Source organism: Leptosomus discolor, chromosome 1 (genome assembly GCF_034619465.1).
Source record: "Leptosomus discolor isolate bLepDis1 chromosome 1, bLepDis1.hap2, whole genome shotgun sequence".
Lineage (NCBI taxonomy): Eukaryota > Metazoa > Chordata > Aves > Leptosomiformes > Leptosomidae > Leptosomus > Leptosomus discolor.
Genome location: NC_141391.1, coordinates 170,316,576 through 170,388,664, shown reverse-complemented (window position 1 = coordinate 170,388,664; position 72,089 = coordinate 170,316,576).

The following is a 72,089-nucleotide window of genomic DNA, read 5'->3' as shown; positions in this document are numbered from 1 at the left end:
TTTTAGAAGATTTACCTCAGTAAGAGATATAGTTGGAGTTCGGCAGGCAGCTTCAAGATATCTCTTTTTTACATTACTATTATGCCTTTTTATTGATACTATTCTGCCTGTTTGTGTTATTACAATAAACCTAACCTCTATGCTGATTTGTGATAAGAAGGGGAGGAATAAGAGCTAAGAAATAACAAAAAGAAAAAATGATACTCTCATCTTGTCTATTTTTGCTTTTTGTTTTTATTGGTTTAGATTTCTTTCCCATAAAGCTTTTCTTAATTTTTTGCCTTTCTGAAAACTACTTCTCCTAAATGTTTAACACACTACAAATCTTGCTTTTAAAAGGCCCACTTAACAATTTCCTAGGCCTCCCATTCACATGAAGCCACCAGAATGGGAAGGGCTGGCATTTTGGTGAAGCACATTTCCACAATCCTGTGACGGGACCTTGATGTACTGCCTGGACTCAGAACATTTGTCTGGTGTGACTGACCCCTTCTTTTCTATGATTGAAATATATAGTCACCTGAAACGATGTGGGGTCATCCCTGAAGCTACAGGAAATGTTAATTTCAAAGTAATTTGCTCTGCTCTGCCAACAACACACAGTAACTTTTCACAGCAATGGGGAGTAATTAGGATTTGAAATTAATGGATTTCGCACCTCAAGGTGGACTTTTGCTTCTAGTCTTTGGTAGAACTGCTTTATTATCAAGCTTCTGACTGCTCAGTACAGCTAGTGTCTCATATTGGATGCTGGCAGAGACCTATGAATTTTATTAATGATTAAATAACTAATGAGAAAATGCTGTAGACCTTGCAGATTTTTAAATTAATCACACTTACCTTAGAAGACTTCTGCCCTCTTTTCCTGATTGCAGATAGAATATACTTCAGCTGAGACATTTTCCTACTGATTTGATTTCTATGGGATATTTTTTCTGCTGCTCTGGAAATCAATTACTTGGATGACATAATAGGCACCCATTAATCTGTATGGAGCACAGTACAATCTGTTTCATTTCAAGCCAAGAAGGCCCAATTAATGTAAATTATAGAGTCACTCAGTTTGTTACTATTTATAAAATTAGTCACCTGCAGCATCATTCTGGATGAAGTCCAGTGGATGAAACAAAGTTGGAACAGTCCTATCAGCACTTAAAATATATAGGACATGGTGTTTCCTTTTGCATCTGAAAGTTGCGCATCTCTTACTTTGAGGATGGGAAGTCCCTTTCCATTAATTCAGAATATAAAAAGACAATAAAAGCATTTTAAAAATGAGATATTGTGTTTCCCTACAAAATTTTTTATCTCTCTGTTACTCGCAGTTATTGAAAATGACAAAATTGCATTTAGAAACTTGGAAAATAAATATCAAAATTTTGCAGGCCTAAAGGATTAGAAGAAAAGCAATTCTGCTTTTTCTTTTGTTGTCCAAAATCTGTCTAGCATATCATCCAAGTTATACAAACTAAGAAAAACTTATCCTCAGAAAGAGATGGGATCAATCTAGTATATGATTTTTGTTTACCCAGAGTGATCGTGACTTATGTCCTTATGTTATAAGCAAAAAAGTTATGACTTTCTCCCACCTAGTTTTCTGTAGATAAGATGAAAGAGAGAAAGATTTTGCTGTTTTTATTACTCACGATGACTATTGCATTAGTAGTTTTGTTTTTCTAAAGAGGCTATACACAGTACTAGCACGACAAGGTCTGATGTAGCATTAATAGTAACAAGCCAATGTAAAGCTAGAATAATTCTCATTCTGTGATGTCAAATTTACATTGACATCCATGAAAACAGAATTTGTCCAGCATGCTTCTCATGTAACACGGAAGCTCTTTTTCTTAGTAGCTATTTGACCTTATAAGGTAGAAAAATGTTTGTACCACTAACACTGTTACTGGGCATGAATCAGTTAAGCAGTGCCATGCTAAAGCTGTTAGCATTAAGAAGCTGATTTAGTTCAAAGCAATGCAGCTTAAATGTCAAGTGTTTGTGCATATATATGTATTTTTATACATATACATTTACATCTATGATTTAGAAGCAGAATTATTTAGAAATAGCTTACTGTAGCCTTGCACAACACAGAGCTGAAAAGTGAACTGATGATGCAGACATCTCTGGACTTGTTTTAATGAACTTATTTAATGCATGGGTGATTCTCAGTGTCACAATGTGATTGTAAGGGCTTGGGATGTGTCCAGCTGATTCCTGGCAAAAAGCATTGGTTCTCATTTGACTTAGTGTTGCTGTTCACTGTGAACAGGCAACACCTCCTGTGAAGAAAAAGGGGGGCCTGCTGGAGAAAGTTATTTTATCATTAATTTTCATTAAGTTACTTATCTCCCAAAAATCCTGAATCTGGTAATGGAATGACAACAGTCAACAAGGGTTCATGGAAAGTCAAAATATGATGATGAGCTGACACCATGTTGATCTGGATTCTAATGTACGTACTGTCTCACTGCTGATCTAGTCCAAGATCTTTTCTCCAACAGTGGCTGGTGCCACCAGTTGGAATTGGCTAATCGATGGAGTTTTGTTCATGACTGAACCACAAAAAATACAGAGGTTAAAAGTTCAGGCCAGATCAAAGAAATATTCTCAGTGGAACAAAGAAGCAACAAAGAAGATTGAATAGGTACAATTAATTTTTATTTTCCATTGGCCTGAAATATTTCAGGGAATCCAAAATAAAATGCTGCGCTCTGTTTTCAGGTTATTTAGCCTTTTCATGTATAAAATAGACACCATTTTAAAAATAAAATTTCAAAAGAAATTGCTGAAAGTTTTCTTTAGCAAATACCTGAACTAAAAGAATTTCTGAATCAATTAGTTGCATCAAAAATTAAGACCATTTGAGCAATGTTCTCTTCTAATAAATATGCATCCAGTTGTGCACCAAATCTGCAAATCATTCCAAAATAATTTTCTGTGTGCAAATTATGTGGGGGTTTTTTATGTTTGTTTTTGTCCATCTTTATGAACATTCTGAAAACGACAGATACAGTATCTCCATCTGACCATGGAGAGAGCTTTTTCTTAGCTCACATTACTGGTTTATCTCCAAAAATATTAAAAATTGTACTTTGCTTTGTGTCTTTCTCTTTTAAACCTTCAGGTTTTTAGCTATTTGTAGATCCCTCCCACTTTGAGCAGGAGGTTGGACTAGAGGCCTCCTGAGGCCCTTTCTGACCTGAGTAGTATTGTGATTCTATCTGTATGATCGATATTTGTAAATATCTTTTTTAAAGTTCCTTTTTTTCTGGAACAGACCATCTACTTCACTGTTGAGGGCTTAAGACAGAAATATTTCACCCATCCCAACAAAAAATCTTCACACCGCAAATTCTTTAATTATATATAGAACTAACACATCACAGAACAACAGAAATTCAGTTATCAGTGTGCCTGAACTCAGGCTACCGTAAGAAGCAAGAAAATTGTTCATTTTACTATCCTGTTTACTCAACCTTAGGCCTATCCAGCAGTGCAGTTTGAAGATTCACATACTTGAGATAACAGCAGCAATTGAAGAGCGAAGATAGAAAAGCCACCAACTTTCTCTGTGGGAGCCATCATCTGTGTTTTTCAACATCTCCCTAAAGCAGTTAGCAAAACCCACCTGCACTATTCATGTTAGTATGAGCGAGAGAGAACGGAAGGGACATCTCATCTATTTTGTACCACTTTTAGGAAGGACGTGTCAGTTTGTCTCCATTGGCCAGAAGGAGAGTCTGCATAGTTACTGTAGCCCAGGCAACTAACTCTTACGTTGCCAAAGTTAAACTGTGTGGGTCTCATCCTCTGTTACTATTGTGAAGACAAAACTGGAAATCTAGAGTTTAAAGCTTTCATTGAACATCACCAGAATCTTGGACACTTAACACCCATAAAATATTTTTGCAAAATCTCCCTGGTTAAGACATCTTTGAGACACTTACCCTAATCCAAAACCACAATCAAAATTTCTGCGCTAGAAGGACCATAAACAATGATATCCAAAGCTTTCCAGATATCTTTAAAGATTTTATTTCCACTAGCATTTTCAAGGTGTAACTGAGATGAAACGATAAAGTTGTAAATCCTCCTTAACCAAAGGAAATCAAATGCTTCCAGGTTACGACAATTTAAATACTAGTGTGATAGACACCTAGTTTTACTGCTAAGTGTGTATTTCTTTCCCTGTAAAGACACCAAAGTGCATCTATTGTGGCTTCTACTAAGGAAGGGAAAGATGGTGCCCATTCATCAGAAGAGTGAAGAAAAGGAAAGGATGAGGGAATTAGATCAATCAGTTTACCTTCAGTTCACAGAATAGATCTGGAACAGTCTGCAGTGCCTAGAAAAACCCAGCAGAGGAGCAGAGGCCAACATAGATTTGCCAAGAACAAATCAGAGCAAACGAAACTCACTGTTTAAATGACCAGGTAAGGTCTTGTGGATAGATGAGAAGCAGAAGAACGCATGTACCTTTACTGAAGCAAAGTTTTTGACATGGTCTCAGTTGATATTCTCATATCCAAACTAGGAAAAAGATGGCCTTTATTCTGTGGGCACAAAACTGATTAGATAACCACACCATAGAGAAGTTAATGAAGCCTAATTATGCTCAGGGTTCTGTGGGGGGTCTGCCTTAGATCTGCTTCTGTTCAAGGTTTTCATTAGCAAAACAGATGGTGGAATAGTCAGAATGCTCATTAGTTTTGCATATGACACAGTGCTAGGAAGGACCCCAAATGTGCTGGAGGATAACAGTATAAATAAAAATCTGGAGAAATGGACTGGAAACATCAGATGTAACATCCTAGACACGGGATGAGGGCAAGGTTAAGAGACAAGGGCGAGATACTGTAGGAAAAAATCAATGATACAAATTCAGGATGGTAAACATTAGGAAGCAAGGCCTTAAAAAAAAGACCTTATGATTACAGTGGATCACAAATTGGGTCTGAATCAACACTATTAGATTCTTTTGAAAAGACGAATATTCCGCTTGTGGTGCACAAACAGAAATGTAGCCCACAAGATGCACACTGTGATCAGAGGTTGTAGAAGCCATGAGGAGGTAAGACTGGAAGAATGGATGCTATCAGGCCTAAAATAAAAGAAAGACAGAGAAGGATGTTGGTGGTAAGAAAGTTTAATAATCTTAAGCCATTCCTGTTTTAGCAAAAGGGAAACAAGACTGTTCTGTGTATCCACAATGGATGGGACAAGAAGAAAGGCAGCTAAATTGACACAAGATAGTTTAAAGTAATTAGAAATGTTTTCTAATAATAAAGCTAATTGAGCATGGGAACACACAGATTGGGAAGACTGGATACTCTATCACTGGAAGTCTTTAATGAAAGTTTAGCTATACATCTTTCAGAAATTACATCAATATTGCTAATCCTCTTTAGAGCATTGGGATGGATCAAATTGGGTTTTGTTTTTGTGTCTGCTGGGAGGCCACAGCACAGTAGGTGAAATAAGGACTGTTTTTTTTCTAATGTACGTTACTGTAAATCTGAATTTTACTTGTCTAGAAAGTCAGTATTGGATATTAGTGCGTCATTTCAGCAAGGCTGGACACGTACATTTCAGTGTATTTGTTTTCAGAAATGTTGTTTTTGCTTAATTGAGATAGAACTGAAGTTGGACATTACAACTGACCTCAGTAGCAGCAGCTGCCCATCACTACTAGTTCTTGACTCCTCTCTCAGAAGTGTTTTTCCGTAAGTATAGCTATTAGCACTGGTGCATACTGCTGTGCGTGCTCTGTTGGTTTTTATATTTATTCTAATTGTTTGTGCTGCATCCAAATATGGTGGCCAAAGAACAAGAGTAACTAAAAAAATTGGAATTGTATGAACACTGGTGTTTATAGCTATACGTAACTGCAAAGATATTGGCTAAAAATTGATAAGAATTTTATCTCCATTAGATTGGAATGTGCCTAAATTACTTTGATGACTTTAGAAACATCTAGAGGGATAAGAATCCCACTCTGTTCTGTAACTGCAGTGTCTCTCTCCATGTGACAACCTCGTTTCATGGGGTCCAGTACTAATGAAACCATGGACTTGTGTCTCGTAGTTAGTCACCTTTTTAACCGAATTAATACTCAGGTTGCAGTAGAGGCTCGTGCTCTGTCTTTCACTGGGGTGAGGGTCCTGACTGAAAGAGCAGCTTCTTGAGACCCCCATAGGGCACACTGCCTGACTGAAGCTTTCCCAAAGTTGAGGGATCCAGAAAGGTTTCCCTCATTTGGGTCCCCTTGTATCTAACACAGGGCAAACCCATGCTGCAGCCTTTCCCTCAGTGTGTTGTTATCTAAACTCTTCACTCAGTCAGGCCTTTCGTATTTTTCTGTCTTGAAACTCCCAGGACAGGGTGTGCAAGACAAGTATATATCAGACTGCATTAAGAACTTCCCAGTGTTATTATTGGCCTGCAAACTTCCCAGCACTACAATAGCCTTAGTTTTCCCCAAACTGTCTATACCATGCTGTCAAAATACACTCAACACCTCGCTTCTGTTCTTATATGGATTAACCTCAGTTCTCTCTCTTTTCCTCTATTCCCGCTCATTCCCTTGTTCCTTCCTGTATTTCCTACTGACATTTGTTTAACTTGGAGGCTAGCCAGCAGAAGATATCTGCTCTGGCTAGCCCAGAACTGTATGCTTGTGAAACGGTCAGGCTGGTGCTTTCCTTGCCTGGGTAGATGCCTGGTGCCTTTTCACTAAGGATCTGTGACACAGATTTAGTTTCAGGAGCTGGCCAAGGAGCTGTGCTCACTGTCTGATGATAGCCACAACTGTGGGTAAATCTTCCTTTGCCAAACTGGAAGCTGTGGTCAGGGCTTGAGACATTTTTGGGTGGAACTGCCAGATATGCATCCCACTCCTTCAGACTAATTGCAAAAGAAATCTTTTGTGGAGGAAAATGGCATGTTTTCTCCCCTCCTCCCCAGCTTCTTACATAAAACTATTTAATCTGATAGCTGTAGATCACACAAAGAACCTAGTAGAAACCCTTCCTATTCCCCACAAATATCTGTATTTGCCATGTCTGTGCTGCTGTACATCTTAATAAATAGGCAGTACTTCTGCTGGGTAGGACAAAGAGAAGTCTTCTTCCACCTACCACAAGCAGCAGAAAAAGAAATGTGGAAACAAAAGCTGGGATTAAAAGACACAGCAAAAATCACTTCCAAAATTTGATTAAATGGGAGCATCTGAAGACTCATTAGCAGTTTCACTGAACTTAAGTTGGATATATTTCTACCAATGAGAACAAATTGGAGACCAAATGACTCCTTCAATTAAAAAAAAAAAAAAAAGGAAAACAAAAAATGTGTTTTGTACATTATTCACCTGATGTGTATTATTTAGTGAGTCACAAGCCTTTCATTTATAAACAGAAATGCTCTTAGAATTTGAGAGACAGAAAAATACTTTGTGCACAACTACTTTCAGAAGAAAAGCACTCTTCACTAAAAATATATCCTGAGTATTGTCTGAAAAATACACTAACCTAAGGCAGTATAATTTGCTTTAGCATTAGCTATAGAACTTTTTCTGTTTACCTCTCATGGCACATAAACCGGAGGCTGTTGTGCTATGGAAAAGGGAAGGTGCTAGAGGGCCTTTTATCTGCAAATTTCTGCCATCCTATTTGTGAGCATTTCCTGGTCCTTTTTTCCCACCTGGATCCCATGATCTTCTTTTAATCAATGTGTGTGCAAGAGGTTGTGATGCTGTTCTATGCACGTGTACTATATTCAGTTCTTCCAAGGGGTCAGTCAGGTGTGTGGAGCTCACAGTCATGAAGAACTAGTTCAGCATAAAATTTTCTAATGGACTTTGGTGTAATCTGAAGTCAAAAGAAATTTCTTGTAAATCCCTTAATTCCTGAAGCACAAATTGTCTCAAAATATTGCTCAGCCTTCACCTAAGAAGGTGAAAACAAATTCCTGTGTCATTTTTACATACAGAAAGCAATAATCTCAGTCCCAGCTTTGAAATAAAGTAGTTCCAATGAAATGCAGGTTAGATCAACTGCTATTCAATATACATGTTAGGACCGAAAAGGATCTTTGCCCCGATAATATTATGAACAAACAAAAAGCTGCCCAGTTTCAACTTTTTCCCCCAAGAAATTTTTTGATGGAAACTATTCTAGATATCATTAATATTAACTACATATAATTAATAATTTAATACTTGGGCCTGAAATATTTGCATCTTTTGCCCCAGTGAGAAGAAGGGTTTTGTGGTTTCTTGCCAGGAGCTCTGTATGCGAATTCAAGAACAAGCAGTTCATCCCATGACATTTCCTTACTCTCAAACAGACAAGGTGACACATAAAGCCCAGGGGCAAAGGGAAACCTGATAGCTATATAGCTGAGCTGCAGTCGGAAGTGGTGAATTCCCTGGACCACAGGGAAAGCTTCCTGTTCTTTGTAGATGAACCTATTATTGGAATACACTTGCCTGCAGTTAATCCTCAAAGTAATTAAATGGAAAGGAAGCAATTAAATCACTGGAAAGGAATTGTGTCTGGTTCAGAGGGAAAAATCCAAGCCTAGGAAGTATTTCAGTGATAGCTGGATGTATTCACTATAAACAGGTATCTTCCTCTTTGCACAAGTGATTGACATTTATATGCTAAGAATATCTTGTGGTGATCATATGAGGTTGAAAAGCAGAAGTTCTCATTATTGTGGCCTATGAAGTACCAAGCAGAGAAATGTTGATATATATTTTTCCTATGATGGGATATAATTAAAAACTGTACCCCATATCATCATCTTGCAAAAATCAGCCTGGCACCTTGAAAGCTAGTAAAGCAATGTACATTTACCTCTGTTGAGAACCTAGCTCAGCATTTCAGTAAGCAGAAGGAAGGAATACTGCAAAAATGAAAGTGAGGGACATGATTCATACAAATCTCTAAAGAGAAAGATTAGCCACGTTTAGAAGGAACTTGGAGTGAGTCCTTAAAATCAAGCATCAGGGCTACACAAAGCATGGTTTAAAGATTGACAGAAATCTTTAAATAAATACAATTTGGATTGTCAAAAATCTTTAAATAAATACAATTTTAAATCTGTTGAAAGCACTGATTGCTTTAGAATTCTCTTTTACGCCTGTTGGATAAATTTACTAATTACAGCAAGATAGCAAATATCACTGTATTTTGAAGGTGCGCCTTTTGCTCAGACTGTAACAGAGGATCCCACATATTGCTTCAGTCTATAGGATAATTGCTGGAAAGCCATCAGAAGGATCTTGGAGAGATGTACCCATCAAAGCTCTGACTGATACTTTTGTATTTTCGGGACTAGAAAACAAGTAGTTAAAAAGCAATCATATTCATTAAAAATCTAGAGTAGAGAATAGGGATTCTGCTGCAAGACCATAAGAAACCATAAGAGCTTCTGTTCCCCTTTTCTTTGTCCTGCTTATGTCTTTTATTTTTCCTTTGACTTGTTCCCTGGCGCACTCTTGTCTTATATGGGATCTCACTGTTTTCACTGTTGCTGTCACCTATGAAGCTGGAAGCCAGGCTGGCTGAAGGGAAAAGGTGATGTCCTGATGATGAGTGAACGACTATAGGTAAGGTAGGACAAGCTGCCTGAGGCACTAGCAGTGAATATTGGTAAGTGAAATTTGCAATGGCTGAGCAAAAAGGAGTAATGCAGAAAAGAGAGCTAAGATGGTTAAAAGACCAGACTCAAAACTATACTTATGGAAAAAGACTAGCGTGAAAGAAGTTGGTGGTAGGAACTGAGACTGGAGAGGATGAGGTTATGGATGACATCTGTAGGCATTTAACTGGACAAAATATGTCATATCTGACAGGTGATCCAGTGGCAAAGGTGTAATGTTTTTTTTGAGATAAAGATAATCTGAGCTGAAAAATATGCCTGGATGATTGATCTGAGACACAAGCATTTACTGCTGGGGCAGGGAGATGGGAGTGAGGGTTTGAGAAGAGAACAGCCATACTGACCTTTGGCAGCAAACATTACCTGCAACCCTCTTCATTACTTAAAGTATTTCAGTAGCTGGCAAGAAAAAAAAAGTCATTATGTGTTACATACAAAGGGCCAAACTTTACTTTTGAGTACACATTGATGTGCTCCTATTATATCAGCCCAGATCCAAAACAGGCCCTTGCTCTAGCTAGGTCTAGGATCTTCCTTATCTTCTGTCAGTCTTTACCTTTCTTCAGTCTTTCTCCTGCTCACAGAGAATCAAATGCAAGATGTCAGTCAGCTACATTGTTGTTTACTTCAAGACCAGCCCCCTAAGCTGTATATCTTCATTGTTATAATACAGTACTTGCATGCTTAGTTCCCCATAAACTACTGTCTACCTGTGTCAGACCTAAATAGAAAGGAATTTTAATTTCAGATCTCATGACATCGAATTTATTCAGATGGGACATATTAGTGTATTAGATAATTTAGTTGTGTGGTTCTCACTGTAAGACAGTCCCTTGCATTCTTAGAGACTTGTCTGGTAGGACAAGTACAATTGAAGTTTGTGTGATACTTCCAGAAAGGTCCAATTTTTGATACTGACCTAAGACTTTTTTTTGTATCAACACTGCCACGGGCTGTTTTATTTTGTTTTCTATGCAGATGTTTGCAAAATGGGGTATGTCTGCAGGAATTCAGGTTCTTCAGCCCATACCAGAAAGATTCTTTCTCAGCAGCATTAGTTAGGCTTATATTTGAGGCAAGAACTAGGTATGGGGTATCAAGCAACCTTTGCATCAAGAATGTACTTTCAGCTGTCTATGATCTTTGCCAAGCTGGAAGGTTTCAGAAAAATTTCCATTTGTTCAGAGAGACTACTGAGACTTTAATGAACAAGCCCCATTCCTCCCCCATGCCATCTGCAGCAACATGCTAGAAATCCACTGAACTGCCAGAAAATTGTGTTCCCTGTGCAAATGCAGGTACTGCAGCTGCCTACCATGGCTCAGTGGGATGCTGGGCATAAGGAAGAAGAAAGAGGGGAGGGGAGAGAAAACTGCGGGACTCGACAGTTAGGAATGAATTGGGAGCATGGAGGAGGAACGGGACCAGAAATAGGGTGTATACTTTAGGACTACATTTCCATTTACATACATGAAGAACTGAATTAAAGTTTATCATGCAGTCTTAATAGTGTACTTTCTCAATTCTGGTGTCCCTTTCTACACAAGCTTGATGACTTTTAGGCTCAGTTCTGCTGCCCATGCTTCAGCACTTACTACTATTTGCAATGCCCTGGACTATCTGCAGGGAGTTGATAGAGAGTGCAAATTTGTTCACTGCTAGAGCCAGGCAGGATACCCCGGAGTTCTACACATGGTACCAGACAGCTTTGCAAGGGTGCAGGAATTAGTCCCCCAGTGCATTTTTTCGGGTGGTAACACATATTCTCAGGGTGCTAAGTGCCTTTTGTGTTACTCAGGTTCAACAAGCAAGGTTTCCTCCTTGCACTGAACTCCATGTCTGGCTCTGCTCCTCCAGCTCAGCATTTCTAAGCCATCCCAGCATGGCTGAAGGAGGGCTGCAAACATCCATTATGGTTAATTCTCGCTGCTGCAATGGATTCAAGAGAACTGTTGTCAAGCTGACACAACTGAATATTACCTTACGGTGGGACTATCAGTTTGGATCCTGGTTACTTACTTTGCTCTCTTTTCTAGACTTGTTCAGGAATAAACCTTTGATATCTCACTGAGAAAGGGAACACACTGAGTTTGTATCATAGCATAATATGCTTTATGAATTTGTATGAAGGGCAGAATTTGGCAATCAAAATTTTTTCTATGTAGATTCTTGCATGTAGACCTCTTATAAATGCCTTCTGAATTTACTAGTCCCAAATTTGTGTCAAACTTAGATTTTGATCATGTTCTAGTTGTTTATTCATGCAATATTTTCTTTCTTTTTCAACTCTTTTGGACTCCTGCATCACCTCGAGTACATTCACTCCTACAGCAGCTGGGCTGTTGCAAATAAACATCACCAAAACAATTCTGAAGTGAGTACGCAACTGTTCTGCTAGGAGCGTTATACACTGTCCACAGGAACAAAACCCACGACATTTTATCTGGAACCCTAAAGGGCCAGATAAAAGGCTTGTGCTGAGGGAGAATACAGGACTCATGGAAAATTTAGGTCAGTTATTTCTCTGTTCCAGTAGTGTTAGTCTTAGGGCTGAAATCATGGATAATAGTGGGTAGTCCTTAGTGCTGTTACACTTAGTTTAGTTTGGAGTGCTGGCAATAAAAGGCCAATTTCATTTACATTTTTGGCTGTTTCTAACTTACTATACCTGAAGAATGACCCAAAGGTGTGTAGAGAGTAGTTATCTCTGCAGTATGCTATTCTGGCTACCGTGAAGAGGGAACAGGAACACATAAACTACCAATTGGTTTGCTGTGGCTTTGATAACTGTAGAGTTCGTCTTACTTTATGGCAGGAAACGCTGTGGCCATGCTGTCACTGTGCTGTGTGGGGAAAGCAGACTTTGGAAATGTTGGAGGTTGGTTGCTTAGTCTCTTTGAAAGCAAATAAATAAAACAAAAATATATTTAAAACTGCTTCAAAACTGTGGCAACACTTAAGTAATAGAAGCTGAATCAATATATCAATGACACTGCAAAATCCTCCCCTCTTCCCTCTGCATCCTGCAATGAATGAAATTCTTGAAGCCTCAAAGCATGGAAAAATCATGATTCAAGCTTGTTTTTTTCCACAAGTGTCATGTAACACTTTGAAAAACATGGTGCAGCTGCTATGCAAGTAGGCTAAAGCTACAGGACTAGTGAGTACAAGAGTGAAAGCATCAAGCAAGCAAAGCTGGGCAAGCTGCAGTGTTTCATGAAAATGCCTGCTCAGCCTTTGCTTTGTGCTATAGGGGAGGATATGATGCATAGCAATGAAGAGATTATCTAATGAAGCTACAATATTTTTTCATTAAGTTTTTTCCCTGTCTATCTATCTATCTACCTACCTATCTACCATATTTTATTTATCTCCACTTACAAGGATTTAAAGTCAACAAAAATGAGCTGTTTGGTGATGTCATTTGCATAAAAATTCAACAGTATTGCCACAGATAAAGCTAGGCAAGAATGAAAACAGGTGCTGGTATGCTAGGTGCACTGTAACCCTACCTGGAAAGAAGAGTAAGGCACAGCAGAGATATCTTCTGCTTGTTGGAGAAGGATCCCAGGGAAAGACACAATTTGAAACAAAAAATAATCATTCATACAGATTTGTAGATTGAAAAGTGTGCTAACCAAATGTAGGAAAAAGCTTCTTCATTCCCAGACTGTCTGGTAAAATGAGATGCCTCTTGTAGGGGTCCTTTAAGTCCAGGGCTGATGTGACTGCACAAGTCACACTATGCAAAGTCAGGCCTGGTGATGACATAACCTGCCAGCTGGAGGGGACTTCCCCGGAGGAGCCCATGTCATTGCTCACTTCTCAAAACACTCCAGAGGCTTTCAAGGACTTCTGGAAACTGGATATAGCCAAGAGCAGCTGTTGTAACAGGTGTACTGTTCAGCGATCCCTCAGGGTTAGACCCACAAGGGAGTGAAACCTCCACTAACTCCCACTTTTAGGGCCCAGCTTGTGAATCTATGATCCACACATCCTTTTTTTTTTTCTGTTCAGCTGTCACCTATCTTTGGAAGTGTGTAAAGCCCTTTTGAGCCTCAGATCTGAGTAGGCAGAGGAGGCTGGCTTGTCCCATCAGCAAAAGGCCTGAACCAGGATTTCCTTCTCCCTGGTGAAGGCTGTGAGTGGCTGAGGGATGGCTTCTGCTCCAGTCCTTCCCCGAGCAGACGTTTCACTGTGCCGTGTGGATGGGAACTCCCTCAAAATGTGAGGTGTCTGGTGCAGATTCTCCTCTCGGGCAGCCTGGAGCAAGGCAGATAGCCTTCTCCACTATGCAGCAGCAGCTCGGTGGCTCTCAGGAGAGAGGAGGGTGGCAGTCCCAGCACGAGCGTAGCAATCCCAGTACGAGCGTAGCAATCACAGCATGCCATCATAGATGCAGAGCTACTGATGGAGGCAGGCACAAGACACACCTCCAGTTTAGTGGATCACACTGTGGAAGTATGGTGCATTAACTGTGAAATATGTCTTTTGGTGATTCATAGTATAAATTAAAGGTTATCCTAATTCTTTTCAGTACAAAATGTACTTCAAAGAGTTATTCTCCTAGTATGAATCACCAAACCAGTCCTCTGTCTAGATTAGCAACAGAGACTAAACTACAACAGGTCAGGAAAAAGAATTTAACTGAACTTCTCCACTCATTTTGAATTAAGGGAATATATTCTGTTTAAGATAACATTTTCAAGGGAACCAAGTCTCCGAAAATTGAATTCAGGCACCCCTAAATGCAGACTTTCAGGTTTGCTGTCCAGCATAGATAACTCATTTGGCCAGGCAGGCCTTGGTGTTGCCCCAGTCTGCGCTGGAGTGGTAGGGTACTGGCTGTGTGAAGAGCAGATAACTAGAGGAACCACAGGCTCAGTCAATTTTCAAAGCCATTCTTGGGGGGAGTGGGGAGCCAGAAGCCTTGGAAAAAACACTGTTGCAGAAAGAAGTCAGATGGGCAGTTTGGGAAAAAAAAAATGGCAGGGCATCCAGAGCCTAGAAATCCCTGGCATCCAGCTGAAGCACTTGGGGAAGCAGGTAGGGAGAGGTAGAGAGGTGAGTGAGTGGGGTAGATCTTCTCCTAGGCTGCCTTGTTTTGGTCAAAATCTTTGACAGAACTGCATATTCCTGCAGAAAACTGAGTATGCAGCTTTTTCCAAGGGAAATATTTCAACTAGTCTTCTTTAATTTCTTGGTTTTTTGGTCCTGGAGGCTTAAAGCCTCAAATTCAACGGTAGGAGCATTTGCTTACAGGTATGATCTTCAGCCCATTCACAACTCTAGCAGTGTTCTGGTGGTTTGACCCTGGCTGGACACCAGGTGCCCACCAAAGCTGCTCTATCGCTCTCCCCCTCCTCAACTGGACAAGGGAGAGAAAAATGTAACAACAGGCTCATGGGTTGAGATAAGGACAGGGAGATCACTCAGCAATTATCGTCACAGGCAACACAGAATCAGTTTGGGGAAAAACATAATTTATTACCAATCCAATCAGAAAGGAATAATGAGAAATAAACCCAAATCTTAAAACACCTTCCCCCCACCCCTCTCTTCTTTCCAAGGCTTAACTTTGTTCCTGATTTCTCTACCTCCTCCCTGCCGAGCAGCGCAGGGGCACAGGGAATGGGGGTTGGGGTCAGCTTATCACATTGTTGTTTTCTATCACTCCCTCCTCAGGGGGAGGAACCCACACACACTTCCCCTGCTCCAATGCGGAGTCCCTCTCACAGGAGACAGCCCTCCATGACTTCTCCAGTGTGAGTCCTTCCCATGGGCTACAGTTCTTCATTAACTGCTCCAGTGTGTGTCCTCCACAGGGTGTAGTCCTCCAGGAACTGACTGCTCCATTGGGGCCACCCCCCCATGGAGTTATTAGTAGCAAACTTTCTCCTGCTTGGCCTTCTCTCTCTCCATGGGTCCACAGGTCCTGCCAGGAGCCTAGTCTGGTGCAGGCTTCCCACGGTGTTGCAGCTTCCTTCAGGCATCCACCTACTCTGATGTGGGGTCCTCCAAGGGGTGTAGGCAGTCATCTGCTCCACCGCCCATGGGCCGCAGGGGACAGCCTGCCTTGTCATGGTCTTCACCACAGCCCACAGGGGAACTGCTGCTTTGGCCCCTGGATCACCTCCTCCCCCTCCTTCTTCACTGACCTGTGGGTCTGCAGAAATGTTTCTCTCATCTTCTCACTCTTCTCCCTTGCTGCAATTGCTGCTGCACAATAACATTTTCCCTTTCTTAAACATATTATCCCAGAGGTGCTACCACTGTTGCTGATTGGCTCAGCCTTGGCCAGCAGTCAAGGTCTGTCTTAGAGCCTGTTGGCATTGGCTGTATCGGACATAGGGGAAACTTCTAGCAGCTTCTCACAGAAGCCACCCCTGTAACTCCCCCGCTACCAATACCTTGCCATGCAAACCCATGACAAGTGTGTTGTCCCTGAATGTTTAGATTAGGTTTGAGGTTTGGAGAACGGGGACAGAGCAAGACCTCTTGATCTGAACTTGAAAGAAAAAGACGAGAGGAATAGTGGGAGGAAGAACCACCTGTACGCCAAACTGAGCGTGAATAGTATGGTTATGCACTGGAGGTGCTTTTAACAGCTAGGTCTGCTGAATCCTACCAAGCTAGCTGCGGCCCATCTCTGCACAGTTCAACCGCTGGAGAAAGATTTGACTCTCAGTGCTGCAGTGTGTTACAGAACTGCATACTTATCAGCCTTTTGAGCAGTGATGAGCCCTGGAGTCTATTCCTAGCTCAAGGTGAGGGGCTGGACATGAGGAAAAGAATAGTTTAAAAAATAGTTTAAAAATATAAAGATATATATAATAGTATGGTCACCACCACTGTCAGGCACTACATAAGATTACAAAGAGTTAATGTGACCTGGACATGGTCTGCAGTAACAGGGAAGTCATGGACAGGATTTTCTCTAAGTTAATTCAAAATGGTCTGAATTTCCACAGCCTTTGTTTGTCGAGGTTCATGAGTTCAGTCAATGATAAAGAAAACAAATTCTAGAAGTTTTCGGGAGAAATGAGAGGAATAGCAACAAGTTTTGGCCTGGGAAATGTTTTCTAAAAATGTATACAGATCGAAGTAGCCAAGCTCTACCACTGAATTAGCACAAGAGAAGAAACAATGCGGTTTAAGAACAATAAGCAGATACTTTTAACATCTTCTAGAGAAAAAAAAAAGAAGAAAGACACAATTTATTAAAAATTTGCAAAAGTGCCAAATTTCAACGTTTATTTTCTTTCTGCGATGTCCAAAATATTTAAGCTCTTATCAGACCACCAGAATAATTGAAAATGTTCAAGAATTATAAACCGAGTTTTAGAATTTGCAACAGCGACAAGATTTTTACTCAGGGAAAGTTTAAAAAGGTGATAAAAACTAAATTACTGCCACTGAACCATAACTTAAAGCAAGAGGAAAGGAACTAAATCATTAAATGCTCCAGAAATAAATGACAAGTTTTTTCTTCAGTGAGTTTATTGTCCCTTGTACTTGGGATACCACATACAAAATGGTGGTTATTACAAGCATCTACTATCTCTAACTTCCCTATTATTAACACTTACTGCTCTCAAAGGTCTTAGCTAATTTACATTTCAATCATAAAAGAACACTTTACTTTTTTTTTTCTAAAAGTGGATCTATGCTGCTCTTTCTTTATCAGCTTACTCATCAGTTTTCTAAGCACATTTCTTAAATCAATGTTGTATTTTTATTGCTTTCTACTGAATTTCTGCCCACAAAAGTATTCTAAAAATGTTTTTCAAATTCAAAAACAGTCTTCTAGATGAGTTTTACACAGAATATCTGTTTTCAAAGCATATGTACGCTTTTCAGAGTACTGCGTAAAATCAATCTCACCTAAAAATGTGAGCATGCAGATAGTTTTTACCATAAAGAAGTGCCCAGGTGGGCAAATACCTTCTTTAGTTTTATGACTTTAGATTTGAAGATACCTTATTATATTTCAAATGAAATGCAGATAATTACAGAAGAAAAACAATTATAAAAGAATAAGAAATAAAAGAAGTAGCTTACTGTACACTTTAAATTTTTATGACTAGAAAAAGCTTTTCTGCATAAATATTTATTACTGAATTATTTATATTCATAAGTCATTCACATTTATTTCTGCAGCCTTACTGACATATGCTTGTTAGGCTTGAGATCAGTATGCAAATCATAAAACTTGAAATGCCAAATTGCATTGCTCTCCAAAGCATTTTAAGCTTCTGTTGCATAGTATTGTGACTGGGAGGACATGTTGAGACGCTCATATCTACACATATCATAATATATGGATATATTGAGGGCAGGAGATGTAGATGAAGAACTGATTGCCCCTCAGAGAAGAATTTGTATGCCTTGATCTCTTTTAATGTGTGTGATAACGAAAATTTTCCCCATCTGTCCTTCTGTTCTGAAAAAAGAGATGTTCATGGAACTGACCAGGAGATGCTTCATTATTGTTAAACGACTGGCAGAATAGTAAGGATACCATGTGACTGCTACCTCTCTGTATGATTTGTTGCGTTGCTTGATGTTTTCTTCTTTCAGGTTTAAAGCTGCCTCAGGCAAAGCAAATTAACAGAGTTGGTGTGCTCCATACATGTAAGATGAATATTGCTTTTATTATACTGCTGGTTTAATGAGGTTTATTCAAAATTCATATAGTGATAACCATTGTTTTTCACGTCTGTTTCATTTTCATAATCTGATCTGTCCTCCATGAACAGCATGAAAGCTGTACTACATCCAGCCATGTATTTTCATACATTTATTTCATGTAAAAGCATCATTATATTGTTGCATGTGGTCTTTAGCTCAAATAGATAAATAGATATCTTGGTATTGTGACAAAATACAAAAGGATAAATTTCTGCCTTTTTTTTCTTAGCACATCTATTACAGGTCCAAAGGATGATCTATATCTCTTCATTTTTAGAAGTATTTTAATATTTTAACTAGTGAAATGGAAATAGCTAATTCTTTTAAGAAAACTTTATGTTGTGAGTATTTATACTAGATTTCTCTCAAATGCGCAAGTATGGCCTCTGTATTTTCAGTTTTATTGTGTTGTGGATCTGCACACCTGCTGTGAAACCCAAGCACATTTTTATGCTTTCAGAGAGGAATGGAATTTATATACAACCATTTGACAACTTAATAATTCTCTTACAAATCACGGGGTTAGAGTTTTGCTTTACATTTTTCATTAGTATCCATTAAAACAGCAGGATAGATTTCTTGGCAAGACTGTAGCAGCTCCATCATTGGAGATCTTTTAGAACTTCCTAGACAAACATCTATTTCTGGCATCATAAAACAAATTAATCTTACTTTTGGACAGAATGATGAATTAGATAGGCCTTATTACCACTTCCAATCCCATGATTAGATCATGTTTCCTGAAAAAGAGCATATAATATGATTTCTGGCACCTGGAGATTCTGAATCAGGCTGTAGATTGACCCTTTTGATCAGATGGTCACTTCTCAGCAGAATGGCAGGGGGTGTGAGAAAAAAAAAGATAAGTGTATTTATAGCTGGATGTTAAATAAAATCTTACGGGTAATATGATGAATAACTGGAGAACGTAAGACATTCTATCATCTGAGAATCCAAGAGAGAACTCTTTATCTCAGCATGTAGCCTGAGATGCCTCACAGAGATTAAAAATTGGTGAAAGAACAAATTTTAGCTGTTCGTTTGGGGTAGGATGAAAGAACTTCTAAGTGTGTAAAAGCATAAATTTTGCCATTCTTGTCAATAGTTTGAAGAGGAAAAAAGTCACATGGTATTTACCAGAGTGCTAAGGTCTTAGAAGTGAAAAATAACAATAATCAGAAAAAGTTGGAAAATTTATTAGAACATTTGTTTTTCACCCCTTCTCTGTCACTCTGTGAGCACTGAGAATTCGATAATATTTTGGAAGTTCAAAATCCTTTACATGCATTAGAAACTACTGTCTGTGCTAACAGCAGCACCAGGAGACACCAAAGATGTTTTGGCCTTTTGAACGTAAATGCACACCTACAACATTCAGAAGCAAGGCATTTCCCACAGAGTTCAAATTCCAACCAGAAAAGCCAGGAAACACATTCCTAGTTTGTGAGGGTTTTTTTGTTTGTTTGTTTGTTGGGGTTTTTTATTTGTTGATTTTAAATTTGTAGACACTAATGCAGAGAAAGAGTACATACGTTGCTTAAAAATCCTGCAGGAAACCTATAGTACATGTCAGAATTGAGTCTGAGAACCATCACTGCCAAAGGTCCTTCTGTAGGTGTATAATAATTTTAATTGTAAGCAGACAGTAATTCTACGATCAGTTCTACAAGTTTCAAGAGATCACTTGAAGGGATCCAATGGCAGATCCATGACCTCTGCTTATAAACCATTTAGGAATCACCAGGAGTGGTTGTACGTTTGTGTGTTTGCTTGCATATCCTGTTGTATGCATCTCCTGTGTCACCTACTCTAGGTGATCCTGCTCTGGCAGGGGCGTTGGACTAGATGATCTTCTGAGGTCCCTCCCAACCCCCAACATTCTGTGATTCTGTGAAACTGAGTTACTGTTTATGCAATGTATGGTTATTTAGTACATTTGTCAGAATAGTAACAACAATACAGTTTCTTGAGAAAAAAGTAGTTGAAGTAGAAAGCTATTAGAGAGAGAAAACAATTTGATGGCTTAATAGGTACAGAGGGGAGATTTCTGTATCAAATATCTTAAGTACAGTCTCTAGACAGTGCAGAATACTAAACAAACTGCATTCCCAGCTTGGGAGGTTTGTCAGTAAGAAAATGAAGTTCTGCTACGGCATTTTAGAAGGTAATTTTTGAATGAAAAAGATTAAACTGCGGGCACTTGGCCATCCCATGTGAATCCATAATTTGTCATTCTACAAGGTCGTAAATCACCATGACATCAACAGATCCCAGAAGACTTAGGTTGGATGACACAACTGGGAAAAATATTAAACGATAAAAAGAAAAGAAAGACCACATAGAGAACAGGGAAAAGCAACAAGACCTAAGGTGCTTCCTGTAGTCACATAACATGTCGCAAATATTACCCAAGGATTTTTATATGTAGTCAAACCAACATAATCTGCTTCATGAAGACAGGAAGAGAGCCATATGAAGTAGCTGGAATAGGAAAAAGATGAAGCATATCTCTCGTATTTTGTGAATTAAATAGATGCAAAATAATTTTTTTCACTTCTGTTCAGTATCAGAAAAATCAAACAATAAAATCCACAATATAGGCTCAGTATATGGATGAAACGAAAAACAAATTTAAAAAAAACTATTTTCACTCATCTGATGGAGTTTTTAGTTATGCTGAAGGGAAGGCATGTTTCCTGAAACTGTAATAGAAATATGTTTTACTACCCATTGTCTACCTTGTAAAATATTTTGTTTGCAGATGAATGAGTGTATATACACTCCAAATATGAAAGTTTATTTTTAAGAGATCTGACTGATCATTACTTTATTGTTATGCCTCTAATTTATTAGCTACTAATTTATTAGAAATTGGTTTCAGTTCTTTAGTATTATTTATCTCAGGAAATTAGCACAACGAATACAATTTTCAGAAATCTCTACCTGAAGGAAAAAAGGTGCTGGAATTGTTTAAAATTACGGGAGAGAGAGCTCATTTCCTATTATACTTAAAACTTTTCATTTACCCTGATGCCTTATAGCACTTCCACAGACATGTTAGCTTCATCTCTGGTAAGTTATATTTGAGTTTGCTCTACAGGTAGTGCTCCTGGCAGTTGCCAGGCACAGAAACTTGTGGAAACCAAAGTTATGTGCTTGTTTGCTGTCCAAGTGTAGGGCTCCTGAAGCAGTTCTGACCTGGACTGGAGCACGAGTCTATTTATATCTTGATGCTTACTGGGCTACCAGTTGAGAATTCCTGCCTGGTTGCCAATCCATGGGTTACATTTTCCAGACAGTCTGCACTGTGACAGAGACCTTCCCAATTGCTCTGTCAGTTATGGTGGGAATCAAATTACACAAACATGGCAGAAAGACTGAGTGCCGTAGAGAGCAGGGAGGAAACACTGGCTGTGGAAGGGACAGGTCTGTCCAGTTGGAGGGACTCATCAAATGGAGCTCAGGTTTAGCAATGACTTTGTTTGACGGGGTATATTTGTGAAAAACAATAAAACTCCGTGTTATGGTTAGAGCACAGTGCCTTCACTCTTCTTGGCCAGTGGGAAAAAAATCCCCTGAACAAATCTACTTGCAACTTTTTACTCAGCAGAAGTATCCCCATCCACTACTGCTTGCCGCCGAAGGCTTCTCTTGGATAAAGTCTGCATTGGTGTTTGATCAAGGCAAACAGAAAATGAGACTCAGAAGTGCTACACATTCCTGCCTCTAAGCGTCCCTCTTGAGGCCCTCAAGAACCTTGAACTGGCTGCCAGACATAAAAAAATAGTCAAATTATTACATATTGGAATATTTTTCAGGTACTGTTGCCTATGCTGAGGGTTAAGGAAAGGGAATGTAACAGAATAAAAGCAAAACAAAATGAAACAGCGCCCTCACACCTGCAATTTAGTGATTAAGTGCCTAGTCTTTAGGCACCCATCTCCTGAAAGAGCATGGGGCAAAGCGTTCAGTACCTCACCTCCATGTGCAGCGTGTGCAAAGGGTTCACCTCCATGTGCAGTGTGTGCAGGGGGTTGTGAACATTGGCATGAACTTTTTTGTTGCAACTGAGGGAGGTGCAACTCTGGGCTACGCAGCAGAGAAACAACAAGCTGTCAAGTGAATCTGAGATGTCACTGGTTCCCACACAGTTCAGAGAGGCAAGGAGTGCTGTGTCCCCTTGATGCCCAGGGCCTGTAACCTCCTCGGAGGGAGAAAAGCTGAGACTCATCTTCCAGAGAAGGGAATGCTGTCTGCTCTGATCAGTGAAGGTGGCAGGGGAGCTGCTATTGCTGTATAATAACATCGTGGCATAGTGGAAAGATGCAGCCCCCACATCTAGCCCCCTCCAACATGAGAGAACTACAAATCAAAAACTTTTGCTGCGGGAGTGCCTTTACCACAAGTCTAGAGACAGGGAATGGCATTTTATGTCACTCCCACTAATGTGCAATTATGTAATAACATGTATCTGAGAAGGGACAGAAAAGAAAAAGAAAGGAAGCAGAGGAGTGAGTACGTTCACCAGCTGAGTGCACTGGCCATGCCGGCACATACTTTCAGGGCAGCCGAGACATCCGGGAAGGAGAAACAGTGTGTGTCTCTCCTGTTTTCAGGTCCTAATTGCACTAAACTCCAGAGAGAGCATGAGGCTGCACATGTGGGTTTCCTGATTCTGCCCTAAGGGGCTAGAAGTTGGGTGCTACCCTTGTCCTCATTCACATTCAAAGCCAAGAAGATTGGTAGAACCTGTCTGTTATGTAAGAACTTCACAGTCAGGGCACTCACTGAAGAAAGAGAACTTTTCATTGCATCTTCTTTGATTCAAAATCATATTTCCCATCTTAAAGGTAAGTTGCTTAAACACTACTGAGGTGTGAAGGGGAAGAAACACCCTTTACATCCTTAGCTGAAACAGTAACATCTTTTAATTTCTTAAATATTTTCAAATATTAGAAACCACTGTCTGAGCTTCTTTGCTCTGTTTTCATGCCCAGATACATTCTATTAAATCTTTGATCTCACTTCTGCCTCTGGTTTGTTCTTTATTATTTGCCTCTATTCAGCTGAGACCCAGATTCCTGACTGCCCACTCAGAAGGAAGGTGAGCCTTCAGCTCTGGCTGCACTTAAACTAACCCTGGCCTGATTTTCCCCAGAAGGCCCTGGGTGAGGCCATATGTGAATAGGGATTGTCAGGATTGCAATTACGGCTGCAAGTGCCTAAGTCCTCCTTAAAGCCCCTACTCAGCTGCTGTAAGGTCGAAATCAATAAACCAAAGCCAGGAGGTTCTGATACAGAAATGAAAAGTGTGAGGTAAGGAGTTAAAATAAGTGCCTTATTGGTGGTTCATTTTCATAAGGGGGTAGGCTTTCATTCATGCTGGAAGCCTTTGTACCGGGAATGTATGAAGTCTTTAATTAAAGTTGATTAAAATGGTAATTTTGAGCTCTGATGGTTTAGAATAACAATCTTTTTCTCTCCTCACTCCACATCTGAAAACCTTTAAACTACTTCAGTGGACTGCAACCTAAGTAATCCTGCTCCTATTTTTAGGGACATAAGCCCTGGCTTCAGCAGGGCCATGGCAGTTAGAATAAGAAGATTTTGCAAGTGTGGAGGATTAGCCTTTGCAGCAGTTGTATGACAAAGCAATATAGTCATCACTGATAACACAGGAGGAGGAAGGAATTTATCATTTATTACATATTCATATTTGCCTTTTTTTTTAACTCAGCAACCTGCCAAAATCTATCCAAAATGACTGGGTTTTTTTTTGGATTAACTCAGACCTTTCAGTCCCACGAATGTTTCACCTCACTGCAGAGCAGAATAGATGAGTACTGGATGCCAGCACTGTCCTGGAAATGAGAACACTAAGCATCACAGTTTGGGTCCTATCTAATCCTCTGGTGTGGAGTTAACCTGCTGAGACCTAAAAGCTCCTCTCTTCCTGGGTACTGATCTTTGTAATCATGAGGAAAGCAGCTAATTAAGAGCACAGATGAAGGGACATTTTATTATTCAGCTCTTAGATATCTGTACTAGCTTTACTCTTCCTCTAAAATCCATGCTCCAGCTGAGCAAGTGAACTAGTGCCCTTAGATTTTATGACATCAATCCTGCACTGGCAAACCTGCAAGATGACAAGGGAGAGAAATTACTGAAAGAGAAAACCCACAGAGGATAGCACAGGAGGCTAAGAGGTAAAACTTGTCATTAAAGCAAAATCCCCAACCCACAACCTTCTCCCTCACCCTCCCAAAAAGCCCCAAACAAAACCCCCCAAGCAGCCAAACTTGAAATTCTGTTATGGCCCAGCTGGATGAAACACACAGGATTTCAGAACTAGCATGCATAAAGCAAGGTCAGAGACATGTAGCTCTGCATTTTCACAGGGTTGGGATAAATCTCCTCTTTCAGTTGCAGAAATTTTCGGTGTAAAGAGATGGCAACAGATCTATCAGATATTCTTGTTTAACTTCATTTAAATGTTTATCTGGTCCTGCTTATGTCAACTTGAAGCTCACTCTGTAGGTTTTTCAGAGATCTCCTTTATTGACATAAATATTCACAGACAGGCCACTTCAGACTCATGCATAAGTGTTTACAGCTCCTAGGGGACCTTATAGCATGAAGCACCCATCAATTCAGACCATAGGTACCCTGAGAGAATACCCTATTGACCTCATATTGCAAGCTGCTGGAATGATTTTATGTCATTTGCCCCTTTGTGGTACCTTAGGTCTTCTCATAGGAACCTGCTGTGTTTGATGGGAAAATAGGGAAGTCTTAAAACCTTGAAAGCTTGTCTAAATTAAAGTAACTGGTAGTGGGCAGATGCAACAGCGAAGCAAAGATTTCTGGAAAGGAAGTCCCAGGCATCCTTCTTTTTCCAGGCCAATGCTAGCTGCAGGGTGGTATAAAAGCACGGCAGAAAGTCAGGATTACCAGATAGCATGTTTATTTTTATGGAGGTCTCATGCATTTTTGTGGATTAAGAGATACTTTGTCTTTTCAACATAATAAAAATAGCAAACACAGCTGAAACTTTTTAGCGAATCTAACTAGGAACTTAATATGACCAGCTTTGATCTTTAAGCTATTTCACTGGGTCTGGTCATTAACAAAGTTTTCACCCTGTGGTACAGAACCATGATCAAAGTTGCAAAAGCATCTTTGATGCTAATAGATGTGCCTAGTGCGATCTGCAAAGCACCTAAGGAAAGCAGGCATCAAATTTCAATTGCTTTGTCAGAAATCCTAAAAGAGAGAGATCCACTAAATGACACAAATGTCTAAAAATGAGTTAGGTTATAACCTAAGTTACAGGTGTCAGCCCTATCATCCCCTTAAAAGGATCCTGAACCTTCATGGAAGAGTCTAAGGTCTCTACATACTTCACGGGAGACTCAGGCACTTCTGTTTTCTTTGCGAATGCCTAGAACTAACTCATCCAAGTTTTAAGAGAAATATCTGAAATACTGATCATCCTTGTGGTTCAGGCCACAGATTCAGACCTTCAGGAAGTTTTGATCAGTTCTGAATCGACAGACAAGCATTTTTTTCCTGAGAATAGATATATCCAGCCTTTCTTTTAAAAGCAGATCTCACTGTCAGAACTCTACCCGGTAGCAGCCTCCTTGTATTAACTTGGTTAAAAAGCCCAGACACTCAGGGACTTCTTCGGCTTCAGCTTCCTTCTCCCTAGACAATGCTCTGAGCACTAGCCTGCATGATGCTTGGGCAAGGCCAGACTAAGCTACAGTGAAGCAGAACCATTCTGTATAAATAAAACCAGATAACACAAACCAGAGAGAAATATGAGGAAATTGTTTCGAGTGCTGAAAATAAGGTATTCAACTCAAAAAGCTGGTTTCTGATCCCAGTTCCTGCTGTGAAGACTTTTGTAGAGTCTTTAGTCCATTGGCTAATAAGAGTGTGAGAAATTGAGAATTACTGCCCAGGATTCCAAAAAACCACTCCCCCTATAGTCTTTGCTGGATATTCTTTTCTGTAAATGATGTCAATGTAATGGGTCTGCGTGTCAAGGTTTTGATAGCGGGGGTGTTACAGGGGTGGCTTCTGTGAGAAGCTGCTAGAAGTTTCCCCGATGTCCGATACAACCAATGCCAGCCAGCTCCAAGATGGACCTGCCGCTGGCCAAGGCCGAGCCAATCAGCAACAGTGGTAGCGCCTCTGGGATAATGTGTTTAAGACAGGGAAAAGTTATTGCGCAGCAGTAATTGCAGCCAGAGTGAGGAGTGAGAAGATGTGAGAGAAACATTTCTGCAGACACACAGGTCAGTGAAGAAAGTGAGGGAAAAGGTGCTCCAGGGGCCAAAGCAGAGATTCCCCTGTGGCCTGTGGTGAAGACCATGATGAGGCAGGCTGTCCACTGCAGCCCGTGGAAGTTAATGGTGGAGCAGATATGTGCCTACACCCCACAGAGGACCCCACACTGGAGTAAGTGAATGAAGGAGGCTGTGACCCTGTGGGAAGCTTGCGCTGGAGCAGCCTCCTGGCAGGACCTGGTGACCCTTGGAGACATAGGAGCCCACGCTGGATCAGGTTTGCCGGCAGGACTTGTGACCCCGTGGAGGACACATACGCTGGAGGAGTTAGTGAAGAACTGTAGCCCGTGGGAAGGACTAATGCTGGAGAAGTCATGGAGGACTGTCTCCTGTGGGAGGGACTCCACGTTGGAGCAGGGGAAGCATGTGGGAAGTCCTCCCCATGAGGAAGAAGGAGCAGCAGAAACAACAGTGTGATGAGCTGACCCCAACCCCCATTCCCTGTCCCTCTGTGCCTCTTGAGGGGAGAGGTAGAGAAATTAGGAACAAAGTTAAACCTGGGAAAGAAGGGAGGGTGGGGGAAGATGCTTTAAGATTTCATTTTATTTCTTATTACTCCTTTCTGATTTGATTGGTAATAAATTGTGGTTTTCCCCAAGTTGAGTCTGTTTTGCCCGTGATGGTAATTGCTGAGTGATCTCCCTGTCCTTATTTCAATCCACGTGCCTGTTGTTACATTTTCTCTCCCCTGTCCAGCTGAGGCGGGGAGTGATAGAGTGGCTTTGGTGGGCACCTGGCATTTAGCCAGGGCCAAACCCACCACAGTCACTCAAGGTTTTTGTTATGCAGCGCAGAAAAGACAGCATGTCCACAGGCTGCTTATCCCATCAGGGTTGTGCTAATCTCTTGGACATAAGGTTGGACTCCGCTAAAGTTTCAGAGTCAGCAAAATTTAGGGCTATGTTTCACAGCTGTTCTGCCATTGAAAAACATCTACTTCTGCTCCCTCAATTGTAGAGGAATGGATTCCTTCAACACTTTGGAAGTATGTTGAATACTTCTGCTGAAGCGGTATCTTCAGCAGGTGTGGGCCGTATGCTAGCCATTGGCATACACACAACGGGCATATGCAGAAGGCACAGGCACATAAAAGGACTCTTAATTGGGAAGTATCCAGTGAAGTTTAGATGCCTTGAAGTTTAGGTGACAAGAGGAGGGGGGAGAATGCTGCTTCCTAATTTGGGATTGTAAGTTTCAATTGCTGTAGTTACTAAAGCCTTACTGGAAAGGCACTTACCTGATCCTTTGAAAACTTGCAAATTTAACTTTAGAGTTCTTCTGACCTCTGAACCCTACATAAACAAATAGAAGCTTCTTCTTTACTTCTACCTTCACTAGCAGCACTCTGGATGGTTCAGTTTGTCCTCTGTGGAACCCTAGGCCTTCACTTACTGTCATGGCAGTCCAGCCTGACATGTTTGTAAACCTGAACATCAGCATGACACTGCAGAATGCTCGTGATTTAGATCGAGGGTAATGTCAATTTGGTTTAGTTATTATAACATACAAAATTAAATGAAAATGTTGCAGGGAAATTTCATGTAATGTCACAGACCCTATTCTGGCATAATTCCATGCCCTCCAGAATATCCTTCCATTAAACCGATTGTAAAGCTTATATGCACTAGAAATTGAAAGGTAATGTGGATTTATCATTTAATCTTCAATATTAGTTTTTCCTTCTTTTTTTTTTTTTTTTTTTTATTGCATGGGACACTTCAGTCATATCTCTTCAGAGATGATACAATTTCTTTCCTGGTTTTCTGTTTAAGATTTGTCAGTGGAATAAGTATTTGTCATAGATCATTTTGACCTCAAGTCTCCTCATCCACAATGTACACATCAAGCACACTCTGAAATACATTGAGCTTTATTTTGAATCTGTCATGAATTTGCTAATCTTCAGTTCACCCTCTATGTCATTCAGATAAATTATAAGCCTAGAGATTCTGCAAATGCTGAGAAGTATCTCTCTTTTTTATTACTTTTCCTTGCAGCAGAGATTTGTTTCATGCACAATCATTTTAATTTGTTTATGAGGATATGAGTGAGGCATTTTGAATAAGATAAACACTGAGCTGAACTTTTACCCAAACAAGAACTAAATTAATCTCAATGTTAAGAAAATAGTCTTTAGAAACACTAAATCTCTGTTTTGCAGAAATGTGGTGAGTTCACAAGAAAATCAGAATGAGTTACTTACAAAATCACTGATATGATACAGTCAGTTGATCTTTGGAGTAGAACAGGCTTCTAATTTTTGAAGTTTCCCCGTCACTGATTATATTGGCTTTTTAACAATGTGCATAAAAATAAATCTCTATAAATCTGGTTCATTGGTTTTGCTACTACTTTTCACACTGCAGTTTATTACAGCTACCTCTTAGCTAGCCCCTGGTCTAGTGAGGTAAATCCCATGGGAGCTGCATTTAGATCAAACTATGCATACATAATATGCAGCTGACATTTTATATGAAATGCTAACGGAAGCATCTGATTTTGCTTCTAGTGGAGTCAGTAGATGCCGAGTGAGTCCTGAAATGAGTATTTATTCATGAGCATTAGTTGCTGCACACAGATACCCTTACCTGACAGCTGTGCTAGGGACAGACGAAACTGCTAGGAGCTATGAATATGAAAAGACAACATAAATTTTAGGAAGAATTACAATTCCTGAACTGTAAGAAGAAGTAGTGGTTCCAGCTTCTCAGATTACTTATGCTGGCGTAAAACTGAAGTACTATGATTGATAGTATGTGTAGTTGCTCCTAGGGCTGTCTTCCTATTGGAAAATATGACTTTAATGAAAGCAAAAATGGTTAGATGAATTTGCCGATTTCGTTGAAACCTGGAAGAAGGAACAGAAGGAAGTTTTATAAATACAAAAAATTATACATTCAAAAGATTTTCTCTCCAGGTCTATAATAATTTGATTTTTCATTATGAAATGGCTTTTGAACATTAAGAATGCATAGAATCAAAGAATCACAGAAAAATTCAGGTTGGAAGGAACTTAATCCAGTCCTCCTCATAAAGCCTCAATATTATACTCAGACAAGATTATAGTGTAAAAACTGTAGAAAAAAATAAAATGTGAGACAAAATATTGTGATTAATCTTAAACCTGGGAAAAAGAATAAATGATGCTTTCAAGACAATTTGAAATTGTCTGCTTTCTTTCTGGTAGATTATGATCCAATATTGAAAATATGAGTTTCCCAGGAAGCAGAAACTCTTTTATAACTCATTTATAACTTCAGCAGACAGCATCATGATGTACCAAAGCCAGCATAATAATATAAGAATCAGATTCAGTAACTGAAAACCTCATGTGTCTAAATTAGAGCTGGTCAAAGGGCTACACTGTTGTAAATATTGTGGTTGATTTACTCAGAGTGAATATTGACTTTCCATATACACAAGAATAAGTTTATATTCTAGAGGAATGGCAATCCAACCTGCATGCTAAGCTCAAGCACAAATTATATGTCATTTCAGCATCAAATGGAAAAGTTTATTCCAAACAGTGAGGTTACCTGACCTTTTGTCTTTGGATTCCTCTGCAGCTCTGTGGCAGTATTTTAAGACAGAGCTGAAATTCCAGACTCTGTGCTCCTGGTCCCCCAAACATGTTAAATCCCCTTCATTCATCCAGTTCCCACAGTGCTGGCAAACTTCACCTCTTTCCTATATCAGCTTCTTGCAATAAGCCAAAAATTAAAAATGAACCGAGGATGATCTATTGTCCTGAAATATGTAAAATGAAACCAAACAAGCCTTTCCATGTCTCTCTTCCCCACATACTTGACACTGTAAGTTAGAAAAGAAATGTTGTCTTTAAAAAAATCAACCTTCAGGTATAAAAGGGGTGGACCTTATTTAAGCACCTAATACAATCCAGAGTGCTTCTTATTAGTGTTTTGACACTTTGATCAGACAGAATACTGCAGGGAACTATGTAACAGAGTTTTAATGGAAGCATGATGTGAATAAACAAATACTGTTGCTAACATGACAAAAAGACAGGAAAGGCAAGAAAATGGAAAACAAACACATACATAAAGAGACAGAATAAAGAGGAATAATAACAAAAAAAGAGTAATAACAGTGAAAATGAATGGAGAAATACAGAAAACAAAAATAAATGGGAGTGGAAGGAAATTAGGAAATTCAAAGATGAAAAATGCAGTGAAGCAGCAAATTGGGGAATCCAAAAAAATAGAAAACAAAAAGAAAGCAAATAAAAACAAATTAAAGAAGTCCCTGTGCAGTCACACTCCATAGGAATAAACAAAGTGTAACATCTAGGGAGATAAGGAAATAATCCAAGAATAAAACTATGAATGTAAATTGAAACGAGTGTTTTTCGAAGATGGGAACAGCAAACAAACTCTGTTATGTAAATTAATAATGAAAAACAAGGGGAAGGCCAAGAATTTTGGAAGAAAGTTCTTGACCAGTTTGAAAAAATTTCCCCATCACTGATTTTTAGGACTGAATTACAACTGACAAAACTTTCTATGTTGGTTAAAGGCCTCAACTTCCTCAGATGCTCTCTCTCTTTTTTTTTTTTTTTTTTTTTTTCACTCTAGCGCAGGAGAGACATGTTGGAAAGCGTCTCCTGCCTGACCTTCAGCTGCTGCAATGCACAGCCTGCAGCACTGGGTCCAAAGTGCCTGGGCTGAGGTCAGGGCACAGCCCCTGTGTGCTTTTTGAAGGTTTGGGTTAGTTCATCCACCAAAAGCCCTGTGGGGGAACTGATGTCAAAAAAAGTCATTGAAGGAAACACATCCTTGCAAAAAGCCCGAGCAGCGTACGGTCTGCTGCATGAGGGAAGAGTAATGTAAACCATCACAGTAAATTGGTAACTTCAGGGGCTGCATCCTTGAGACTAAGGCTATATTGCCTCAAAATGAAACTTGACCTCTGCTAGATATCTGAAGAATCCAGTCTTCTTGCTCCTGTCCACCTCTGCTAAGAACTTGCATAGTTTTCACTGTTGAAAAAAAAGGTATTTCCTGATTTAGAAGCAACTCTATAGGTCTGATTGCTTGGCATGGTACTTTTCCAAGTTTGGAAGATTGTTAGAGCAGAGCATCAGCAATGACAAGGTGAGGGTCAATATGTGTGACTCTGTAAAGGGGAGAGAAGGATCTGAGCCATAAAGGAGTGTGTGTGCATATCTTGGGACACCAGGCCAGAAGGCAGATGTGCTGGTCTAGAGGACTGTTAGGGAAATCTAAGCAGTTGAAAAAAAACAACCAACAGGAGTTGGATAACAGCAAAAAGTGTGTTTTCATTACAAGAGGATACAGGGTAGAGGGAAGGGGATCAGACCTGTGCAGTGGAGGATCTGGGACATTTCTGTTAGATGTTCATCCTTCTTAAATACCCACAGGAATCTCTTAGGTGGGTCCTACCACTGTAGTATTTATTTTAGCACCTCACAGTCTTTAATACAATTATCGTTTCAAAACTCTTGTAAAATAGAGAACAATTATGATGCCCCAAGAGGCTGAACAATTTGTTCAACATTGCTTAGAAGCTCTGTAGCTGAGCAGGAAGCTAACATGGAGGTGTCCTAATCCTGCATCACAGACCACTGGGTTTTTTCATGTCTCCCCATGCTTGCTCCCCTTATTTCTTTCACTCTCAAGAAAGGTTTCCACTAACTTAATCTAGTTGCTGTTTTGGTCTTGCTTCCTCTGCCTCTGGTTTTCATTTGTAGGTGCCACATTGGTTCCCATTCCTCAGCAAAGTGGGCAGCTGGGGAAGGAAGCTTAGGAAAAGTAGCTGGGAGCTGCGCAGAAGTGGTCAGTGAGGAAAGCTGGGCTTATATGCAGCCAGGAGTTTGTATGACCGTGACAGACACTACTAGTAGTAGAGTACCAGATGCAGTCAGCATGGACAACCAATATATGTCAAAAGTGCTTTGTTTGTAAATGAGAGTAAATTAAGTGCCCCAAGAGTGCATTGGCACTGGCTTGCTGTTGCAGATGGATTGCTTGTACCCTTCCACAAAGCGCATGTTGAAGCCTTGAGGCACTTAAGAGTGTTACAGTCTGCGTATTAACACAGCCGTGGCTTTTCTCTCTGCACTGTGAACACGGCACCTGTAACATATGTACAAGCACTTGCTATGGTAGGAAGCAAAGCGCTGCCCCCAGCAAAATAGGATCACAGCATTTAGCTTGCTGAGGCACAACCTGTATTTAAGTGAGTTGTCTTGAACAGCAAAGCCTCCACTCTCCCTGCATGATGGTCACTCAGCTACTCCACAAGAACAGCAAGTCAAGGACCACTTTTCCAAGCCAATTCACAGGTCACCATTCAACTTGCCACAAGCTGCTTATCCCCTGCCTTCCTACCAACCGGCTTCTGCAGCCAGGGAGCCTTGCATTCTGCTGGAAATGCAGCCTGCAGAGCACAGCACATGCCACAAAAAACCTGGTCACTCATCTCCCTCCTTTTTAGCCAGCCCTAAATGAACATCCACATGGCGTGTAGTAGTGTCTGTAATGTCCTGTGCCTGCACTAAGATCCCGCAAAGGCACTGGCCTCCTCCAGCAGCTCCAGCAGCAACCATGAATGTCTGGGCTTTGGAAAACAGCTGTTACCCAGCAGCTACCCAGCATGAGAGCAGTAAGCATCAGCCTGCAAAAGGTCCTGTAGCTATACCCCAATTTCCTCTTATCATAGTTATAGTCCTGAAAAATTGCTTCTATGAATCTTCCTATCATAGAGCTACCTTTATCTAAATGTGTGCACCTGAAATTGGAGTATTCAGCTCCCCAAGAAAGGGTCTTCCATTCCAGCAGAGCACTGTTAGAGGTTTTACAACTCCCAGACTACAGATTTAGGTGACAATTTCCATCTTCAAGGCAGCATTAGTATACATAGATTTCAAAAATGCAAGTTAATACTAGCTACACTTTTTATTGCATGGTTTATAGAGGTTTAATCTGATTCACACACTGTATTTTGGGAAGACTCCAATTCTGCATGAGTAGTATTTTTGGTCAAAGATGAGCAGGGTTTATTGAGTGAGTATACACAAATATGTATGCATATGTTTGTTAATCTTAAATGGAAAATTATTGAAAAACTACCCCTAAAGAAATAATGTCATACTGACATCTCCTTTTCTTATTCTGCCCAGATATTGTCTGAATAAAATGGTCTACCAATTTCACAGCAGTGAAAGTTTTCTTTTGCTCAATGACAATTTTGTCCTGTTGGTAACTAGGACGGGAAGCCTAGCTACAACATATATTACTTTGTGGCCTTGTTCTTTAGGTATGTAAAAACATTACCTTGTGGGGTTTCCTGAAATCCAGGAGCAACAGAAAAGGAGCAATATAATTATCTTTAGCCATATTAAAAGCTAAGAAAAAGAGTGTGAATTTGTTTTAATTAAACCAAACCACTCTACCAGCTTATGCCCTAAACAAGGCCATTTCAGCAAATTCTGTCAAATGAAACCCAAGTGGGATGATGTGCCAAGTATTTTATTGCCAACTCTGTAAATGCTGGCGACATTATCCTCTTATTTTGCCAGTGTAATAGAGGATCAATTGTAAGATACTACAGAGGCTCAGCTACATAATCATTAATTATGTTTTCTGTATTAACTACAAAGCAAAAAAATTGGTAAAACCTTTCCTAGTTTCAAGTGTCAAGTTAGGCCTGCATGAGGCCGATAAATGTACTGAAGATTCATTGCTGTTGGCATGATTACTCATACAGTCATCGTTGCTGGTTACAATAAGTAAAGTGTTGTTACAGCTGGGAAAAAGTAGGGCAAAAGATTGTGGAATATGGTAGCATGAAATGCTGTGTTAAGCTTTACAGCAGCGTTCAAAGATATAGTTGTTCAGGGAAGTGGGATTGTATACTATGCAGATAACGTGAAAACATCATGACTAAAAACTTAAAAAAAAAATTCTTCCAAAACTGGAGTAATGCTTTGATCCTAGGTTTGATTATTGAACGTAACAGTCCACATGATCTGAAGACACATTGATTTGGAGATGTAAACCTATTACAACCTGTGTATAAGCAACTGCAACAGGCATTATGTTATTTACTAAAAAAACAAAGGAGTCCCCTTTGCTACATAAACCATCCTTTTTGTTAAGTTAAAGAAAGCAGCTTGAAAAGAAAAATCCTCAGATCCCTTGAGAACAATGAAGAAGAAATCAGACCTTCTTATTAAGAACACTTGTGCGCAAAATGAGACTGGGGGTCTGAAGTAGAGGTAGCACAGCACAGGGCAATGTTGTTATTCAGCAAGGTAGTAGCTGTCCAGTTGCCTTTTTGCTAAGATAAAGGCTTGCTTTGGGGCAGAAAGGGAGATTCAGACAAAGCCACAAGCAACCACGGCTTCATGACTTTTATTGCTATGCTTGGGGTGAAAAGACATTTGTGGTCTAGCCTCTGGGGAATAGACCAAGCTCCTTGTAAATATTAGGTCACCCATTGATTTACAGCTTTACTTTTCCTGCAGTTTTCTGGACAAAGAAAAGTAAACCCAGTATCTCTTCTTTTGAAAATGTATTCTACATGTACCTTTCATTACACAACATTTCAATAAAAGAAATAGAGCTCGATGACTTGAGGCAATATGCTATTTACAGTTAGTTTATTTTTAATTATCTTCTGCCTGTAATGCTTACTGCCAGGCTACATCCTCTATACACTTATACAGATTGGTAGTGGCTGAAACAGAAATAAAATGGTTTGAGCTTTTTCTTAAACCCCTGGCTTTTTTAATGCTTCACATTGCAAATGGAGAACATCACATTACAGCTAAAAGGTTTTGCTATGGAAGGCTGTCATGGAATCATAACAAGTTTATCAGTGTTTGGAAACTAGTGTTTTCCACTGATGGCAATGGCTGCTTGTCTGGATTTCTCAGCTGAGCAGTCACTGTGGTTATTTTTCCACCATAGCTAGTAAAGGATGATAGTACTGTCTAAGCTACATGTCTCAGTGAAGCCTGATTGCCTTTTCAGGGCTGGCTGGTTTTTCTTTCTTAACATCTGGAGGGAGTGTTATATGATTCCAACTTCAGCATAAATCAGATTTATTGCAACGTGCATGTAGTAATTCGTATTTATGTACCAAAGTTTAGATTTTAGGATACTGCACAAAATCCCAGACTGCATCATTAAGCAGTTACACTATAATATTTATTAACCAAATTTCTACTGACAGCAATTTTATCATACATTCATAAGGAAGAGTTGCACGTCTGGCATATACATGTATTTGTTATAATAATCACAGAATGTTCCAGAAGGACTATTAAACTTGCATGTTTCCACAATCTGTTTATGTAATGCTTATTATACACACAGAATATATCTGTTTTTCAAGGAAATTACAATAAAATGTGGAAATTGTAATGTCTTTAAGGCAAGGACTTTTTATTCCAAGTGCACTGCCAGCAGCCAGGAATGAAAAAACACAGTAAGATACATATAGCGTGTTGTCACAAGATGCATCAGATATGATCACTGCTACAAGTCTCCTTTCCCTAAAGGTATTTCTTCTTAGGCTGTCCTGAAGGAAGCAAGCCTTTTGAATAAGCTTGACAATTTTCTCTGCAGGGTCGGAAGATGTGCAAATTAGAGGTTGCCAAAAATATTTCACAGGCACACACAGACTAAGACCTTGTACTTGTCTTTAAACAGCCAAAGAATCTCAAGTCTAGCAAGTAGACCAGAGACATGTCAAGTGATGAAATTGAATGTGAATGTAAAAGCTTTTCTCTGCTAAAAAGAACACAGCCTTCAGATTAATATTAGCAAACCCTACTATGTCACATTGCTACAATCAGCATCTCTCTGGGAAATAAGAATACATTAGTTCAGGTCAATATCTGCACTCCCATCAGACAAAATTACCTAACTGTCTTTGTCTGGTAATGATAATGACATTGTTAGCCTCCAGGGAGTTGACGTCACACAACTAAGCAACTCAGGAAGAGCAGTGTATATAAATGAACCAGCAAAGACCTCCACGGGTACGGACTGATTCAGCTGATGGCTGCTGCACCAGTGCTGCCATGCAAAAATCCAAATATGCCCCAAGCGGCACTTGATAAGAAAACAAGCAACTTGCAAAAGAGTGTTTTTGGCATATAAACTGTTGTAAGTGACCCATCATAAAGAAAATTAAAAGAATAAGATGGCATCTGAATCAAATCGACTATGCTCCAATCATGCTCAGATGTATACATGTGTATTCTCATTTGTGACGGCTAATATTCCTTTACACTGTAAAAAATTGAAGCCCTTTGCCTAATCTCTTTTGTGGTTGATATCTATCTATTTATCTGTATGCACCTGCCTACCTACCTATGAGTATAGCCAGGTCTTCCAAATACAGCTAGGAAAAGGTAACTAAACGTCAAAGTCTGTGAATAAGATTGACTGTACTGTATTATTGGCATTGAAGTAAAGGTGGCACGTGAAATCTTTTGCCACTAAATAAAGAATGACTGCTCACTGTTTGCACTCTGTCTATTTCGTAAGAAAGGAACAGCCAGGTTGTCAGAGTGATTGTGGGGGCTAGCATAGGAGATTTTTTGGGTGTTTGTTAGGGTTTACATAAAGCTAATTCTCTCTATATATTGCTTTTATTTAATTAAAAGAGACGATAAGTCAATACTGCTGTAGCAAAGCCAAGGCATGTCTGAACTCATTAAAGTAGGGTTTGTATGCTGACACTGATGAAAGACCTGCTGCTGGTGCTGCTGCAAGTCCATTTAGTTTTTATTTGACAACAAGTTGCTTTGCCTGCACTGTCAGAGCTTGTATATGAAGTTGTAGTACCATGAAAAAAGAGCATATCTGACAAGAAGCCAGGGATTTCTCAGATGATGCCTGGACATTGCCTCATTTGCCTGTCTTGTGATATAACAGGTTTGGGCAATCTGCTTTTCACTCTCTTTCTTCCCCATCTCAAAATGGTGCCTATGCTCTCTACACAGTCGCCTCCAAATAGCTACATGTGGGAGGAGATACCTGCAATACAGCTTCTCATACCCGCAATCTACCTCACATATGTTTGAGATGGGAAAAAGAAATGGGGCAGTTACAGGCATCTGAACTCAACACTTGCAAAAGGAAGTAGCCTTGCTTGAGCTAAATCTTCTGCTGCCGATGGTTTTCAGCCCACTGGCCTGTCAGGAAAATCTGCTGTTAGAGGATGCAGCTTACCTAACATCATAAATGGGTAGACAGGCCTTCGTAGGACATTCACAAAGACTGACTTAGCTCACTCAGGCTCCTGTCACCGGACTACCTCTATAGCCTGGGCAGAGGCAATGGAGCATGCAGGACCATTATGGGATCTTGTTTCTCTCCAGTGACTGCAGAGGTGATTAGCCTCTCTGGGCTAAAGTTAGCTTCCATGAAAAGTCTTTTAGTTGGACTTTTATCAAAATGACTGCTTCAGGGTTGAGCAGATTATATTCCCATAGCTGTGTTTTGACATGCTGTTTTGCTTTATTTCTCTCTGCAGAGTGCTGCTTAAGCACTGCCCAGAATTTTTAGAAGCTTCAGATCTGATCTGATTCATCTGGTTTGAATAGTCTTGCAGTGTTAGCCAGAGAAGATCCTTTCTATTCCCTCTTTTAACCTGCAAGCTGGGTTTCTAAAAGGATCTGTCCCACTCTGTTCGTCTGAAGGTTTGTTCATCAGTTCCTTTTAATGACTTCTGAGCACGCTGGCTGATTTCAACCCTGTTTACCAGCACACAGAAGTCTCAGAAATACAAGTTTAATTAAAAAAAAAATAAAAAATAAAAAATATATACACACAGAAGAGAGGCTGAGGGACTAGGGCTTGAGTATCCCCTCAGTGCCTATGAAGAGGCAAGAAGATGGAGCCAGGCTCTTCACAGTGTTGCAAGGCAGGAGAAGAGGCATAAGTTGAAACAGGAGAGTTTCAGGCTGGATGTAAGGAGAAGCTAGAGGACAGTCAAGCAGTGGGACAGGGGCCCAGAGAGGCTCTGTACTTGCACTGGAGGTTTCAAGACCCAGCTGTATGAAACCTTGAGCAACCTGGTGTCATCTCAGAACTGACCTTACTCTGAGTAAGATGTTGGACTAGAGATCTCAAGAGGTCCCCCTCCAGCTTGAATTATTTTGTGATTCTGAGTTTTATCAATAGAGGGCGTTAAGCACTGCTGGGTGTAGAGAGAAGTGCCTAACCGAACCCAAGATGAGAACTCGTATTTTTTTCATTATACTTAGGAGGAAATATTTAAAGATTTATCTGTGGTTTTTTTTTTAGCAAATAAACTGCTTCAAACTCGATACATTTATACACATTAACCTGGAAAACATGAGAGATCATATTTTGAATTTTGGGCCTTTGTGAATCTCAGAACTACACATAGCAGTAGTAGTATGACATCCATTCTTGCAATGGTGTTCTGGGACTCAGGGTCCTTGCTGTCTCCTTCAGCATTGTCTCCGTATGATTACTTTCCTCTGACCCTAGCAATAGAAGATTTATAGTCCCTCATCTGGAAGCTGCTGAGCCCCACTCACTTTAATGACAAAAATCCCTACCAGCTTCATGCTGTGTGCCCAATCTGGAAAAATCCTAATCCTGCTGCAGGCACTAAGCTGCAATATCACCCAAATGCTAAAACAAAACCTTTACTAAAAGAAGCAGTAGCAACACGATTCCGCATCCAGTATCAGACCCTGCTGTGGTCTCAGCTCTTTCTTGCCTGCCAGCTCTTTCAGCAGAGGGCATATTTGGACTAGAGACGAATAAATCCTCCTGATTAAAACTTGGAAAATATTTCCCACACTCCACTCCTAAAAGGCACAGTAGCATCCGGATGACCCTGACCTGCTCACTCTTATGCCCTTCTTTTGAGCTCCACTCTAGCACACCTACTATCATCAAAACGACGGTTGCCAGGGCAGCTCCAAAGTTGTTCTCTTGGCAGTATAATTAATCCAACAGAGATGCTGGGCTTACCCATAGTGCTGTTCTGAGGGAGCCACACTACATGCAGGACACAAAGCCGCTCTGTCCTATAGAGTTGCTCCCATGCCTTGTGGATATGAGACTGCTTGGAGTGAGATGAAAAGAGATGCTCACACAGAGATGCTCGCTCAGCCTCTACTACAAGCACCTGCTGTGGGCTTCCTAAGCATGTGGACCATCTGCTTATCCTGTCTTTTTTCCCCAAGCAAGCTTTTCCCTTCAACCCTCACCAGCATTTTTTGTCTTGGTTTGTCTTGACCGCCAGCTCCCAGGGTCCTTTCCTTGGAGGCCCATCCGCCTGTCACACCCTGCCAGAATTACCTCTTCTTATTCCACCTGGAGAAGAGTTGGCAAAGAGCTAAATTTAGCAAGCGGAAGGCAGAAGCCCGGCTTTGCCCTTTTGAATGACATTTTGACTTCCGTGGAAGAAATCCAGCTAGGAAATTCTATCCCAGAGTTTCTGTTTACCCTTATACAAGATAATGCTACTGCAAACATAGTAAGCAATTTATGTTATTTAGCTGAAAATTACATTTTGAGGGCAAGAGAATAAAGTTAGCATGTTGAAAGATGGACTCTGCAATGTTCTCTGCACGAGTGAATGGCAGCCATGCCCTGGCATAAAGATACGATGGGCAGACTGCTTTGCAGGTCCCTTGTGCCAGTAAGGACACTAGATGTGCACACAGATTAAGAATTAATAGGGTTTATAAATAAATTCTGCCAGTCAAACAATATTAACTTTAATTCAATCTGTAAACAGGGTTTGCATGCCACATATGTCTGTTTATATGTGTGAGCGCTAAAACTGTTTTAGTAGAATGGACAGGCAAGCATTTCGTATTTCAGTAATAAATTAAGAAAAGTCTAATTTTGATTTCCCAAGTACTCATCCAAAAAGATTATTAACAAACTTATGTCCATATAAGTTTCTAAGTGCATTCACATCACAAATTTAATCTTACTTGAAATTCTTGCGGTTCTTCATTATTTTTGACTGTTAAATATTGTTTGAGATTTTTTTCACCTCAAAACCCTATTTTTTTAGGACTAAGAAATGTATATTTTAAAAACCTGTATTTTTGTGAAATAATTAGGTTTTCTATTTTAGAGATTTCTTTTGGCAAATATTTGTGCAAACTCACCACTATCCAATATTTGTTTTAATGGAACACCATTTTTGAATGGTAATTTGAACAGCTTTCCTGTGGAAGAGCTAACCCAAGTAGCAAACGCAGTTATGCCAAATACATTCCTTACAATCAGTCTTGAGAGAAAATCCGTGCCCCTCAGGCAAAATTTTTTTTTTAAAAAAGTTTAAGCAAGCAATCTGCTTGATGTTTATCTACACACAAACACACACGCCTAACATCCCTACTGACAACCATTTATCTTTTCCCTACTGATTCTTTGCTGGTGCTTCATGTTGAGCATTGTTGGTTTTGTTATAATTTTTCCATTTGTATCACAAATTTACTTGAGTGAATTATAACCAAAAACATGATCTCTGGCCTAAATAATTTGCATGCTGAAAACAACACTAAACTATCCAGTGCCACAGGATACTGAAGCACTTCATTGATTTCTACAATGAAACTCAAAAGGATTAATTGTGTAACAATTCCTTCAGGTCCTCAGATTTCTGTGGCAGGTGCTGTTTTATTCGCAAATTCCAACAACAACAACAAAAAAAAGCTGGTTTCCCACAATATGAGATTGTGAGGATGGGAAAATTACAATGCCTGGAATATTTCTGTAACATATGTCAGCTTCTTCATTTCCATGGGTTGGACAAGAAAGTGAAGAGCCCATAGCAGACTGTCCTGTACTCTTTTGGGGAACAGAGAGGAGAAAGTGCTTGCAAATACTTCTGAAGTGTTTGGTATAGAGTTGATTTTATATGTATTCAAATCTAAATGCAAAGCTATTTTGATGTCATTCTGGAAGTTGATAAGATCATTGTTATTGCAGTTAAACTCAGAATACTGGTGATGAGAAGGAAAGAAGACATGCTTTCACCAATTTTCTCTTTTTTAGTATCTGTCTGTATGTACACATGTATGTACTATGCGCATCTATATATTCAAGTGGGCAAAATTCATCTGGTTTCTATTGTCTTTGGTACAAAGACATACATGGGATAGATCTGTTAATGGAAAATAAATTAGATATTTGCCAACATCATATGCCTGAAACTCAGAAGAAATAACAGAAAGGAAAATATCCTTTCCAGGTTGACCTCGTGTGCTCATCACCATGGTACCTCAATATGTTCATAAAAACACTGATTGCAGTGTCTGTTCTCTCTTACATGTGGTTCTTTTTTCCTCTCCTCCTTTCTTTCCCCATGCAAGAGTTAGGGGGTGGAACAATATTAATTTCTAAGTGTATTACTCTGTAATACGCAATGCAGTTTTCTTTGTGAGTCATATCAAGAAATGCCACCTTTTATTTTGAATGTAGAGTAGCTTCGTTCTTGTGAGAACAAGCCCAGTAGTCTTTCAGAGACATGTAATGAAACACAAAACTGGAGAAAAAAAAATTTTTAAGAAAAGTTTCATCACTGAAGTGCTGAGAATGACACTGATCAGCGTCTTTTCTCTGTGTCCCACCTTTAAAATCCAAATGAGACTAGTATGTGTATAAAGTGACACAACAGACAAGTAAGTTACAGTGACTTCAGGATATGAGCATCATTGCTCAGTGCCATTAGAGAGAGTAAAATCTGTTCGGAGGAGCCAGATTTGGCAGTGTTGGCTCTGTTATAGCCATAATGTCATGGCTGCATTAGAGTATGCTCAGCTCTGAAAACACACTGGGGGGACTGATAAAACCTCCTTAACCCAGTGTTAGCTACACAGGTCTCTCTCCGAAGTGTAGCAAGCTGAAGTGCATCTGTTTCCAATGTCCCAGATGGTTCTTGTACAATCCCTATAACTTCTTTCAGTCTCCTATTCCCTTCCCGCTTTGCCTTCCAAAATGCCACTGACTATGAATAATTTAATTTGCCTGCCAGAGTTCTCCATCACTTTCTCCAGCCTTGAGAAAGTAACTTTCTAACACTGTATTTCAATGTCTTCTGGCAGAATATTTTCCATCTGCTTTTTAGATGTGTGAGTGTGGGAGGGGCAGAGGAGGCTGGGATAGCGGGGGTGGTATCAAGGAATGACGCCAAGACATACTGCTCTCGCTGAAATGATCTACTGCTTCCTTTCTGTTTCCACAGGGCTTGGTACACTGCTCTCACTTCCCTTCAGTGTGTCTGCTGTTCCTCACTTCTCCCTGAGGTAAGGATAAAAAGGAAAGAGAAAAAGAAAGTCGACCCCTCTATGGCTAACTTTCAGAATGTGTTTGGATTGGAAAACTCCATGAAAGAAAGCTTTTATCCAGTTATTCTAGGCTTTTTGTTTCAGCTAGCAGTGTAGCTAGCATGAAAAGTATTTGAAGTATGAGCACTGATCTGAGTGGACAGAGAGAGACGGGCAAGAACGTGGGCACCCGGAAGGAAAGGGACCCCATCCCTGTCAGAGATCTCTCCAGGCATCGCTCTGAGAACAGAGAGCACAAGGAGTCTTCTGGTTATCACAAAAGGAAGATAACATAAAGGAGTAGCTGTTTTCCAAAATACTATTAATAGGAATAACACAAGTTTATTTGCCATGTGGATTTTAAAGATTCACCTTTACAGTGAAGATACAGCTATTATGAGCAGTTTTCCTCTATTTGGGCTGTGAGGAGCTGAAAAATCTTAAGTCTTTCCTACCTCTAGACATGTCTTTGGGGTGGTTTTCTGAGATGTTACATAAAGAATGGGAAACTGTAAGAGACATCCTGAAGCAGCCTCTAAGATTGCATTGCAGTACAGTTATGTAATAAGAAGCAGCAACTTGGATTAGCTTGTGAAAATCAAGAAACACGACAGCAAGCATTATGCTTAGCATGGAACATATTAATGATAGATTAAATAATACAGTATCCTGTTCTCCTAAAAGACTAGTCAGACAGTTTTATGCCTGTGGCTATGCCTGATGTGGTGCACGCTATCACATTCAATCACAGATACTCAGTTTGGCTGTGCAGGACCTTTATGTAAATGGAGACCTCTTGGAAGTCCCACCCACCTTTGCCACAAGACAAGGAACGGAACTCATTCCTTGGAGCAATATTAGATCACGGAAACGGAATGCAGAAAGCTTAGTGCAGCTCTGCTGCTGATGATGCATAGAGTGGAAAATGGCTGCTGATTGCTCCATTTACTTTGAGGTGTTGCACGTCTCTTTCTTCTGACTTCTGCTAAATACAGTGGCATTTCATCCAAGTTACATAGCTTCTCAGTGGACAATTGATTATTAAATATAGCAGTGTTTTATCCATATTATATATTTTCTTTAGTAGCTAATAGCTTTAGCATATCTGTATGACTGACAGGGAATTGGATGAGAATTTCCCATTCTTGAAAACTGTAATGTAAAATTATCTCACCGAGATGATAATGGGATAAAGGCAAGACTTTTTCTTTTCTTTCTGAGAATCATTAAAACTGAATTAACATGTTTTGCTATTGTGAAGTAGAAAATTTAGTCGCTGATACCTATTTGCTAATGTTATACTGTGGATATTTTAATACTTTTTTTTCTCCATAGTTTTAACTCAATTTGACAGGTGAAAATCTACATGCAGCTGAGCAATTAATTTATACTTTGTCAACGTTAAGAAACAATTTGAATGGCAATTCTGAAGAACCTCATAAAATGCTTAAGCTAGATCATTGCTCCATGTACCTTACAGTGTGTACAAGACAAAGGCTGAAATCTACAGCTTTGTTCTATTTTGCATTAAATTGTAGGGTTCTTTTTTTTCCCTCTTTTTGAGCATATGCCACCAAGCATGCTAATGAACCAGTCAAAGAATCAGCTGTACTAACAGTTAATGAGAATTCAAAGAGATTTATTTAGCCTAGTATCATCGTTTCAGTGAAGATTCAAAGAGGATTAATTTGATTTATGTCAAATTGGAGGAATCTTTATATAATCTGCAGTCAAACTTTCATGAATATATTTATGCAGACTTGCAGAGTTCTTCAAATTCATGTGTAAAAGGCTATGGGAGAAGAATACAATATTTATTTACATGTAAATTATTCTTTTTGTGCAGAAAATCTATTTCAGGTTTCAAATGTGTTTATATCTCCTCTTTGTAATGCTTGGGAACTTACAGGATCAAATTTGGAGCTGTTGAAGTCAATGAGTTTTATATGTGATTTTAATGGACTTCAGAATTTGTCTACAAAATACTGATGGGCAGACACATGTAAGAAAAACCTGTGCAACATAATTCTTAAGGGCACTCTACCATACCTGAAAGCAACTTTTTTTCTGGACTACTTATCACACATACAGAATACACATTAGCGTGTTATCAACATTTCCTCTGCTCTCTTTTGGCGAAGCTGCATGACTCACATCTTTCTCATACCCAAGTAAAAACTCGTGCTAATAACATCATTACAATGCACCAAAACCTCATGTACAACTATAATAAGGATGGAAAAGACAGCTGATTTCAGCACCTGCAGGATTTGTAAGCACGTCACTGTTATTCAAACCCCATATCAATACCATTTCCAGGAACTGTGCATGGCATCCTGAAGTGGCTTTTCATATGCCATTTCCATGGCCCTTCATGCCCTACTGCTTTCACACAATGACCCCACGTCATGCATGATGATACTGTGAGTCACAGATGGCTTTAATACAAAAAGCTTTGTGTTGAGCTGTTTTCTTCACACACACATTGAAATCCAAATTATTCATGAGTAACTGTACTTTTATTAGACAACTTCTGCTATCTAAACTCCAAATTCATAAGATTATTCATGCATGGCCAGAAAAAAAAGGAACTGTAGCATGCAGTCAAATGACCTGACCAGCTCTTACAATGCCCTTCTCTATCTTATTTTTTTTTTTTTTAAAGTTGTTATCTAGTAGGGCTTTTTAAGCAATGGGGAGAGTACTTCTGATGCACATGAATGCAATTCTTTGTCTGACTTGGTCTTTCCAAGGCTTTGGGTGAGGTTATTATTGGCAGTGGACATTAATCCAAGACCAACTATGAGAAGCAAAAGCATTTTACTTGATCCAGGTCACTATTTGCAACTGATGTTAACATTCAGAATAAGTAAAACTTCCAACTGATATGTGTTTAGGCATATAATGTGAGGAAAACGGTAAATCTAAATCTAGTCTTGTTTTGCACAAAAATGTCCCTTTCCCACTGACTACTCAGCACAAACTCTGTTTCACTTCAATATTCTTTCATGTTCAGCAAGGGTATTTGCTAAAACATTTTCACTATGAAAGGACTCTCATGATCTCTGGCTGTGGCCAGTGTTCTCTATCAGACATCTTGTTCAGCACATATTAATAATGTTATACTTCAGTGATAAGGACTTAATGTCATGTACTGTCTAACCTGCCATATGGATGATGCACATAACTGTTTAGACATTCAGAATGAAATTTTAGCCTTGACATTGCCTAGAAAAAGTAAGGCAGGGAAAATCCCTTTTATACTTCCCTTAATTTTAAAAAGTCACATGTATTTACTTACCATACTAACAGAATAAAGATGTGTAGAGCAATGCAGTACTTTTGGCCAGGGAAACCTGAAAAACAGTAAGTGTGTGGAAAGGATGCAAGGCTTGTCTAGAGCAGCTCCCATGGGCATCAAGAGTCATTCTGCAAGTGGCATCAGTTGCAGCAGAGTCCATGGATCTCTGGCCACTTCAAAATCTAAGGAGAAATTTCTGAAGGGAAAAAAAAATTAGAGGTTTGCTTGACAAAAGCAATAAAATCTATTCCTCCCTAAACTGAACCTCAATATGAAAAATAGTGCTACCAGTTGGTCTGGCAGGATGGAAGAAGTCTGGTTTCCCATGGATCTGTGTTCTCTGATCTTCATCTCTCACTCATCCACTTTTGTATTCCTATCCTCTATATTCTGAGTACCATAGTTTTCTTAGGTCTTTGTCCACATCTGCCAGTCTCTTTTTGAGTACCTCCCCTCCTTCCATGTCCCAGGGCTCCTGAACCATTGTTTTGCAACTGGTGATCCTTGGGCCACTGGTAGTCCACAGAAACCCAGACAGATGGCAATAAAAACCCCCTGAAATAATACCCAAAGACTCTTACATGTGCAAGCAAACAGCCACACAAAATTAAGGAAACAGAAGCAGCTAATTAAAATTCAGAGCTGACACTAGTTTTAGCTTAGTGATAAATGAAAAGAAGTAAAAAAATGCTCTTTGAGAGTCCTGCACAAGAAGAAGATATTTTTTTAAATGGTTAAGCAATCCTTGAAATAAAACATCTGAGAAATAATATCCTAACCATAACAATTTCTTGCCACATCATTTACCTGTCATGTTGTCCCATCCCACTCGGTGGCTTTCTGAGTAGGTGAATCTTTTGTATCATCCCTTTTAAAAGAGGTTTTCCTCTGCACAGCAGGGACCCTTTGCTCAGCAAAGGTAGCAAGTTAATAACCCACTTTGGTCAGTGGATTGGCAGCAATAATGCACCTTATTAGTAACATTTCACAGTTCAAACAATAGTAATATTTCATAGATGGGATAATGGTACGGCTTTCCCTAACTTTAGCTAATAATATGGAGAGAGAAAAAAAATAATGAAAAAGAGAAAGAAAAAGAAAGAAAGAAAGAAAAGAAAGAAAGAAAGAAAGAAAGAAAGAAAGAAAGAAAGAAAGAAAGAAAGAAAGAAAGAAAGAAAGAAAGAAAGAAAGAAAGAAAGAAAGAAAGAAAGAAAGAAAGAAAGAAAGAAAGAAAGAAAGAAAGAAAGAAAGAAAGAAAGAAAGAAAGAAAGAAAGAAAGAAAGAAAGAAAGAAAGAAAGAAAGAAAGAAAGAAAGAAAGAAAGAAAGAAAGAAAGAAAGAAAGAAAGAAAGAAAGAAAGAAAGAAAGAAAGAAAGAAAGAAAGAAAGAAAGAAAGAAAGAAAGAAAGAAAGAAAGAAAGAAAGAAAGAAAGAAAGAAAGAAAGAAAGAAAGAAAGAAAGAAAGAAAGAAAGAAAGAAAGAAAGAAAGAAAGAAAGAAAGAAAGAAAGAAAAGAAAGAAAGAAGAAAGAAAGAGAAAAAGAAAGAGAGAAAGAAAGAGAGAAAGAAATATCACCACTCCTGGGGTCCAGCGACATCTCACAGGTCCAGTCTGATCTTTGGTTCTTTGGTGGTGGGTGCACACCTGTGTCTTGATTATTGGTATTTTTATTGTCCCTTCCCACTAACATTCATGAGTCCTGTTCACGTTATCCCCTTCTCTTCTAGCTTTCCATGCTAATTAGGACATAGGTGCAACATATCACCTTCTTGGGGCTCCAAGGGGGTTTTGTTCACTGTAGATAAGGGAGTGGACTTCCTCAAGTCCAGTGTTCACTTGTAGATAAGGAAGTGGGCCTCCTCAAGTCTGCAAACACCTTTCTTCTGCAGGGTTTGTTTGTTTGGATAGGGGAGGTGTTGGGTAGCTGCTCCAACTGAAGACCCCCTTTATTGATCACCCCAACTAAAGTTTCTGAAGGGAGAACACTGCTCCACCCTCTTATCTCCAAGGAGGGAGCACCGCTCCATCTCCGCAGGGCTTGTTCCCTCCCTGGAGCAGGCTGTACTGCAAAGCAGGCTGTTTTTAGGGCTAATACATAAAACTTGCACTGTAAAACAGGCTTGTTCAATGCACATACATAAAATATGCAAAATAGGTTGTTTAAGGCAAAAAATCAAACTGTCCTTTGCACACATTAGGCCAGACCACCACTCGCTGTGGCAAGTTTAGACCTACTCATGAACTGGATGACCCATCTAGTGATGGAAAACTGATGGGCACTTCAGCAGGGCAAGTCAATCCCTAAGCCTCACTGGTACAGATCATGGTCTCCTTTCTAGCCACCAGTCTTTACAACATATACAGGAACATGATATCTTTGAGACCTCTACTTTTTGTTCTATCTTGTTGTAACTGGCTAACTAGTTAGACAGTTATTAGGTGGTACTGACAGATGAATTCAAAGACCCTATTTACCAAAAAACCCAGCTGAAAATAGAAGGATTATAACAATGTTCTAGGTGACAGTTTCAGCATGATCTTAGTTAAAGGGTCACTTTGATGCATAGTACATACAAACTAAGCAAACACATCCTTTTAATGTGATTTAAAAGGAAAGAAGAATATATTTAATTTCACTAAAATAAGAAAACTTAAAATCTGCATAGAGTAGTTAATAATGAGTTGGTCTAAACATTGTATGCTACTGCAAAATGCAGATTCTGTGTTCAGTCAGTTGTGCTGTGCTAACTCTTATGTAAAGTCAGGTCATGTGAATGTAATTCCATTTAATGGGACAGGTTATAAAATCAGCTCTGAACAAAAATCCATTACAATTTCCCATTCTCGCCTTGACAAGGGATAAAAACTTTGTAGTGGCCTGCATTATCTCTGAAGATATGGTGATAATGTATTCCCCTTTAAAAGAAAGAATTTACATTTCCTTGACCCAGAACACAATTCTAAACAGCAGTGACCTATAATCTCTTGCATAACATGTATATAGCATATATATAGCTATACATAGCAGTTATTTTTAAGCTATACAGCTTGTGATCTTTGGGATGGCAGCAGCAGAGGGCTCATCACAAACTAACCTCTCAGTTAGTTACTTTGGTTTTTTTGGCTTTTAATCTTCCATTGAACTTAACATTTCCTCTGTCACCTGTACCTGAATCAGCCTGTATAACACTAACTCAAGATAGTTCCTGTTCCATGCAATGCAACAGCATTGTAATCAGTAAAATAAAGGAGTTAAAAGGCCCAAAAGTTTGTGCCTTATCCTGCTGGGGAACAGTTAAACATGGAAAAGAATATCTTCACAAATCACACCATTTAACACATTTTATTCCTGTTGTCTTGATATTGTGTGAGAGAAGTGGCAGATTCCCCTCATGCATGCCATCTATGCTTCCAAACTGGAGATCCCTGTCCTACAAACCAAAAAGCAATCCGTGTGTAACTGAGATCATACCCTCCACAGAGTGACCTAAAAGAATCACTTCAGCTTTCAGAAGCCTAATTAAAAAGCTTTCTTTCTCTTCATGGGGGAAAGAGAGAAAGAATAATCCCTGCACAGAAAAAGAAACATTGGACTGTATTAGAGACCTTGGAGTTTTCTGAGTCAATTTACCCAGAAACATGGTTTGCCAAACATCAGATACAAAATGTTTCTCCAGGTGTTTTGGAAAACAGGTGACCCCAAAATAAATAAGTCATTATAATGAAAGCAATGCTTTTAAATCCGTCATAAGCATGACCTTTTTCAGGGACTGTTCACCACAGAACTTCGAATATTTTTTCAATGATGTGCAATGAAAGGAGTTATGTCCTTCTCTAACAATGCACTCTTTTTATAAAATATTTAATATGATTCTATGCTATATAAATAAACTGTAGAAAGAATAATATATTAATTACTAGAAGAGAACATCATCCACTTAATTAACTTTATCTCTTGAACTTCCTTTTAGCGTATACTTTGGATGGTATCAAGTCCTAATGTGTTATATTTATAATCTGTTCTTTTTCAAGAAGAAAAATTATTTTGCATATGGAGATTTGCTAAACAAATTAGCTGTAAGTCTTCCCACATAATAATATTCCTTTGAATTTTAGACTGTGGCCTCACTTTCAAAAAGCATATGCTTTACACAGACATACTTCATAACTCTTTGGAAGTGAAATAAAAGTATATTTTAAGATATAAAAATGTCACAATATTTTTTCCTGATTTTTCTATTTCCTAAATTAATGCAAAGAGGAAGATTCACATCTGCAACTGTCATAGGGCCAGGACAGTGACTGAGAGTGTGTAGTTTTTTCCTTTTTTACCCTTTTCTTTCTTTTGCTAAGTTTAATGGAAAGCATTGTATGATTAAATAATTCCTGGGAATAGGAAATTAAATTTGTAATATCAACCTTTAGATACTGGCCAATTTCTCTAAGGGGACTAGAAAACAAATCACATTTTACCAGTACTACACTTACAAAGAATACATTACCCAGGACTCCAGGACTTCTGGTGTTGCCTGCGGGTTTTGGGAAACCCACTTATACTCCACTCCCACCTCACTCCATTTATGGCTGGGAAATTTAATTTGAAGAAAGACTGTAATTCACCTGTTCCAAGTGGTGTTACATTCCCTCATGCCTGGTTAGTATGCCTTGCTCAAAAGCACAGAGATAGCCCAAATAATTTAAAGTTACAAAATAGTTCCCCTGTCTCCATCCCTATAGTCAGACCAGACCAGGAAGGCAGACCTTTATTTGTCTCATCTGGAATCTGCTTTCTAGGATCATCTGTAGCCCTATTTAACAAAATCTTGGTTATTTTCAGAGCCTCAGGTGACTGACTGGTTGTGGTCTCACTTTCTTGAACTCTGTTAGAGGGGCAGGGTAAATTGGGCATTTGGTCTGCTACAGATTCTGACTTTGGCAAGAAGGGTGGGTAGTAGCTCATTGGATCTTATAACTATGCTGCAGTTGCCAGCAATTATGGGGAGCCATGTCTGACAATCTTATTCCTGTATAGTCTTATGTTTCTGTGTACCCTTGATTCAGAAAGATGAGGTGTTACAAATATAGGCAACAGGGGAAATCTGTAACATTTAGAAGCCAAACTTCCATGTCCCCTTCTTTCCATTTTCCCTGAAGGCCACATGCAGCTGTGATTTCTCTAGCAGTGGTGAAGAAATTTCATGGTAATTTCTAAACATTTCCTGGAGCAAGAGAATGAACAAGATACAGATATGAAATGCAAAACCAGTACATAGCAGTATATAAATTGAAAAACCCAAAGTAACCCAAATTAACATTCTTAAATTTCAGCTTATGTTTTTTTCCCTCTGTTCTTCACCAGAGGCATTAAAAGTGACTTTTTTTCTACCAGCTCCTGGTCACTCAGTCCCAGACGACAACTTCAGTTTCGTCACCACCAATGACACCATGCTTGCACAAAACCTGAGTTGGAGTCTTTCAAATCAATAAATGCCAAGCAGACAGCTCAGAATTACTCTCATTATATAGAAGTGTCACCTCATGCAAAAGATTCAGGGCTATTATTTGACCCTATTCTAGAAAAGTGAAAGAGCAGTGCTCAGGGTCAGCCTAAAGGATGTCTCCATGTTGGTGAACTTAGAAAATGTCCGTTCCTGTCTATGAATCCATTTTTCCTGTAGGATGATCTAGACTGGATTAACTGAAACAATTATTGTATTTGAAAGCAATTCACTGTGTTTTGACTAAAAAAGGAAAAAAAAAATCATGACTATTTTCTGCCCATGTCTTTTCTTAGCTCTGTTGGTGTGCAAGAGTGAGATCTTAAAGTCCTGTTCTGTTGCTGCTTGGTTCTACCGTGACACTAACCATTTAAGATTACTTTCACTTTCCCTTCTTTTCTTGTTTCATGATACATACAAAGGTCCTGACACAGGTTATCATATATACTTCCTACTACTGATTTTTGTGTTTCTGTAACATGCAAATGAACAGTAATACAGCATAAAGTTTAGCTCAGGTTTTCTAACAGTTGGCTGTTCATATTTTCCCATCACCAGACAGGGAAAAATTCCATTATATATCTTCTCTCTGTAGGGAATAACACTCAGATGTCTGAACAGTCCACTTTTCTTTAAGCAACTCTTGGTAAATTTCCTACTATTTAATTTCACCAGTTTGGGCTATATTAAGAACATTAGTGTATGTGAGATACTAGGTGTACTAGTGTGTTCAAAAGGTGGTGAGGTCTACTCTGAGTCAGACTGAAAAAGGATGACATCCCTTGTCAGAATCATCAATACCAGCCAGAGATATATTTCTCCACATAAACCTTGAGTTTTCACTGGGTCAAGTTAGCTATAATTTTTGTTGTTTAGCATGCAAGCAGATGTATTTACAAACATGGAAAACAATCATTCACTTTCATTCTTTCCACATTTGTTTCATTATTTTGAAACAGTTTCAGAAAATTTCTATGAATGAGAAGAACATCCCATCTTGGTCTCAGCCTTCAACCAAAAGACAAGTTTCTTCAAGAGTGTTTGACTGATGACATTTTTCATACTAGAAAGTACATTGTGAACATTCAATAAAAAGAAAGGTGTTAATGTTCACATTGGGTTATCTGATGGTTTAGCACTCATTTTATTCTGAGATGCTTTTCTTTTATTTTCTTTATTCTTTGCTTTTCATTGAATGTTTTATTCTGCCTCCTGGTTGTTTGGTTGGGTTTTTTTTCTGAAATAAAATTGGAAAACATTGGAAGATATTGCATAGTCTATACTTACATTGTTTAGTTGATCTTCCATCTCACAACCTATTTTTTTTCTGTTTCTTTCTAAATGGGCCTGAATAAGGAATTTGTAGGGGTATATTTTTTGATTCATTTTAGTGGAGTTACACACTTTTACAAATGTAGCTTAGATGACCAAAATGTTTTTATTCACTTACAAATACTGTGGTGTGTGTATATTTATTTCAGTGCAAACAGCAACCATTACCCAAACATAGTGAATAAAAAAAAGTCACAAAGCAAAAACTTTTTCCAATAATAAATAAAATGTGGAAAGAATGAAAGTGAATGACTGGTTTCTATGTTTGTAAATGTGGTTTGAAACATTCAGCTACAGCAGTTATGGTTCCCATAAGGGAACTCTATAGCTAAAGACCAAAAGCACTGGCAGTGTTGTTAGGAAGTTTAAATACATTTCTAACAAAATAAAATATGTTTTTCTTTTTTATTTTAAGGCAAACTTCTTTGAGACATAACCTTGAAGATTATTGTGTTATATGATTACATTATGTAAAATTATGCAAGCTTTATTAAAATTTCAAAAAAGTAGGATGCCACATAATATACATGAAGATATTTTGCTTTAACATTTTGCTGAACAATCTTTCAGGTTTTATTACCCATTTGTTCCTTTCAGTCTACACTACACACTTACATAAATACAGACATTCATGACAACCATACAATACCAAGCTTCTGTTACGTCCAACTAGTTGTCCTTGGTGTAGTTTCTGTAGCTAAATTATACATCTAAAAAATATTGACCTAGAAAGACAAAATTAATTTTATTTTTAGAAATCACAAAATTCCATATGTGTTCACAAAATGGGGATAACCATCAAACTTCGCTAGACAGAGACAATGCGCACTGACACCACAGATTACAAATACTATACAGGAAGTGCTCCTCAATCACATTGTGACAGTGAAAACTTAGACAGCAAGTGTGCACCGTTTGGGAAGGTCACTTAAATCACTAATGCCCAGGACTCTAATGAGTAATAAACATGTTTCAGATATAGGTCATTAAAATTTTACAACTACCCCATACTAGTGTGCCATCTCAAAAACGTTCCTCTCCATACAGAGAGAAACAGAGAGAGCTCCTTGTAGTGACAAACCTATTTAATAGCTGTCTATATATAAACTTATCTGGTTATTTATAAAACTATATAGGGTTTCTAAACTATATTTGTATCTCTCTCAGCAACCATGCCTTCTGCTATTTTGAGGTGATAGTTGATACCCAAATAAATCCTGTTTGCTATATTCAACTCATCTTTATTTTTGATGTCTTGTAGCTAATGGTGGTGGGTCTCATCAGTTTGACCTTGAAAACACCTTCTATTTGCCACATAGGACAATACAGATCTATGCCATCAGTTATAGTAGATATGATATGCTTTTGAAAGGGTAACAGAAGTCAGCAATCATAGACAAGAGATGAATTCAAATTGAAGTCTACATATTATAAATGGGGTGGAAAAGTAGACAACGTATTCTCTGACAAAAAATCAGGAGAGTTGTATTCTAACTCTTCACCACCTTCCTGCAACCTGTAACTCTGGAAATAGGATGTAGATTTTCATTTTTCAGTGCTAAATTAGGACAAAGAATGAAATTATTCTCATCTAACTTTAGACCACTCCAGTGGAGATGCCAGTAACTGAACTGGTTACCCCAGATCCTCTTTACAGTCACATAGACATAGAGTGACAGCAGAGTGAGACTCACATGCTTTGTATGAGATGGATCTTCACTGATTATCCAACTTTTTTTACAGATCTATCCATGTTCAAAATTCCTCCTTCTATAGTACAGTAGTTTGTTAAGACATAAAATGATATACCAGACATAGTCTTTTCAAAAGTGAGACTTATATTTCCTCTTGTCAAAGCAGTAGAGGTCAAGTCTACATATCATAGGAAGTACTCTACATGTGTATACAGAATAGAAAAAAGGCATGGAAATGGTTTTGATTCCATGTTCCTGAGAGGCCTATTTAATCTGATAAAGGTTTTACAAGAGGATTAAAAAAGGGTTAAGAGAGATCATAGACTGCTTTGAGGGAAGGGAAAAAGGAAGAAACAGAGGCAAGGCAAGACCCAACATGTCTCAGGTGTGACATGACATGATGGAGCATGTCACAAATTGAAGCAAAGTAAAAATCCTCTCCTGAACCTCTGGAAAATGATAGCTTTCCTGGGTGATGAGATTGTATCTTGAGTATAACTAGGGCTTCCCGGTATTAGGAGAAAATGGATGAGACCATATTCCCTTTTGAAGGATAGTTTACAATGGTGATCTGTGGTTAAATTCAACATCTAATGAAAGGAAAAAGATTGAGGAGATTGGAACAAAGCTTGAGGTTTGAGGTACTAAGATGGCTAGAGAGCAAGAAACCTAAATACCTCAGCTCTCTGTGGACTGACAGTATGATGATACTGTTCTTTAGCATAACCCATGGAAATTAGAAATGGGAACTCTTTGTTTTTACTCTGCAAAGCTATACAGGTATGCAGCTTACTCTGTTGCTGCTACAAATGTATGATTTGAACAGGCTATCCTGGACTAATTCTGATAGACTAGATTGTGATGCTAATATCTGTGTGAATGTGTGGATGCTTGAATGTTAAAAGAGTCGTAACAAGAAGTACCTAGTTTGATTTCACAAGACAGAAATACTGCTGAAGGCAGCTGCAGAATCTCATTGATTGGATTGGGAAAAGCATATGCATGTGTTGAAATGTCTGCTTCGATGGAGTAGACATTAGTGAGAACTTTTCCTTTAACTGTTTTGCAGGCAAACTGTGTAGCAAAGGAAGAAACCACAATATTATTGAAAATCAGGATTTTCTGTTCTGCTGCTGCAGTATACATATTTGACCATGAATTACAGGAAAAACTTTTTCACTGTGAACATGGTAAAATATTTGAAGAACTAGCACAGAGAATATCCATTCATGGGAATTTTCAAAACTCAGCAAGTCTCTGACCAGCCTGGTTTAACTGGACTGCTTCAAGCAGGGATTGGACTAGATGCCCACCAGATATCCCTTCCAACCTAATTTATTCTATGATTAGAAAGGTTGGGGATTGATTGTACCCCTAAGGCAAAAATATCAGCTTCAGGGTGAAAATCAGAGTGAAGAGCAAGAGAGATGTCTGCACTCAGACTGCATCACAGAACAAGGAAGTCTATTTTCTAAAAGATTTTCCAAACTTCTGTGCAAAATATAGTTAAAAAAACCTTGCCTTGAAGTCAAGGTGCATTTTTCCACTTTAAGTTTCTGATGTACTCACTATTCACTGAAAGTTAAAATTATGCTAATAATTTAATAAAAGGCATTTAAGTAGATTTGATGCTCAACTTTTAAGCCAAAGCCAGGTGGGAAAGCACCAGTCTTCACAATTGCCTCTGTTTTTTTCCATGTTGCACAGAAAAATGAAAATGAAAAATGTTGAAGAGATGCATCTTTTCTGAGATACTGTAAGTTTTGACTGCTGACTAAAGCAGAGGTACAATCAACACTGGACTTTATCAAAGTATTCAACAGTGTTTCCTGCAGACTTCTCCTGGGCAAACAGGCAAGATAGAGACTAGGTGGGTGGTCTGTCAGATGGGTAGGAAAATGGCTTGCAGTCTGCACTGGTGATCAGTGGCTTTTAATCACGCTGGCAGCCTGTCACAAGTGGATCCCCAGGGATCAATACTAGGCCCCACTGTTCAACATCTTCATAAATTGTCTGGATGATGGGATTGAAAGCACCCTTACGAAATTTGGTGATAACACTTAACTGGGTGGTAAGGTGGACACGTCAGAAGGGAGAGCCATTTTACAGAGCAACCTGAACAGACTGAAAGAGTGGGCTAGCAAGAACTGTGTGAAGTTTAACAAAGACAAGTGCAAAGACATGAGCCTGGGACGAAATAATCAAAGAACCCAGTACAGGCTAGGATCTGTATGATGGGAGAGCAGCCTTGCTGAAAGGTACCTGGGGATCCTGGTGGACAGCAAGTGAACAGGAGTCAGCAGTGCACCACTGCAGCAATGAAGGCAAATTGGATCCTGGGCTGCATCCATAGGGGTATTACCAGCAGGGACAGAGATGTTATCATCCCACTCTGTTTAGTGCTTCTCAGGCCACATCTGGAGTACTGTGCGCAGCTGTGATGCCCACAATTCAAAAAAAAGATGTGGACACACTGGATAGGGTTCAAAAGAGCTCCACGAACTTGGTCAAAGGGCTGGAGAATCTGCCCTGTGAGGAAAGACTGAAGGAGTCAGGTCTTTTCTGCCTGGAGAAGACAAGGGTCAGGGGGACCTCATCACAGCATTCCAGTACTTAAAGGCTGGCTACAAAGAGGATGGAGGCTCTCTTTTCACAAGGAGCCACAGGGAGAAGACAAAGGGCAACAGGTACAAGTTACATGGGGAAAAGTTTCATCTGGATACAAGAAAGAAATGTTTTATAGTGAGAACAACTGATCACTGAAACAACCTCCCCAGGGATGTGATAGAGCCCTCATTGTCAGAGGTTTTCAAGATGCAACTGGATGGGGTGCTACATAACCCCATCTAGGCTCCCTTACCCACAAAAGATTGGACAACATGATTGTTCAACGTTTCTTCCAACCTGGGCTATTCTTTGATTCTATGAAAGAGAAAGAGACAAAGCATATTTAACACCACCTGGAATTTACCTGTGTAGTAAGGTATTGCTTCATCTGGGGAGCATGTAGTCAACAGCTGATTTCAGTAAAGACTTGTTAGGATTTGACATCTGTTCCCTCTGGTTATTGCCTATATTGACCATTCACCACCAGCTCCCAAACTCACTGAACAGCTCACAGAGCAACAAGTACACATTCTTCCTTGAAACAACTTTCTCTGCAGTTTCTTCCCTGGCACTAAAATTGCAAACAAGAGTCTGTCTTTCCAATACCCCTCTCACTGCCAATCCTCCTACATAGGTTACAGGAGGAAAGTTTCCCTGGGTCAAGTATGAATAGGAGGAAAATTAAAGAAAAAAGAATGGATCTGGACTGGAAGAACTGACAATTAGGAAGAAGGAAGGGTGGAAAGAAGGGCGGAAGGAAGGGCGGAAGGGTGGAAGGAAGGGCGGAAGGAAAGAAGGGTGGAAGGAAGGAAGGGTGGAAGGAAGGAAGGGCGGAAGGAAGGGCGGAAGGGCGGAAGGGCGGAAGGGCGGAAGGGCAGAAGGAAGGAAGGGAAGGAGGGAGGGAGGGAGGGAGGGAGGAAAGGAGGGGAGGAAAGGAAAAAGGAAAGGAAGGGAGGAAAGGAAGGGAGGAAAGGAAAAAGGAAAGGAAAAAGGAAAGGAAAAAGGAAAGGAGAAAGGAAAGGAGAAAGGAAAGGAGAAAGGAAAGGAGAAAGGAAAGGAAAGGAAAGGAAAGGAAAGGAAAGGAAAGGAAAGGAAAGGAAAGGAAAGGAAAGGAAAGGAAAGGAAAGGAAAGGAAAGGAAAGGAAAGGAAAGGAAAGGAAAAAGGAAAGGAGAAAGGAAAGGAGAAAGGAAAGGAGAAAGGAAAGGAGAAAGGAAAGGAGAAAGGAAAGGAGAAAGGAAAGGAGAAAGGAAAGGAGAAAGGAAAGGAAAGGAAAGGAAAGGAAAGGAAAGGAAAGGAAAGGAAAGGAAAGGAAAGGAAAGGAAAGGAAAAGATAGCAAATACTGCTCCATGTTCCTCTGTCTGTTGGGACTCAACACAGTAATACAAAATCTGTTTCTCTTACTGCCTAGAAAGAAACTCCACTGCCCATGTGTCCCCAGCTCATGGCCAAAGCAAAGCTGAAAAGGAGATAATTTTTCCTTGCTATTAGTTCCCCTCTCAGCTCATGCTGCTATGACTGTTAAAAATATTTAAAGACTCTGTTGCTGCTGAGGATATGATCATTGGGACCTTTGCAGTTCCATGGGATGAGGCCTTGAACCATGTTCCATGTTAAACATTTCAGGAATTTCACCTCACCTGCCTTGATTTCAAAGATTATGTTTGTGAAGTTGGCTCAACATTTACTGGCCCATAGTATTTCAGTCACTGCTCTGATGTGTGTGCCATTACAGTGTTAATGACATTTCAGCTGTTCCCTAGTAAGAAAAGCTCACTGGAGTTGAGCAATAAGAGCCTGTAGATCACTCAAGTGCAGACCACCTTCCCATATGTGACTAATAGAGTTGCATTTTGCTATGAACTTATGTTTTGCTTCAGCTATCTTTATTTTTCTGTAGGGGAGAGATAGGCTTGAATGTCTAAGAATCTCAAGGAATGATTCAAAATTATTGTTGATGGAATCACAGTGTGATATATTGCAATTTACTAGAGAAACCAGGAAAGGATGCACTTTGTGTCTGTGGTGGCAATTTTCTCCTAACCTTCTCAGGTTGCCTGTAGCTAAAAAAACCAAACCAAACCAAAAAGCTTCTGGGATTATTTATTTATTATTCTAACTAGGGGCTGAACCACCCTAGAGGGATCCTACCACCTCCTGAATGAATTACTTCTGACATTTCATTTGTAATCTGAAACATGGAACCAAATCTTGTTTCAGGCAAGTTTTGCTATCTGGTTTCCTGCACTAAATATACATTATGTAGAAAAAACAAAGGCTGGGAAGGGATAAACAAGCCCTACTACTGGTATGGATGCCTAGCCTTTTGCTGCTCTTACTTATTCTTGTAGCTTGGGACACACAGGAGGCTAGGTATTTTTGTGGGTGACTTTGTTTTCAGTTTGATAAACATTTAAACTCTTCTTTGAGTGAAGGTGGTGGAGTGAGTTAAAGTAGGTTGAAACTTAGTCCATTTGAACAGAATCACAGAATCACAAAACAGTAGGGGGTCAAAGTAACCTCTGGAGATCATCTATTCCAACCCCCCCTGGCTAAAGCAGGTTCATCTAGACCAGGTTGCGCAGGACTGCATCCAGGTGGGTCTTGAATATCTCCAGGGAGGGGACTCCACAACCTCCCTGGGCAGTCTGTTCCAGTGCTGTCACCCTCAATGTAAAGTTTTTCCTCGTGTTGAGTCGGAACTTCCTGTGCTCCAGTTTGTGCTCATTGCGCCTTGTCCTATCACTGGGCACCACTGAGAAGAGCCTGGCCCCATCCTCTTGACGCCCACCCTTTAGATATTTATAAGTGTTGATAAGGTCCCCTCTCAGTCTTCTCTTCTCCAGGATAAAAAGCCTCAGGTCTCTCAGCCTTTTCTGGTAGGAGAGATGCTTCAGTTCCCTCATCATCCTTGTAGGCCTCCACTGGACTCTCTCTAGTAGTTCCCTGTCCCTCTTGAACAGGGGAGCCCAGAACTGGACCCAGTACTCCAGATGTGGCCTCACCAGGGCAGAGTAGAGGGAGAGAAGAACTTCCCTCGACCTGATGCCACACTCTTCTTAATGCACCCCAGGACACCACTGGCCTTCTTGGCCACAAGGGCACATTGCTGGCTCATGGGTAACTTGCTGTCCACCACGACTCCCAGGTCCTTCTCCACAGAGCTGCTCTCCAGCAGGTCAACCCTCAGCCTGTACTGGTGCATGGGGTTATTCCTCCCCAGGTGCAGGACCCTACACTTGCCCTTATTGAACCTCATTAGGTTCCTCTCTGCCCAGCTCTCCAGCCTGTCCAGGTCGAACATGTGGGTGTAACACAGTCCTGCCTCCCTGTGCCTTTATGTAAGAGCTGAGGAACATGACCCAAGACCTGAAGGTACTCAGTGTGTCAGGCCTCGCAAAGGGAAGGTGAATCTCTGATACTGAACTCACAGCACATCCTGTTTAAACCGTGCCGTGGCTCCACAGTTACTTTGAGCTATTTAAGGGTGTAGCTTTCTATTAATCTTTTAAATTTTATTAACCACTTTTTTTTTTTAGGTGTAGACTGGATATTTGAGGTCTAATTCAGCTACTGTAAGCCAGGAACAATCAAAAACATATATTGTGGTGCTTTTCAAATTTCCTTCCTAATTTATGAAGACTGTGTGGGAGAAGACAACAATCTGTACTCAGGAGAAATGCAGTGAATCAGCCTGTTCTTTATGGTGAAATGTTCTTTTACGCAGCTGCTGTACCTTGGAGAAAAAAAACAAATAAACTCCAGATTCTACTTTAATCAATCTCTTTTTTTTTTTTTTTATGAAAAGTTAAGCTGTTGTTCTTAAAACAAAAATACTGCTCAACCATGGAATCTACAGTCTACGGTCTTAATGCAGTATTTGTTATTGTTTTGAAACACTGTATGATGCCCCCCTCCCTTTTTCTTTGGCTGCAGGAGCAATGCTGATTAGTCACAGTAGACTATTATGGAAGTTAGGCAAAGGGACATAGAGAGAATCGTGCGGAGACCTATTGCACCAGGTAAAGATCTGGGAAAGATTCTTCTGTAAGTGCCCTCACACGCAAACAATGCTGGTTGAGATACCTTTTTAGGAAATTCAATGCTATCTGGACGCCCAGTTGGCCAGCTAGGGACAGAGAGAAGCAAGCACAGCCCTCGCTGCCTTTCTGTCCTCTGCTGTGCAGAGTGTCTGTCAACAATAACCACATCTTACCTTGCTCTATTACTGTGCAGGGACATAAGAGGGGACAGAACAGGCAGCTAACACACACAGAGTTACCACAAAGAGGTACCTGGAGAAGTCAGGGTTGGTCTGATTTGACCTGAGTTGAATTATCACCCTTTGTCCCTACTCTAGGAAGTAAAGGACAACATGGAAACGGGCTGGTAAGTTCAGTGACAGGATAGATCAGTGGCTGTTCCTCTACACCTTTTCTGGAACAGAAACTAGCTTAGGAATCAACACAAATGTCCTCAACACAACTGAGGACTGACAGTTTTCAGTTTCAGCCTGTATTTACTACCTCACCAGTGTCACTGTGTCATGAGAACAACAACATGGATTTTAAAGATCTGGGAACTTGACGTAAAACCTGAGACATGACTCAGGAGACTATTTGAATAATCAGGTACTCTGACATCCCTTCTACTTGTTTTCCCAGCGTGAGAAACTCCAGGAGTAAGGCTGGAAGCTCTTCATTTTGAGAAATTCTCACCAGTGATGTCTTTGCTGGGCACAATCCTCTGTGGTTCAGATCTCTTTGAAGGCGCAGAAGGATAATGTTCCTCTGCGCATTCCTGCTTCACCTTCTGGTCTGACCAGATACAGTAATGGCCTGACAAAGCTGGTGACCTCAATGGCAACTGTTCTTGTTCACTGTGGACATCTGCTGCAAGTCTCAGGGGACTTCTAAGGCTTTTGGCAGTGCTTCCATTCCAGATTGCTGTTATGACTACACATATTTGCATTTTAGTTTACATGAGGAAGGTTTCCAAGTGTTTTTTCTTAGTGGCATAACCTAGCCTTGGTCACCATGTCTTACACAACTATTGCAGCCACAGGGGGATCCAGCAGTCAAAAAAGGCCAGCTCCTATCCTCCACATGCCAGAGGCCATGAAGAACTTCATATTCATACTCAGGACTCTTTCCTGGCTCCCCGGCAACTGCCAAGTGAGGTATAAACCACTAAGCACAATAAATAGAAAATGGCCACTCACAATTTCTGACCTTACTCTCCTAGAGACAAAACTCATTGCAGCTGAAATCAGGATGTTCACATTTCCAACCAAAATGATTCTATGATTCTATGATTTGCAATACGTTCTTCCCACTCCCAGCCTCCTCCAAACACACCTTAGAGCAAACCCATGTTGCGTATCAGCCAACATGAGCTACAAACTACTTTCCTCAGAGCAGGCTCTGCCTTGCAGCAAAATGTGAAATCCTAGCTCATGGAACAGATTTGTAAAGGCATTCTGTGAAAAGTCAGTTGGAATTAAGCACCAAGGCATATCTACAAATCCTATTTGGTCAGGATTTGGATCTGAGCACTTGAAATCTTTCTCAGGTCCTGAAGTTTACTCAGTGGATTTGCCCTGTTTCTTTTTCCAACTGCAAGATGTAGAAGAAAGGGAAGAGTTTTCTTTTGTTGCATTTCACAGGCATTGTAAATGTTCCAGTTTACTTCAGTTACATACACACTTCCCATCACAGTAAAATAATATATGAATACAGATTCATGCAGTTGTCTCTACTGCCTGGGTTAAAATACTTCAGAAGCTTGATCTGGAATGCAACAGGGACAGAGTGATGATTCACCTACATGTGTTCACAACTTATTTTACTGAGCATTGCAATAGTTTAACTTCCCCAGCAACGCACAAATATGTTCAAATGCAGCTGATACTGTGCCATTGTGAGCTTTTATTATATTTTTAAATTTTTGTGGAGGGTCTAGTTGCAAAGTGAAGGTCCAGATAAACCTACATGCTAAGGTCAAAGATGTTTACATCCCTAGGTTCAGTCTGGGAAACTGAAAATGTGGGATGGAATTTTATTCCAACCTTTTCCTTCCCTGATACTCAGGGTGGCAGCAGCTGTTAGTGTTGGTGTTAGTGACTGTGCCCAAAAAGACCCAGCAAGTGACAGAATATTAATGATTATGTAGGGTGATCATCTTTCAAATGCTTCTAAAGTGTCTTTTGTTATTATTGGTATCAATCATTGTCATGTATAATAACACTGACCAGATTTCAACCCCATTACTCACAAACAGCCCTTCATCTGAGAAGAAATCAGACTGATTAGTTTAGGTAGAGAAGCAAAGCCTTCATTGGGGGAAAAAAAGAGTTAATTTTGCTATTTGTGTTAGACATGGGAATATTTTCCTTCAGTCATGGAACACAAGGATTAGCATACTATTACAAAGTTTAATTTCTACATATTTTCTGGTATTCCAGCATGAATAGGACATGACAAACATTCACCAGACTGCTGCAAATACTTATGCTGATGCTGAATTTTAAACATGCAGGTAGTCCAGTGAAATTCAACAAAGATAGTAGCATGCAAGCAAAAAGCGATGCTGATATTCGGAGAGAAAAAAGCCAAACAAACACTGCTCTCTGAGTTGCCACTCAGGAATGTGGATTAGTAATAACGTTGTTGATGTAAGAACATGTTTCCTAGGCATACTTCAGAAGCTATCCATCTTTCATTCAGTTTTCTGGAAGAAGTCCTACAACAGAAGTATGATACGTGTTTCTGTGGGATATGTAGGCCTCCCTTTTCTCTACATTATCACTTTCATTTTTCATTTGTTCATTGTGTGTGTGTTGGGAGTGAATTGGGGTCCTGCTAGTGGCAGCAGGTGCTCAGACAAACAGCAAGTTCTGCTAAACCCTGCGGCAAAGATAGGTTGGAGGCGAGTACTGAAGCTGAGTCAATGTGCTCTGAGAGATTTAGTGGGAGTACGTCAGCATCAGAAAAGTGATGGTTGGAAACGCATCTGAGCTCTAGGGTGGGCTATTTTAAGTAGGAAGAATGAATTCTATCTGACCTCAGAATTAGCCTGCAGGTTGGACACACTTTTGCAATGCATGTTGGAATTGTCAAGTACCAAGAACAGGCATGTGAATGCATCAGGCTAGCAGACCCAGGCTGTAGATCCAGTTTCTTTTCCTTGGAGGCTGGCACCCTAATTGCTTGGATCTATTAGAGGACATGAAGGGGAGCAGCAAGATGAGGTGGGGGGAACTAAAGCTTTCACTTGCTCTTTTTTCTCTTGAAAAAGTTGAAAGGTGTAATTTCATCCCAATTTGGAAGGGAAAACTATTTCTCAACTTGAACATATTCCTGGAATGGGAATGAATGGTGTCCTACTAATTTCTATTCATGGTTCTTCATTCTTTCTCTTTGCAGCCATAACTTTCAGATGAAGTCCAAACACCTTTGAAGAGTGGTGCTCCCGGGAAATGCTTAGTATAGTTGCCCATATTTAGCAAGGGTGGGTGAAGATGGAGGGCAGTTGCTTTATAAAAAGCATCCCACCACTTTCCCTCCTTCATTTTCACAGTATTCCTTTGGCCTTCAACTAACACCAGCAATTTAGGAGAAGGAAAAAGAGGTGAAAGGCTGTCATAAATAATTATATAGTCCTGCAGTCTACTTAGCAATATTCAGCAGTTATTTTTGAAGCATGCCAGCACTAATACACAATTGTTAAAGTGCTTCAAGTTACTTGCTTTTTGTGTACTGGTGAATTTTTCCACTGATATTTTTTATTAGACAAAAAAAATACAACTGACTGGGACCCAAGAAGATCCTGCATTCTAACCCACGTGAGACAAGGATTTGACTGAAATCTTGTTGTCCTAAGTGTGGTTGTGCAGGCCAAAAGGAAAAAAAAAAAAGAAACAATATCAGTGGATAGGAGGAGAAAATGCACAAGTGTCCACTGATTGTATAATTGACACCTCTGTTGAATGAACTAGGGCAAGATGATTCATAGTATAATTATTTTATTAGATCAGGGATATTGCTAATTAAGTAAGTATCCATTGCAGCCAAGTGTTTCATCTTCTGATCATTTTTCTCTTTACTGTTCTCTGGAATCCTGCATCCCTTATTACATTGTTGGATGTAGACCTTCTAATAGTTATCCATGCCTTTTCTACCTTTAAATTAACCTAAAATAATATGCTGCATGGGGACCGTCTGCCAAGCTGTTCTGGGAAACATGCTAGTGTAGCATATAGCTGGCCTCTTATCGAGAAGCAGAGATATTTACCTCGGTGCTCTGTGATCAATACTGTCAGGTCTTCATTTCCATGTGGCGTTTAAAGCTTTGGTTTTAACCAGTGAAACTGAAATAGGCCTCCCTTACCTGGTTAACTTAAGAATCTGTCTCTGCTGTGCAATGCTATCTCTAGAAAAGCGAAAGCTAAAATACTTAAGTCTCTTATAATTACCATCAAAATTTGACATCTGGTAAGCTTGACGTGACTGGTCTCAGCAAATTTTAATGTCAAGATATAGAAGTTGCAAGAAAAGTTGAACTGGAAAAAGGTAAGAAAAAAAAAAGAAGATAAAATCTTTATTATAATGCATTATGTTTTAATTTAGATAACATTATGGGGAGCCAACAGTGTTGTTGAAGTCTTGCCAGTTTATCTGATCAAAAAAGTACTAAGAAGTACTTATTTTCAGTCTTATTACAGTTCTTTGTGAAACAAGGCAAAACTGTGTAAAATTGTCTTCCCCATCACCTGGCTGGGAACCACTCTCATTGGTTGTAGGTTACCTCTGCAAAAAAACAAAATGCTGCAATTAGACTGGGAGAGTGCTCTGTTCAAGCTGCACAAACCTTGAACTTCCTCACAGAAGAATTTGTGTCAGATGACTTCAGCACTTGCACAGCACTTCTGACTCATTTTGCGAGTCAGAAGACCAGAAAAAAATTTAGCATAAATGTTGAGAAGTACTCTAGATAGGCAAATATCATATAGAAAATACACAAAATATTTGTGAGTGCTTCTGCATAAACTGCTGTTCATTTCTGATTTTGGCCATGCAAATACAGTGATCAGATGAATGGGTCCAGATAGTTGCACCTTCACCCCACTCCCAGAGTCTAATAATAAACGTTTTAAACTTAGCAGGACAAAATAGTTTGAACTACATGGTATTCAGCCAGATTTGAGTTCAGGCAAAATGTATACATAACTGCCTACACCTACCTGTGTATGTTTCCTAAATTTGTTTACTGGGGCAAGTGAAATGCAGGTAGCAGAGGAGTTTCAAGGCTTGGGTAAATGTTTTTGTGCAGGAAGGGCCATTTTGAAAAAAAGGAAGGATCACTATGAAAAGAACACATAAGGATTTACAGAACAGTAATGAATATTTAAAGGTAACTTGCCAACAGGAAGATAAATATTTTCCATGAGAAATGAGCACATCTAAACAGACAGACCAGAAATAATATCACGTGAGCCCGAGGGCTATTATACAGTTTGTGCAGAAAATTAGGAATGAACTGGAAGCTAAATTTCATGAGTGAATAACAGACCAGTTCTAGTTAAAAATATTGTGAAAGGAAAAAATAGATTTTTGACCATACCACCAGGTATAGGAGGGGATAATAAAAAGTGGAAGATGAAAATACTGAGAACATTGGAATCACAGAAATTAGCAAGTAGTCAGGGACAAACCAGGGTGCTTCTTCTATGTGCTTCAAACATTGTAAAAATTTTCCATTAAAAAAATATTTTATTTTACTTTATTTTATTTTATGAGATTGTGTAAAATTCTGCCTAGAGTTTACTTCTTTGTCCCAAATGATTGTTGATCATTACATATGAGCAATAAAAAATGTGACTGTGTGGGCTGGCTATAATGAAGCTGGGATTTTGTGTTCATTCATCACAAGATGTAACTCTTAAGTGCATCTGTTATCTATTTCAAGATCTTTTTTCTTATGGGTAGCTTTAGAGATAATTGAGATAATGAGTATCTTTGTATAAAATCATCAGGAAAGAAGGTACACAGAGGCTTCGCTTCAACATGGTGTCTCTGTGATGGGCTTAGTCATGACAGAAGAATTACAGAAAAATGAGGTTTACCTCATAAGATTTACTAACACAATTTTCAGCGTACAGTTTCAGACAGTCATCAGGGCTTTCTGTATTAATGCTGCATGGAAATTCATCTGTCATCTTATATACTGGTCTTACGATGTAGAGAACTGGCATGTGAAGGTGATTATCCTATCCTAAATAGTACCTTAATTGAGATACTTCCAAATGGCTGATAACATAAAATTTACTTTAGGAACACAACAAAAGTCTCTTTGCTTAAGTTAAAGCCTCTGGAGAAGCCCTCCAAATAGAGAAACATAAAGGTCCTGCAAACAGCTAGCAGAAGCTGGGTGCAGACCTCAGCAGGTACCTGTAGAATTCAAGTCTCAGGCGTTAGGCTGTCCCTCTTCGCTGGAAAAGGAGGCATCTAGTAACAAAAGCCTGTGTGCTAAAAAGCCTGACGTCATCTAAAGCTCTCTAGTCACGTGTTGCTTATATGCAACCACTGTGAACTTCAGAACCAACGTAAGAGTGATCTGCTGACACAAGGGGAGGAAATGGAGGTAGGCATAAGATCGAACATGTTCACATGCATGAATTGGTGCAGGGTATAGAGACTTGTATTCATATTCTCTGTGCAAACAGCAGAACCCGTTTGAGGAAATACCTTCTCAGCTGTTTGCTTACTGGAGGTTACTGTTCCTGTAACTGTGCTGGTAGAAAGGAACACGTATGCTTCAGCAGCTCCCACTCACAGATCTGCACCTTCATGCAAGACCATTTTTATTACCATCATGAGCTAAGATGCTGGACCTGATGTTCCCATCAGGGAGATGTGGGCATGAACTGAATTATTCTGATTCTGTCGTGAGGAAGCAGAAAGAAATGGTGGGCAGTGGAAGGCTGTAAATTAATAGCCCAACATCCACCAGAGATGCTTTGCCAAAACCCTAACTCAGTGCAGACTTTGACTTTTCATCTCCTCCAAAAGCCTCTGTAATTCATTTGCAAGTGCTGCAATCAGAGGTCCGCTTATGGTAGGGGACATGCTTCCTGCTAGAATAAGCTGTCAAAGACAAGAGCTGTCTAAGGGCATAAACAAGGATTAAATACCTGACTCCTATTGACTTTTAGTGCATCCTAGTGTATAGTGTAACCAAGTGTTGCACTCTGCGCCTTTCAAATGTTTCCCCGTGGACCACAATGAGCTGCTTTTCAATACATTTATGAGATGTGTTTAGTCGTCTCCTAGAAATCGCTGTGCTATTTTTGCATATTCAGATCTCTGTATCTGTATCATTCCAGTTTGGAGAGGCCAACTGTTCCCTCTGTTTTCGTATGAAGATAGAATGAATCAGTGTTACTTCCACCCATATTGCTGTTCCCCCAAATGCTTTCACAGATGTACTAGGAACATGGAGTTCTGTGGTCTATAACAGTAATACCCCAGACTGGGCTGATTTCAAAAACCGTCCTGTAGGAACCGTGCACTTACAAGTAATTCAAGGCTGGTAGGAGTTATCATATGTTGCATGAGGAAAGATCCCATGAGGGTGCTCAGGTTATAGAAAATCTCCAACGGGAAAAAAATTTCACAGAAGCAAATAGGCTTCCAGTGATCGGATTTGTATCCTTAGGGAAAGAAAGTTACTGTGTCTCCAAGACTGGCCAGCCCAGTACTTACTAGATGACTATAAGGAAACTACTGATTGGCACATCATCTCTTTTCAGTTTGTTGTGCACATTTTAGCTTGCTGGCAGGAAGGCTGGTACCACTCCACATATTCTTTTCTCCTCAGAAATATGCTAGAAATCTAGCATATACTCCTAAGTATAAGGAGACTGCTGATTTTATATCCAGCCTGCTGTGAGAATGAGTTCACATCACAGCACCACTGCGCATCACTTGTAGTAACTCAGCACAGGTATCAGTGTGAGCTCAGAATGGAACAACTAATTAAATCTACATTCCTGATGAAGGAAAAGATGAGGGAAGTACTGAAGATAACAAAGTACAGTGGCCTGGTGATGAAGACAGAAGGGAGACAAAGGTCTTCAGCTGGTAGACCTTTAGCTTCTGTAAGCCTGAGAGCTTTTTTCTTGACACTCCAATAGCAATGACACCAATGACAGTTAAGAATAAAATGAAGGCCATGTAAGCCTTCCCTATCTGTGAGATGCTTAGGCTTCACCAGCTGTGCTGGCTTGCTTCCTGCATCTGGGCTCCAAAATGGGTAACAAGAAAACTCTGAAGAACTATTTTAAGAACTCTGGCACCAAGCAGAGTGGGGAAAGGAAAAAAAAAAAAAAAAGAAAAAGAAAAAAAATCCCAACTCTCCACTTCTTTACTGAAATCAGTCTGTTGAAAGCATTTATATTTGGCTGCCACAGTTCGCCAAGCAGCCTAATGTGCCAGCTATTAGTACCCAGCAGAGAGCATGTTTGCAGCTATTCAGCAAAACTACCACATGTCCTTAGCCAAGGAAAGAGAGATCAGCTGCTGAACACTGGAGCTGATGAAGAGCAGAGCTATTAAAGTAGGCAATAAAAAAAAACACAACCCAGAATGGAGACTGATTTTTATTATTATTTTTTTAACCTAATGGATGACATTTATAACTGGAAAATATGAGTCAGAGTGTGCTGTGCCAGCATGGGGTCTTTATGATGTTTTCATCTTGCTTGTTCTTCTTCCTTGGCTGGGACAATTCTGTCTTGTTGATTTGTAAGTTTTAGGTTCCTCACAGTGCTTAGGAGACGGGTGCACGTGTGTGTTTATGTGTCCGTGTAAGTAGTGACCATAGCTCAGTGAGCTAGAAATAAAGAGCTGAACTACTCATCTCAGAAATTTTTTAGGGAGTAGTGAGGCTCCTTTACAGTACTGGGACCTCTTAAATTATTGCTGCCAAGTGTTGTTGCTGCCAAATGTGGCAGTGACGTGAGTGTGGGAGGCAACCACCCACTTGCTAGTGAGGACAAAATGGACACGGCTCCATCTCCGCAACCACTAATCTCATCCAAAAAGCTTTAAAAACAGAGAACTGTTTGTCCTTTTGTAGCACATGAGCAAATAGAATCCATTTGCCACAGAGCTTCTCTGTAATACCGTATCTCTAGCATGTAACCGAGAAACAAAACTGTACTACTTATTGCAATGACATTAGAGTCTGGTTACCTCAGGAACAATACGCACAATTCCAGATTCTGGTTCCAGAAAGTTCCCTTTATATTGCAATATCAGCCCTGCAGCATTTCCCAGGAAGAATGCATTGAGGAACTCCTGATACGGGAGGGTCCTCTCCTGACATAAAGCCAGCATTGTTTTATGGCAGCTTCTCTTACCCTGCAATGCCCTGTTGCAGGATTCACGTTCGGACAAGCGAACTCCCACTAGCAGAGTAATCCCCAAGACCCATGCAAGGCAACGTCACATGGTCATGGCTGCTTGGGCTGGCATGATGGCTGGGTCCCCCCACAGCTTCCCGAGGACATGGTGAGGTGTGAGGTGCCTGCAGAGCCTTTGCTTCCCTTTTCCCACAGCTGATATGGGTCATGCTCAGCGCAGCTGAAAATTGAGCCCTCAGGCAGGGAGCTATAATGAATTCACTAGATTAGGCTATGAAAGCCAGTGTGAACAAAACAACCAGCTGGCTCAAGAATATTTAGTGCTAGCATAAAAATGGTACAGCAGGGGGGGAAATAATCTTCAAAACTGTCCCCTTTCATTCCTCTGAAGATCATGCCCGTCTTTTCTTTATACACATTGTTATAGGCTACATATAGCTGTGAAACTGAAAAGAAATGTATTTTCACCCTCTGTGTACTGTTATAGTAATTAAAAGTATAATAGACTCATGTAAGACTGTGATGCACCTTGGTAAAAGACTATTCACGGATGAATTCTATCCTAAGCTCTGTGATGTCACTTTTTTTTTATTTTTTCTTTTACAATAAATATTGGAAGCCAACACGATTGTTCAGCTCTTTGTGGTTATTTTTTAGTTCTGGACAATTAAAAGCCTTTACAAGTATTTATAATCATTATTTCTAAAGAATCTGAAGAAATAATATAACATACATAGAGTAGCACAATTCTAGAATCAGAAATTGAAAAGGTGTTACACCTTTGTTACTGGAGGTGGAACAATAATATCAGTATAGACTAGTGTGAGAGTAGACTCCAGTTTGTTTCTTCGCTTTTGTCCTATGTCTGGGGTTGTGTTGAAACCCTTTTCTTTAAAATGTTGTTATTTTTCCTTTAGCTGAGAGATGTCTTTTTGTATGCGAGCCAACCCACCCACACTCTTCCTGTGATTATCCTCAAGAAATGGGAAGAAAATTCCATACAACGTGCATACCTGACAGCATTGCATTTACACTTCAAGCCTGGTTTCCCTTGATTAATAGTTTCCCTTCCTTTCCAGTTCTCAAGAAATGTGTATTCCCATGAGGCATTTTTGGAAAATGCATAGCAATTACTGTACTGAAGGAATCTCTCCTATGGATGCCACTCTTACCACAGAAAAGGCGTAGGTAAAAGCAGCCTCACAT